Source organism: Osmia lignaria, unplaced genomic scaffold (genome assembly GCF_051020975.1).
Source record: "Osmia lignaria lignaria isolate PbOS001 unplaced genomic scaffold, iyOsmLign1 scaffold0006, whole genome shotgun sequence".
In the NCBI taxonomy this organism is placed as follows: Eukaryota; Metazoa; Arthropoda; class Insecta; order Hymenoptera; family Megachilidae; genus Osmia; species Osmia lignaria.
In genome coordinates, this window is record NW_027478163.1 from 10,932,165 (window position 1) to 11,004,253 (window position 72,089).

The window sequence follows — 72,089 nt, forward strand, 5'->3', positions numbered from 1 at the left end:
ATCTCGAAATATGTCCGTCAGGCCCCTTCCCTTGAGATAAATCTGCAAATATCTCGGAAACGAAGCGAGCTATGGCAAAATGTTAAGAGACCTTTTTTGTAGAGAATTAAGTTTCCTACTTTTTATGTTCTATGATATTTTTTGATCAGATGCGTAGTTCTGGAGATATATCAAGATATTTAAAAGTTCCGAAGCCGCACCAACATAATAGAGATACAGAAACACCGTGGCCCCTTTCTTTGAGATAACGCTGCACTAGTGCGAGCCGCAAATGCCACTTCCAGCTTAGCTGTGCAGAAGAAGAACAACAAGAAGAAGAAATATCTCGAAATATGTCCGTCAGGCCCCGTCCCTTGAGATAAATCTGCAAATATCTCGGAAACGAAGCGAGCTATGGCAAAATGTTAAGAGACCTTTTTTGTAGAGAATTAAGTTTCCTACTTTTTATGTTCTATGATATTTTTTGATCAGATGCGTAGTTCTCGAGATATATCAAGATATTTAAAAGTTCCGAAGCCGCACCAACATAACAGAGATACAGAAACACCGTGGCCCCTTTCTTTGAGATAACTCTGCACTATTGCGCGCTGCAAATGCCACTTCCAGGTTAGCTGTGCATAAGAAGAACAACATGAAGAAGAAATATCTCGAAATATGTCCGTCAGGCCCCTTCCCTTGAGATAAATCTGCAAATATCTCGGAAACGAAGCGAGCTATGGCAAAATGTTAAGAGACCTTTTTTGTAGAGAATAATGTTTCCTACAATTTACGTTCTATGATATTTTTTGATCAGAAGCGTAGTTTTCGAGATATATCGAGATATTTAAAAGTTCCGAAGGCGCACCAACATAATAGAGATACAGAAACACCGTGGCCCCTTTCTTTGAGATAACTCTGCACGATTGCGAGCTGGAAATGCCACTTCCAGTTTAGCTGTGCAGAAGAAGAACAACAAGAAGAAGAAATATCTCGAAATATGTCCATCAGGACCCTTCCCTTGAGATATATCTGCAAATATCTCGGAAACGAAGCGAGCTATGGCAAAATGTTAAGAGACGTTTTTTGTAGAGAATTATGTTTCCTACAATTTATGTTCTATGATATTTTTTGATCAGAAGCGTAGTTTTCGAGATATATCGAGATATTTAAAAGTTCCGAAGCCGCACCAACATAATAGAGATACAGAAACACCGTGGCCCCTTTCTTTGAGATAACTGTGTACTAGTGCGAGCCGCAAATGCCACTTCCAGCTTAGCTGTGCAGAAGAAGAACAACAAGAAGAAGAAATATCTCGAAATATGTCCGTCAGGCCCCTTCCCTTGAGATAAATCTGCAAATATCTCGGAAACGAAGCGAGCTATGGCAAAATGTTGAGAGACGTTTTTTGTAGAGAATTATCTTTCCTACAATTTATGTTCTATGATATTTTTTGATCAGAAGCGTAGTTTTCGAGATATATCGAGATATTTAAAAGTTCCGAAGCCGCACCAACATAATAGAGATACAGAAACACCGTGGCCCCTTTCTTTGAGATAACTGTGTACTAGTGCGAGCCGCAAATGCCACTTCCAGCTTAGCTGTGCAGAAGAAGAACAACAAGAAGAAGAAATATCTCGAAATATGTCCGTTAGGCCCCTTCCCTTGAGATAAACCTGCAAATATCTCGGAAACGAAGCGAGCTATGGCAAAATGTTCAGAGACCTTTTTTGTAGAGAATTAAGTTTCCTACTTTTTATGTTCTATGATATTTTTTGATCAGATGCGTAGTTCTCGAGATATATCAAGATATTTAAAAGTTCCGAAGCCGCACCAACATAATAGAGATACAGAAACACCGTGGCCCGTTTCTTTGAGATAACTCTGCACTATTGGGAGCTGCAAATGCCACTTCCAGCTTAGCTGTGCAGAAGAAGAACAACAAGAAGAAGAAATATCTCGAAATATGTCCGCCAGGCCCCTTCCCTTGAGATATATCTGCAAATATCTCGGAAACGAAGCGAGCTATGGCAAAATGTTGAGAGACCTTTTTTGTAGAGTATTATGTTTCCTACAATTTATGTTCCATGATATTTTTTGATCAGAAGCGTAGTTTTCGAGGTATATCGAGATATTTAAAAGTTCCGAAGCCGCACCAACATAATAGAGATACAGAAACACCGTGGCCCCTTTCTTTGAGATAACTCTGCACTAGTGCGAGCCGCAAATGCCACTTCCAGCTTAGCTGTGCAGAAGAAGAACAACAAGAAGAAGAAATATCTCGAAATATGTCCGTCATGCCCCTTCCCTTGAGATAAATCTGCAAATATCTCGGAAACGAAGCGAGCTATGGCAAAATGTTAAGAGACCTTTTTTGTAGAGAATTAAGTTTCCTACTTTTTATGTTCTATGATATTTTTTGATCAGATGCGTAGTTCTCGAGATATATCAAGATATTTAAAAGTTCCGAAGCCGCACCAACATAATAGAGATACAGAAACACCGTGGCCCCTTTCTTTGAGATAACTCTGCACTAGTGCGAGCCGCAAATGCCACTTCCAGCTTAGCTGTGCAGAAGAAGAACAACAAGAAGAAGAAATATCTCGAAATATGTCCGTTAGGCCCCTTCCCTTGAGATAAACCTGCAAATATCTCGGAAATGAAGCGAGCTATGGCAAAATGTTTAGAGACCTTTTTTGTAGAGAATTAAGTTTCCTACTTTTTATGCTCTATGATATTTTTTGATCAGATGCGTAGTTCTCGAGATATATCAAGATATTTAAAAGTTCCGAAGCCGCACAAACATAAGAGAGATACAGAAACACCGTGGCCCCTTTCTTTGAGATAACTCTGCACTATTGCGAGCTGCAAATGCCACTTCCAGCTTAGCTGTGCAGAAGAAGAACAACAAGAAGAAGAAATATCTCGAAATATGTCCGTCAGGCCCCTTCCCTTGAGATAAATCTGCAAATATCTCGGAAACGAAGAGAGCTATGGCAAAATGTTAAGAGACCTTTTTTGTAGAGAATTCAGTTTGCTACAATTTATGTTCTATGATATTTTTTGATCAGAAGCGTAGTTTTCGAGATATATCGAGATATTTAAAAGTTCCGAAGGCGCACCAACATAATAGAGATACAGAAACACCGTGGCCCCTTTCTTTGAGATAACTCTGCACTATTGCGACCTACAAATGCCACTTCCAGCTTAGCTGTGCAGAAGAAGAACAACAAGAAGAAGAAATATTTCGAAATATGTCCGTCAGGCCCCTTCCCTTGGGATATATCTGCAAATATCTCGGAAACGAAGCGAGCTATGGCAAAATGTTAAGAGACGTTTTTTGTAGAGAATTATGTTTCCTACAATTTACGTTCTATGATGTTTTTTGATCAGAAGCGTAGTTTTCGAGATATATCGAGATATTTAAAAGTTCCGAAGGCGCACCAACATAATAGAGATACAGAAACACCGTGGCCCCTTTCTTTGAGATGACTCTGCACTATTGCGACCTACAAATGCCACTTCCAGCTTAGCTGTGCAGAAGAAGAACAACAAGAAGAAGAAATATCTCGAAATATGTCCGTCAGGCCCCTTCCCTTGGGATATATCTGCAAATATCTCGGAAACGAAGCGAGCTATGGCAAAATGTTAAGAGACGTTTTTTGTAGAGAATTATGTTTCCTACAATTTATGTTCTATGATATTTTTTGATCAGAAGCGTAGTTTTCGAGATATATCGCGATATTTAAAAGTTCCGAAGCCGCACCAACATAATAGAGATACAGAAACACCGTGGCCCCTTTCTTTGAGATAACTGTGTACTAGTGCGAGCCGCAAATGCCACTTCCAGCTTAGCTGTGCAGAAGAAGAACAACAAGAAGAAGAAATATCTCGAAATATGTCCGTTAGGCCCCTTCCCTTGAGATAAACCTGCAAATATCTCGGAAACGAAGCGAGCTATGGCAAAATGTTAAGAGACCTTTTTTGTAGAGAATTAAGTTTCCTACTTTTTATGTTCTATGATATTTTTTGATCAGATGCGTAGTTCTCGAGATATATCAAGATATTTAAAAGTTCCGAAGCCGCACCAACATAATAGAGATACAGAAACACCGTGGCCCCTTTCTTTGAGATAACTTTGCACTATTGCGAGCCGCAAATGCCACTTCCAGCTTAGCTGTGCAGAAGAAGAACAACAAGAAGAAGAAATATCTCGAAATATGTCCGTCATGCCCCTTCCCTTGAGATAAATCTGCAAATATCTCGGAAACGAAGCGAGCTATGGCAAAATGTTAAGAGACCTTTTTTGTGGAGAATTAAGTTTCCTACTTTTTATGTTCTATGATATTTTTTGATCAGATGCGTAGTTCTCGAGATATATCAAGATATTTAAAAGTTCCGAAGCCGCACCAACATAATAGAGATACAGAAACACCGTGGCCCCTTTCTTTGAGATAACTCTGCACTAGTGCGAGCCGCAAATGCCACTTCCAGCTTAGCTGTGCAGAAGAAGAACAACAAGAAGAAGAAATATCTCGAAATATGTCCGTTAGGCCCCTTCCCTTGAGATAAACCTGCAAATATCTCGGAAACGAAGCGAGCTATGGCAAAATGTTAAGAGACCTTTTTTGTAGAGAATTAAGTTTCCTACTTTTTATGTTCTATGATATTTTTTGATCAGATGCGTAGTTCTCGAGATATATCAAGATATTTAAAAGTTCCGAAGGCGCACCAACATAATAGAGATACAGAAACACCGTGGCCCCTTTCTTTGAGATAACTCTGCACTATTGCGACCTACAAATGCCACTTCCAGCTTAGCTGTGCAGAAGAAGAACAATAAGAAGAAGAAATATCTCGAAATATGTCCGTCAGGCCCCTTCCCTTGGGATATATCTGCAAATATCTCGGAAACGAAGCGAGCTATGGCAAAATGTTAAGAGACGTTTTTTGTAGAGAATTATGTTTCCTACAATTTATGTTCTATGATATTTTTTGATCAGAAGCGTAGTTTTCGAGATATATCGAGATATTTAAAAGTTCCGAAGCCGCACCAACATAATAGAGATACAGAAACACCGTGGCCCCTTTCTTTGAGATAACTGTGTACTAGTGCGAGCCGCAAATGCCACTTCCAGCTTAGCTGTGCAGAAGAAGAACAACAAGAAGAAGAAATATCTCGAAATATGTCCGTTAGGCCCCTTCCCTTGAGATAAATCTGCAAATATCTCGGAAACGAAGCGAGCTATGGCAAAATGTTAAGAGACCTTGTTTGTAGAGAATTAAGTTTCCTACTTTTTATGTTCTATGATATTTTTTGATCAGATGCGTAGTTCTCGAGATATATCAAGATATTTAAAAGTTCCGAAGCCGCACCAACATAATAGAGATACAGAAACACCGTGGCCCCTTTCTTTGAGATAACTCTGCACTATTGGGAGCTGCAAATGCCACTTCCAGCTTAGCTGTGCAGAAGAAGAACAACAAGAAGAAGAAATATCTCGAAATATGTCCGTCAGGCCCCTTCCCTTGAGATAAATCTGCAAATATCTCGGAAACGAAGCGAGCTATGGCAAAATCTTAAGAGACCTTTTTTGTAGAGAATAATGTTTCCTACAATTTACGTTCTATGATATTTTTTGATCAGAAGCGTAGTTTTCGAGATATATCGAGATATTTAAAAGTTCCGAAGGCGCACCAACATAATAGAGATACAGAAACACCGTGGCCCCTTTCTTTGAGATAACTCTGCACTATTGCGAGCTGCAAATGCCACTTCCAGGTTAGCTGTGCAGAAGAAGAACAACAAGAAGAAGAAATATCTCGAAATATGTCCGTCAGGCCCCTTCCCTTGAGATATATCTGCAAATATCTCGGAAACGAAGCGAGCTATGGCAAAATGTTAAGAGAACTTTTTTGTAGAGAATTATGTTTCCTACAATTTATGTTCTATGATATTCTTTGATCAGATGCGTAGTTTTCGAGATATATCGAGATATTTAAAAGTTCCGAAGCCGCACCAACATAATAGAGATACAGAAACACCGTGGCCCCTTTCTTTGAGATAACTCTGCACTATTGCGAGCTGCAAATGCCACTTCCAGCTTAGCTGTGCAGAAGAAGAACAACAAGAATAAGAAATATCTCGAAATATGTCCGTCAGGCCCCTTCCCTTGAGATAAATCTGCAAATATCTCGGAAACGAAGAGAGCTATGGCAAAATGTTGAGAGACCTTTTTTGTAGAGAATTAAGTTTCCTACTATTTATGTTCTATGATATTTTTTGATCAGATGCGTAGTTCTCGAGATATATCAATATATTTAAAAGTTCCGAAGGCGCACCAAGATAATAGAGATACAGAAACACCGTGGCCCCTTTCTTTGAGATAACTCTACACTAGTGCGAGCCGCAAATGCCACTTCCAGCTTAGCTGTGCCGAAGAAGAACAACAAGAAGAAGAAATATCTCGAAATATGTCCGTCAGGCCCCTTGCCTTGAGATAAATCTGCAAATATCTCGGAAACGAAGCGAGCTATGGCAAAATGTTAAGAGACCGTTTTTGTAGAGAATTAAGTTTCCTACAATTTATGTTCTATGATATTTTTTGATCAGATGCGTAGTTCTCGAGATATATCAAGATATTTAAAAGTTCCGAAGCCGCACCAACATAATAGAGATACAGAAACACCGTGGCCCCTTTCTTTGAGATAATTCTGCACTATTGCGAGCTGCAAATGCCACTTCCAGCTTAGCTGTGCAGAAGAAGAACAACAAGAATAAGAAATATCTCGAAATATGTCCGTCAGGCCCCTTCCCTTGAGATAAATCTGCAAATATCTCGGAAACGAAGAGAGCTATGGCAAAATGTTGAGAGACCTTTTTTGTAGAGAATTAAGTTTCCTACTATTTATGTTCTATGATATTTTTTGATCAGAAGCGTAGTTTTCGAGATATATCGAGATATTTAAAAGTTCCGAAGCCGCACCAACATAATAGAGATACAGAAACACCGTGGCCCCTTTCTTTGAGATAACTGTGCACTAGTGCGAGCCGCAAATGCCACTTCCAGCTTAGCTGTGCAGAAGAAGAACAACAAGAAGAAGAAATATCTCGAAATATGTCCGTCAGGCCCCTTCCCTTGAGATAAATCTGCAAATATCTCGGAAACGAAGCGAGCTATGGCAAAATGTTAAGAGACCGTTTTTGTAGAGACTTAAGTTTCCTACTTTTTATGTTCTATGATATTTTTTGATCAGATGCGTAGTTCTCGAGATATATCAAGATATTTAAAAGTTCCGAAGCCGCACCAACATAATAGAGATACAGAAACACCGTGGCCCCTTTCTTTGAGATAACTCTGCACTATTGCGAGCTGCAAATGCCACTTCCAGCTTAGCTGTGCAGAAGAAGAACAACAAGAATAAGAAATATCTCGAAATATGTGCGTCAGGCCCCTTCCCTTGAGATAAATCTGCAAATATCTCGGAAACGAAGAGAGCTATGGCAAAATGTTAAGAGACCTTTTCTGTAGAGAATTAAGTTTCCTACTTTTTATGTTCTATGATATTTTTTGATCAGATGCGTAGTTCTCGAGATATATCAAGATATTTAAAAGTTCCGAAGCCGCACCAACATAATAGAGATACAGAAACACCGTGGCCCCTTTCTTTGAGATAACTCTGCACTATTGCGAGCTGCAAATGCCACTTCCTGGTTAGCTGTGCAGAAGAAGAACAACAAGAAGAAGAAATATCTCGAAATATGTCCGTCAGGCCCCTTCCCTTGAGATATATCTGCAAATATCTCGGAAACGAAGCGAGCTATGGCAAAATGTTAAGAGAACTTTTTTGTAGAGAATTATGTTTCCTACAATTTATGTTCTATGATATTTTTTGATCAGATGCGTAGTTTTCGAGATATGTCGAGATATTTAAAAGTTCCGAAGCCGCACCAACATAATAGAGATACAGAAACACCGTGGCCCCTTTCTTTGAGATAACTCTGCACTATTGCGAGCTGCAAATGCCACTTCCAGCTTAGCTGTGCAGAAGAAGAACAACAAGAATAAGAAATATCTCGAAATATGTCCGTCAGGCCCCTTCCCTTGAGATAAATCTGCAAATATCTCGGAAACGAAGAGAGCTATGGCAAAATGTTCAGAGACCTTTTTTGTAGAGAATTAAGTTTCCTACTATTTATCATCTATGATATTTTTTGATCAGATGCGTAGTTCTCGAGATATATCAAGATATTTAAAAGTTCCGAAGCCGCACCAAGATAATAGAGATACAGAAACACCGTGGCCCCTTTCTTTGAGATAACTCTGCACTAGTGCGAGCCGCAAATGCCACTTCCAGCTTAGCTGTGCAGAAGAAGAACAACAAGAAGAAGAAATATCTCGAAATATGTCCGTCAGGCCCCTTGCCTTGAGATAAATCTGCAAATATCTCGGAAACGAAGCGAGCTATGGCAAAATGTTAAGAGACCGTTTTTGTAGAGAATTAAGTTTCCTACTTTTTATGTTCTATGATATTTTTTGATCAGATGCGTAGTTCTCGAGATATATCAAGATATTTAAAAGTTCCGAAGCCGCACCAACATAATAGAGATACAGAAACACCGTGGCCCCTTTCTTTGAGATAATTCTGCACTATTGCGAGCTGCAAATGCCACTTCCAGCTTAGCTGTGCAGAAGAAGAACAACAAGAATAAGAAATATCTCGAAATATGTCCGTCAGGCCCCTTCCCTTGAGATAAATCTGCAAATATCTCGGAAACGAAGAGAGCTATGGCAAAATGTTGAGAGACCTTTTTTGTAGAGAATTAAGTTTCCTACTATTTATGTTCTATGATATTTTTTGATCAGAAGCGTAGTTTTCGAGATATATCGAGATATTTAAAAGTTCCGAAGCCGCACCAACATAATAGAGATACAGAAACACCGTGGCCCCTTTCTTTGAGATAACTGTGCACTAGTGCGAGCCGCAAATGCCACTTCCAGCTTAGCTGTGCAGAAGAAGAACAACAAGAAGAAGAAATATCTCGAAATATGTCCGTCAGGCCCCTTCCCTTGAGATAAATCTGCAAATATCTCGGAAACGAAGCGAGCTATGGCAAAATGTTAAGAGACCTTTTTTGTAGAGAATTAAGTTTCCTACTTTTTATGTTCTATCATATTTTTTGATCAGATGCGTAGTTCTCGAGATATATCAAGATATTTAAAAGTTCCGAAGCCGCACCAACATAATAGAGATACAGAAACACCGTGGCCCCTTTCTTTGAGATAACGCTGCACTAGTGCGAGCCGCAAATGCCACTTCCAGCTTAGCTGTGCAGAAGAAGAACAACAAGAAGAAGAAATATCCCGAAATAAGTCCGTCAGGCCCCTTCCCTTGAGATAAATCTGCAAATATCTCGGAAACGAAGCGAGCTATGGCAAAATGTTAAGAGACATTTTTTGTAGAGAATTAAGTTTCCTACTTTTTATGTTCTATGATATTTTTTGATCAGATGCGTAGTTCTCGAGATATATCAAGATATTTAAAAGTTCCGAAGCCGCACCAACATAATAGAGATACAGAAACACCGTGGCCCCTTTCTTTGAGATAACTCTGCACTATTGCGAGCTGCAAATGCCACTTCCAGCTTAGCTGTGCAGAAGAAGAGCAACAAGAAGAAGAAATATCTCGAGATATGTCCGTCAGGCCCCTTGCCTTGAGATAAATCTGCAAATATCTCGGAAACGAAGCGAGCTATGGCAAAATGTTAAGAGACCTTTTTTGTAGAGAATTATGTTTCCTACTTTTTATGTTCTATGATATTTTTTGATCAGACGCGTAGTTCTCGAGATATATCAAGATATTTAAAAGTTCCGTAGCCGCACCAACATAATAGAGATACAGAAACACCGTGGCCCCTTTCTTTGAGATAACTCTGCACTATTGCGAACTGCAAATGCCACTTCCAGCTTAGCTGTGCAGAAGAAGAACAACAAGAAGAAGAAATATCTCGAAATATGTCCGTCAGGCCCCTTCCCTTGAGATAAATCTGCAAATATCTCGGAAACGAAGAGAGCTATGGCAAAATGTTAAGAGACCTTTTTTGTAGAGAATTAAGTTTCCTACAATTTATGTTCTATGATATTTTTTGATCAGAAGCGTAGTTTTCGAGATATATCGAGATATTTAAAAGTACCGAAGCCGCACCAACATAATAGAGATACAGAAACACCGTGGCCCCTTTCTTTGAGATAACTTTGCACTATTGCGAGCTGTAAATGCCACTTTCAGCTTAGCTGTGCAGAAGAAGAACAACAAGAAGAAGAAATATCTCGAAATATGTCCGTCAGGCCCCTTCCCTTGAGATATATCTGCAAATATCTCGGAAACGAAGCGAGCTATGGCAAAATGTTAAGAGACCTTTTTTGTAGAGAATTATGTTTCCTACAATTTATGTTCTATGATATTTTTTGATCAGAAGCGTAGTTTTCGAGATATATCGAGATATTTAAAAGTTCCGAAGCCGCACCAACATGATAGAGATACAGAAACACCGTGGCCCCTTTCTTTGAGATAACTCTGCACTAGTGCGAGCCGCAAATGCCACTTCCAGCTTAGCTGTGCAGAAGAAGAACAACAAGAAGAAGAAATATCTCGAAATATGTCCGTCATGCCCCTTCCCTTGAGATAAATCTGCAAATATCTCGGAAACGAAGCGAGGTATGGCAAAATGTTAAGAGACCTTTTTTGTAGAGAATTAAGTTTCCTACTTTTTATGTTCTATGATATTTTTTGATCAGATGCGTAGTTCTCGAGATATATCAAGATATTTAAAAGTTCCGAAGCCGCACCAACATAATAGAGATACAGAAACACCGTGGCCCCTTTCTTTGAGATAACGCTGCACTAGTGCGAGCCGCAAATGCCACTTCCAGCTTAGCTGTGCAGAAGAAGAACCACAAGAAGAAGAAATATCTCGAAATATGTCCGTCAGGCCCCTTCCCTTGAGATAAATCTGCAAATATCTCGGAAACGAAGCGAGCTATGGCAAAATGTTAAGAGACGTTTTTTGTAGAGAATTATGTTTCCTACAATTTATGTTCTATGATATTTTTTGATCAGAAGCGTAGTTTTCGAGATATATCGCGATATTTAAAAGTTCCGAAGCCGCACCAACATAATAGAGATACAGAAACACCGTGGCCCCTTTCTTTGAGATAACTGTGTACTAGTGCGAGCCGCAAATGCCACTTCCAGCTTAGCTGTGCAGAAGAAGAACAACAAGAAGAAGAAATATCTCGAAATATGTCCGTTAGGCCCCTTCCCTTGAGATAAACCTGCAAATATCTCGGAAACGAAGCGAGCTATGGCAAAATGTTAAGAGACCTTTTTTGTAGAGAATTAAGTTTCCTACTTTTTATGTTCTATGATATTTTTTGATCAGATGCGTAGTTCTCGAGATATATCAAGATATTTAAAAGTTCCGAAGCCGCACCAACATAATAGAGATACAGAAACACCGTGGCCCCTTTCTTTGAGATAACTTTGCACTATTGCGAGCCGCAAATGCCACTTCCAGCTTAGCTGTGCAGAAGAAGAACAACAAGAAGAAGAAATATCTCGAAATATGTCCGTCATGCCCCTTCCCTTGAGATAAATCTGCAAATATCTCGGAAACGAAGCGAGCTATGGCAAAATGTTAAGAGACCTTTTTTGTGGAGAATTAAGTTTCCTACTTTTTATGTTCTATGATATTTTTTGATCAGATGCGTAGTTCTCGAGATATATCAAGATATTTAAAAGTTCCGAAGCCGCACCAACATAATAGAGATACAGAAACACCGTGGCCCCTTTCTTTGAGATAACTCTGCACTAGTGCGAGCCGCAAATGCCACTTCCAGCTTAGCTGTGCAGAAGAAGAACAACAAGAAGAAGAAATATCTCGAAATATGTCCGTTAGGCCCCTTCCCTTGAGATAAACCTGCAAATATCTCGGAAACGAAGCGAGCTATGGCAAAATGTTAAGAGACCTTTTTTGTAGAGAATTAAGTTTCCTACTTTTTATGTTCTATGATATTTTTTGATCAGATGCGTAGTTCTCGAGATATATCAAGATATTTAAAAGTTCCGAAGGCGCACCAACATAATAGAGATACAGAAACACCGTGGCCCCTTTCTTTGAGATAACTCTGCACTATTGCGACCTACAAATGCCACTTCCAGCTTAGCTGTGCAGAAGAAGAACAATAAGAAGAAGAAATATCTCGAAATATGTCCGTCAGGCCCCTTCCCTTGGGATATATCTGCAAATATCTCGGAAACGAAGCGAGCTATGGCAAAATGTTAAGAGACGTTTTTTGTAGAGAATTATGTTTCCTACAATTTATGTTCTATGATATTTTTTGATCAGAAGCGTAGTTTTCGAGATATATCGAGATATTTAAAAGTTCCGAAGCCGCACCAACATAATAGAGATACAGAAACACCGTGGCCCCTTTCTTTGAGATAACTGTGTACTAGTGCGAGCCGCAAATGCCACTTCCAGCTTAGCTGTGCAGAAGAAGAACAACAAGAAGAAGAAATATCTCGAAATATGTCCGTTAGGCCCCTTCCCTTGAGATAAATCTGCAAATATCTCGGAAACGAAGCGAGCTATGGCAAAATGTTAAGAGACCTTGTTTGTAGAGAATTAAGTTTCCTACTTTTTATGTTCTATGATATTTTTTGATCAGATGCGTAGTTCTCGAGATATATCAAGATATTTAAAAGTTCCGAAGCCGCACCAACATAATAGAGATACAGAAACACCGTGGCCCCTTTCTTTGAGATAACTCTGCACTATTGGGAGCTGCAAATGCCACTTCCAGCTTAGCTGTGCAGAAGAAGAACAACAAGAAGAAGAAATATCTCGAAATATGTCCGTCAGGCCCCTTCCCTTGAGATAAATCTGCAAATATCTCGGAAACGAAGCGAGCTATGGCAAAATCTTAAGAGACCTTTTTTGTAGAGAATAATGTTTCCTACAATTTACGTTCTATGATATTTTTTGATCAGAAGCGTAGTTTTCGAGATATATCGAGATATTTAAAAGTTCCGAAGGCGCACCAACATAATAGAGATACAGAAACACCGTGGCCCCTTTCTTTGAGATAACTCTGCACTATTGCGAGCTGCAAATGCCACTTCCAGGTTAGCTGTGCAGAAGAAGAACAACAAGAAGAAGAAATATCTCGAAATATGTCCGTCAGGCCCCTTCCCTTGAGATATATCTGCAAATATCTCGGAAACGAAGCGAGCTATGGCAAAATGTTAAGAGAACTTTTTTGTAGAGAATTATGTTTCCTACAATTTATGTTCTATGATATTCTTTGATCAGATGCGTAGTTTTCGAGATATATCGAGATATTTAAAAGTTCCGAAGCCGCACCAACATAATAGAGATACAGAAACACCGTGGCCCCTTTCTTTGAGATAACTCTGCACTATTGCGAGCTGCAAATGCCACTTCCAGCTTAGCTGTGCAGAAGAAGAACAACAAGAATAAGAAATATCTCGAAATATGTCCGTCAGGCCCCTTCCCTTGAGATAAATCTGCAAATATCTCGGAAACGAAGAGAGCTATGGCAAAATGTTGAGAGACCTTTTTTGTAGAGAATTAAGTTTCCTACTATTTATGTTCTATGATATTTTTTGATCAGATGCGTAGTTCTCGAGATATATCAATATATTTAAAAGTTCCGAAGGCGCACCAAGATAATAGAGATACAGAAACACCGTGGCCCCTTTCTTTGAGATAACTCTGCACTAGTGCGAGCCGCAAATGCCACTTCCAGCTTAGCTGTGCAGAAGAAGAACAACAAGAAGAAGAAATATCTCGAAATATGTCCGTCAGGCCCCTTGCCTTGAGATAAATCTGCAAATATCTCGGAAACGAAGCGAGCTATGGCAAAATGTTAAGAGACCGTTTTTGTAGAGAATTAAGTTTCCTACAATTTATGTTCTATGATATTTTTTGATCAGATGCGTAGTTCTCGAGATATATCAAGATATTTAAAAGTTCCGAAGCCGCACCAACATAATAGAGATACAGAAACACCGTGGCCCCTTTCTTTGAGATAATTTTGCACTATTGCGAGCTGCAAATGCCACTTCCAGCTTAGCTGTGCAGAAGAAGAACAACAAGAATAAGAAATATCTCGAAATATGTCCGTCAGGCCCCTTCCCTTGAGATAAATCTGCAAATATCTCGGAAACGAAGAGAGCTATGGCAAAATGTTGAGAGACCTTTTTTGTAGAGAATTAAGTTTCCTACTATTTATGTTCTATGATATTTTTTGATCAGAAGCGTAGTTTTCGAGATATATCGAGATATTTAAAAGTTCCGAAGCCGCACCAACATAATAGAGATACAGAAACACCGTGGCCCCTTTCTTTGAGATAACTGTGCACTAGTGCGAGCCGCAAATGCCACTTCCAGCTTAGCTGTGCAGAAGAAGAACAACAAGAAGAAGAAATATCTCGAAATATGTCCGTCAGGCCCCTTCCCTTGAGATAAATCTGCAAATATCTCGGAAACGAAGCGAGCTATGGCAAAATGTTAAGAGACCGTTTTTGTAGAGACTTAAGTTTCCTACTTTTTATGTTCTATGATATTTTTTGATCAGATGCGTAGTTCTCGAGATATATCAAGATATTTAAAAGTTCCGAAGCCGCACCAACATAATAGAGATACAGAAACACCGTGGCCCCTTTCTTTGAGATAACTCTGCACTATTGCGAGCTGCAAATGCCACTTCCAGCTTAGCTGTGCAGAAGAAGAACAACAAGAATAAGAAATATCTCGAAATATGTGCGTCGGGCCCCTTCCCTTGAGATAAATCTGCAAATATCTCGGAAACGAAGAGAGCTATGGCAAAATGTTAAGAGACCTTTTCTGTAGAGAATTAAGTTTCCTACTTTTTATGTTCTATGATATTTTTTGATCAGATGCGTAGTTCTCGAGATATATCAAGATATTTAAAAGTTCCGAAGCCGCACCAACATAATAGAGATACAGAAACACCGTGGCCCCTTTCTTTGAGATAACTCTGCACTATTGCGAGCTGCAAATGCCACTTCCAGGTTAGCTGTGCAGAAGAAGAACAACAAGAAGAAGAAATATCTCGAAATATGTCCGTCAGGCCCCTTCCCTTGAGATATATCTGCAAATATCTCGGAAACGAAGCGAGCTATGGCAAAATGTTAAGAGAACTTTTTTGTAGAGAATTATGTTTCCTACAATTTATGTTCTATGATATTTTTTGATCAGATGCGTAGTTTTCGAGATATGTCGAGATATTTAAAAGTTCCGAAGCCGCACCAACATAATAGAGATACAGAAACACCGTGGCCCCTTTCTTTGAGATAACTCTGCACTATTGCGAGCTGCAAATGCCACTTCCAGCTTAGCTGTGCAGAAGAAGAACAACAAGAATAAGAAATATCTCGAAATATGTCCGTCAGGCCCCTTCCCTTGAGATAAATCTGCAAATATCTCGGAAACGAAGAGAGCTATGGCAAAATGTTGAGAGACCTTTTTTGTAGAGAATTAAGTTTCCTACTATTTATGTTCTATGATATTTTTTGATCAGATGCGTAGTTCTCGAGATATATCAATATATTTAAAAGTTCCGAAGGCGCACCAAGATAATAGAGATACAGAAACACCGTGGCCCCTTTCTTTGAGATAACTCTGCACTAGTGCGAGCCGCAAATGCCACTTCCAGCTTAGCTGTGCAGAAGAAGAACAACAAGAAGAAGAAATATCTCGAAATATGTCCGTCAGGCCCCTTGCCTTGAGATAAATCTGCAAATATCTCGGAAACGAAGCGAGCTATGGCAAAATGTTAAGAGACCGTTTTTGTAGAGAATTAAGTTTCCTACAATTTATGTTCTATGATATTTTTTGATCAGATGCGTAGTTCTCGAGATATATCAAGATATTTAAAAGTTCCGAAGCCGCACCAACATAATAGAGATACAGAAACACCGTGGCCCCTTTCTTTGAGATAATTCTGCACTATTGCGAGCTGCAAATGCCACTTCCAGCTTAGCTGTGCAGAAGAAGAACAACAAGAATAAGAAATATCTCGAAATATGTCCGTCAGGCCCCTTCCCTTGAGATAAATCTGCAAATATCTCGGAAACGAAGAGAGCTATGGCAAAATGTTGAGAGACCTTTTTTGTAGAGAATTAAGTTTCCTACTATTTATGTTCTATGATATTTTTTGATCAGAAGCGTAGTTTTCGAGATATATCGAGATATTTAAAAGTTCCGAAGCCGCACCAACATAATAGAGATACAGAAACACCGTGGCCCCTTTCTTTGAGATAACTGTGCACTAGTGCGAGCCGCAAATGCCACTTCCAGCTTAGCTGTGCAGAAGAAGAACAACAAGAAGAAGAAATATCTCGAAATATGTCCGTCAGGCCCCTTCCCTTGAGATAAATCTGCAAATATCTCGGAAACGAAGCGAGCTATGGCAAAATGTTAAGAGACCGTTTTTGTAGAGACTTAAGTTTCCTACTTTTTATGTTCTATGATATTTTTTGATCAGATGCGTAGTTCTCGAGATATATCAAGATATTTAAAAGTTCCGAAGCCGCACCAACATAATAGAGATACAGAAACACCGTGGCCCCTTTCTTTGAGATAACTCTGCACTATTGCGAGCTGCAAATGCCACTTCCAGCTTAGCTGTGCAGAAGAAGAACAACAAGAATAAGAAATATCTCGAAATATGTGCGTCGGGCCCCTTCCCTTGAGATAAATCTGCAAATATCTCGGAAACGAAGAGAGCTATGGCAAAATGTTAAGAGACCTTTTCTGTAGAGAATTAAGTTTCCTACTTTTTATGTTCTATGATATTTTTTGATCAGATGCGTAGTTCTCGAGATATATCAAGATATTTAAAAGTTCCGAAGCCGCACCAACATAATAGAGATACAGAAACACCGTGGCCCCTTTCTTTGAGATAACTCTGCACTATTGCGAGCTGCAAATGCCACTTCCAGGTTAGCTGTGCAGAAGAAGAACAACAAGAAGAAGAAATATCTCGAAATATGTCCGTCAGGCCCCTTCCCTTGAGATATATCTGCAAATATCTCGGAAACGAAGCGAGCTATGGCAAAATGTTAAGAGAACTTTTTTGTAGAGAATTATGTTTCCTACAATTTATGTTCTATGATATTTTTTGATCAGATGCGTAGTTTTCGAGATATGTCGAGATATTTAAAAGTTCCGAAGCCGCACCAACATAATAGAGATACAGAAACACCGTGGCCCCTTTCTTTGAGATAACTCTGCACTATTGCGAGCTGCAAATGCCACTTCCAGCTTAGCTGTGCAGAAGAAGAACAACAAGAATAAGAAATATCTCGAAATATGTCCGTCAGGCCCCTTCCCTTGAGATAAATCTGCAAATATCTCGGAAACGAAGAGAGCTATGGCAAAATGTTGAGAGACCTTTTTTGTAGAGAATTAAGTTTCCTACTATTTATGTTCTATGATATTTTTTGATCAGATGCGTAGTTCTCGAGATATATCAAGATATTTAAAAGTTCCGAAGCCGCACCAAGATAATAGAGATACAGAAACACCGTGGCCCCTTTCTTTGAGATAACTCTGCACTAGTGCGAGCCGCAAATGCCACTTCCAGCTTAGCTGTGCAGAAGAAGAACAACAAGAAGAAGAAATATCTCGAAATATGTCCGTCAGGCCCCTTGCCTTGAGATAAATCTGCAAATATCTCGGAAACGAAGCGAGCTATGGCAAAATGTTAAGAGACCGTTTTTGTAGAGAATTAAGTTTCCTACTTTTTATGTTCTATGATATTTTTTGATCAGATGCGTAGTTCTCGAGATATATCAAGATATTTAAAAGTTCCGAAGCCGCACCAACATAATAGAGATACAGAAACACCGTGGCCCCTTTCTTTGAGATAATTCTGCACTATTGCGAGCTGCAAATGCCACTTCCAGCTTAGCTGTGCAGAAGAAGAACAACAAGAATAAGAAATATCTCGAAATATGTCCGTCAGGCCCCTTCCCTTGAGATAAATCTGCAAATATCTCGGAAACGAAGAGAGCTATGGCAAAATGTTGAGAGACCTTTTTTGTAGAGAATTAAGTTTCCTACTATTTATGTTCTATGATATTTTTTGATCAGAAGCGTAGTTTTCGAGATATATCGAGATATTTAAAAGTTCCGAAGCCGCACCAACATAATAGAGATACAGAAACACCGTGGCCCCTTTCTTTGAGATAACTGTGCACTAGTGCGAGCCGCAAATGCCACTTCCAGCTTAGCTGTGCAGAAGAAGAACAACAAGAAGAAGAAATATCTCGAAATATGTCCGTCAGGCCCCTTCCCTTGAGATAAATCTGCAAATATCTCGGAAACGAAGCGAGCTATGGCAAAATGTTAAGAGACCTTTTTTGTAGAGAATGAAGTTTCCTACTTTTTATGTTCTATCATATTTTTTGATCAGATGCGTAGTTCTCGAGATATATCAAGATATTTAAAAGTTCCGAAGCCGCACCAACATAATAGAGATACAGAAACACCGTGGCCCCTTTCTTTGAGATAACGCTGCACTAGTGCGAGCCGCAAATGCCACTTCCAGCTTAGCTGTGCAGAAGAAGAACAACAAGAAGAAGAAATATCCCGAAATAAGTCCGTCAGGCCCCTTCCCTTGAGATAAATCTGCAAATATCTCGGAAACGAAGCGAGCTATGGCAAAATGTTAAGAGACATTTTTTGTAGAGAATTAAGTTTCCTACTTTTTATGTTCTATGATATTTTTTGATCAGATGCGTAGTTCTCGAGATATATCAAGATATTTAAAAGTTCCGAAGCCGCACCAACATAATAGAGATACAGAAACACCGTGGCCCCTTTCTTTGAGATAACTCTGCACCATTGCGAGCTGCAAATGCCACTTCCAGCTTAGCTGTGCAGAAGAAGAGCAACAAGAAGAAGAAATATCTCGAGATATGTCCGTCAGGCCCCTTGCCTTGAGATAAATCTGCAAATATCTCGGAAACGAAGCGAGCTATGGCAAAATGTTAAGAGACCTTTTTTGTAGAGAATTATGTTTCCTACTTTTTATGTTCTATGATATTTTTTGATCAGACGCGTAGTTCTCGAGATATATCAAGATATTTAAAAGTTCCGTAGCCGCACCAACATAATAGAGATACAGAAACACCGTGGCCCCTTTCTTTGAGATAACTCTGCACTATTGCGAACTGCAAATGCCACTTCCAGCTTAGCTGTGCAGAAGAAGAACAACAAGAAGAAGAAATATCTCGAAATATGTCCGTCAGGCCCCTTCCCTTGAGATAAATCTGCAAATATCTCGGAAACGAAGAGAGCTATGGCAAAATGTTAAGAGACCTTTTTTGTAGAGAATTAAGTTTCCTACAATTTATGTTCTATGATATTTTTTGATCAGAAGCGTAGTTTTCGAGATATATCGAGATATTTAAAAGTACCGAAGCCGCACCAACATAATAGAGATACAGAAACACCGTGGCCCCTTTCTTTGAGATAACTTTGCACTATTGCGAGCTGTAAATGCCACTTTCAGCTTAGCTGTGCAGAAGAAGAACAACAAGAAGAAGAAATATCTCGAAATATGTCCGTCAGGCCCCTTCCCTTGAGATATATCTGCAAATATCTCGGAAACGAAGCGAGCTATGGCAAAATGTTAAGAGACCTTTTTTGTAGAGAATTATGTTTCCTACAATTTATGTTCTATGATATTTTTTGATCAGAAGCGTAGTTTTCGAGATATATCGAGATATTTAAAAGTTCCGAAGCCGCACCAACATGATAGAGATACAGAAACACCGTGGCCCCTTTCTTTGAGATAACTCTGCACTAGTGCGAGCCGCAAATGCCACTTCCAGCTTAGCTGTGCAGAAGAAGAACAACAAGAAGAAGAAATATCTCGAAATATGTCCGTCATGCCCCTTCCCTTGAGATAAATCTGCAAATATCTCGGAAACGAAGCGAGGTATGGCAAAATGTTAAGAGACCTTTTTTGTAGAGAATTAAGTTTCCTACTTTTTATGTTCTATGATATTTTTTGATCAGATGCGTAGTTCTCGAGATATATCAAGATATTTAAAAGTTCCGAAGCCGCACCAACATAATAGAGATACAGAAACACCGTGGCCCCTTTCTTTGAGATAACGCTGCACTAGTGCGAGCCGCAAATGCCACTTCCAGCTTAGCTGTGCAGAAGAAGAACCACAAGAAGAAGAAATATCTCGAAATATGTCCGTCAGGCCCCTTCCCTTGAGATAAATCTGCAAATATCTCGGAAACGAAGCGAGCTAGGGCAAAATGTTAAGAGACCTTTTTTGTAGAGAATTAAGTTTCCTACTTATTATGTTCTATGATATTTTTTGATCAGATGCGTAGTTCTCGAGATATATCAAGATATTTAAAAGTTCCGAAGCCGCACCAACAGAATAGAGATATAGAAACACCGTGGCTCCTTTCTTTGAGATAACTCTGCACTATTGCGAGCTGGAAATGCCACTTCCAGTTTAGCTGTGCAGAAGAAGAACAACAAGAAGAAGAAATATCTCGAAATATGTCCGTTAGGCCCCTTCCCTTGAGATAAACCTGCAAATATCTCGGAAACGAAGCGAGCTATGGCAAAATGTTAAGAGACCTTTTTTGTAGAGAATTAAGTTTCGTACTTTTTATGTTCTATGATATTTTTTGATCAGAAGCGTAGTTTTCGAGATATATCGAGATATTTAAAAGTTCCGAAGCCGCACCAACATGATAGAGATACAGAAACACCGTGGCCCCTTTCTTTGAGATAACTCTGCACTAGTGCGAGCCGCAAATGCCACTTCCAGCTTAGCTGTGCAGAAGAAGAACAACAAGAAGAAGAAATATCTCGAAATATGTCCGTCATGCCCCTTCCCTTGAGATAAATCTGCAAATATCTCGGAAACGAAGCGAGGTATGGCAAAATGTTAAGAGACCTTTTTTGTAGAGAATTAAGTTTCCTACTTTTTATGTTCTATGATATTTTTTGATCAGATGCGTAGTTCTCGAGATATATCAAGATATTTAAAAGTTCCGAAGCCGCACCAACATAATAGAGATACAGAAACACCGTGGCTCCTTTCTTTGAGATAACGCTGCACTAGTGCGAGCCGCAAATGCCACTTCCAGCTTAGCTGTGCAGAAGAAGAACCACAAGATGAAGAAATATCTCGAAATATGTCCGTCAGGCCCCTTCCCTTGAGATAAATCTGCAAATATCTCGGAAACGAAGCGAGCTAGGGCAAAATGTTAAGAGACCTTTTTTGTAGAGAATTAAGTTTCCTACTTATTATGTTCTATGATATTTTTTGATCAGATGCGTAGTTCTCGAGATATATCAAGATATTTAAAAGTTCCGAAGCCGCACCAACAGAATAGAGATATAGAAACACCGTGGCTCCTTTCTTTGAGATAACTCTGCACTATTGCGAGCTGGAAATGCCACTTCCAGTTTAGCTGTGCAGAAGAAGAACAACAAGAAGAAGAAATATCTCGAAATATGTCCGTTAGGCCCCTTCCCTTGAGATAAACCTGCAAATATCTCGGAAACGAAGCGAGCTATGGCAAAATGTTAAGAGACCTTTTTTGTAGAGAATTAAGTTTCGTACTTTTTATGTTCTATGATATTTTTTGATCAGATGCGTAGTTCTCGAGATATATCAAGATATTTAAAAGTTCCGAAGCCGCACCAACATAATAGAGATACAGAAACACCGTGGCCCCTTTCTTTGAGATAACTCTGCACTAGGGCGAGCCGCAAATGCCACTTCCAGCTTAGCGGTGCAGAAGAAGAACAACAAGAAGAAGAAATATCTCGAAATATGTCCGTCAGGCCCCTTGCCTTGAGATAAATCTGCAAATATCTCGGAAACGAAGCGAGCTATGGCAAAATGTTAAGAGACCTTTTTTGTAGAGAATTAAGTTTCCTACTTTTTATGTTCTATGATATTTTTTGATCAGATGCGTAGTTCTCGAGATATATCAAGATATTTAAAAGTTCCGAAGCCGCACCAACATAATAGAGATACAGAAACACCGTGGCCCCTTTCTTTGAGATAACGCTGCACTAGTGCGAGCCGCAAATGCCACTTCCAGCTTAGCTGTGCAGAAGAAGAACCACAAGAAGAAGAAATATCTCGAAATATGTCCGTCAGGCCCCTTCCCTTGAGATAAATCTGCAAATATCTCGGAAACGAAGCGAGCTAGGGCAAAATGTTAAGAGACCTTTTTTGTAGAGAATTAAGTTTCCTACTTTTTATGTTCTATCATATTTTTTGATCAGATGCGTAGTTCTCGAGATATATCAAGATATTTAAAAGTTCCGAAGCCGCACCAACATAATAGAGATACAGAAACACCGTGGCCCCTTTCTTTGAGATAACGCTGCACTAGTGCGAGCCGCAAATGCCACTTCCAGCTTAGCTGTGCAGAAGAAGAACAACAAGAAGAAGAAATATCCCGAAATAAGTCCGTCAGGCCCCTTCCCTTGAGATAAATCTGCAAATATCTCGGAAACGAAGCGAGCTATGGCAAAATGTTAAGAGACATTTTTTGTAGAGAATTAAGTTTCCTACTTTTTATGTTCTATGATATTTTTTGATCAGATGCGTAGTTCTCGAGATATATCAAGATATTTAAAAGTTCCGAAGCCGCACCAACATAATAGAGATACAGAAACACCGTGGCCCCTTTCTTTGAGATAACTCTGCACTATTGCGAGCTGCAAATGCCACTTCCAGCTTAGCTGTGCAGAAGAAGAGCAACAAGAAGAAGAAATATCTCGAGATATGTCCGTCAGGCCCCTTGCCTTGAGATAAATCTGCAAATATCTCGGAAACGAAGCGAGCTATGGCAAAATGTTAAGAGACCTTTTTTGTAGAGAATTATGTTTCCTACTTTTTATGTTCTATGATATTTTTTGATCAGACGCGTAGTTCTCGAGATATATCAAGATATTTAAAAGTTCCGTAGCCGCACCAACATAATAGAGATACAGAAACACCGTGGCCCCTTTCTTTGAGATAACTCTGCACTATTGCGAACTGCAAATGCCACTTCCAGCTTAGCTGTGCAGAAGAAGAACAACAAGAAGAAGAAATATCTCGAAATATGTCCGTCAGGCCCCTTCCCTTGAGATAAATCTGCAAATATCTCGGAAACGAAGAGAGCTATGGCAAAATGTTAAGAGACCTTTTTTGTAGAGAATTAAGTTTCCTACAATTTATGTTCTATGATATTTTTTGATCAGAAGCGTAGTTTTCGAGATATATCGAGATATTTAAAAGTACCGAAGCCGCACCAACATAATAGAGATACAGAAACACCGTGGCCCCTTTCTTTGAGATAACTTTGCACTATTGCGAGCTGTAAATGCCACTTTCAGCTTAGCTGTGCAGAAGAAGAACAACAAGAAGAAGAAATATCTCGAAATATGTCCGTCAGGCCCCTTCCCTTGAGATATATCTGCAAATATCTCGGAAACGAAGCGAGCTATAGCAAAATGTTAAGAGACCTTTTTTGTAGAGAATTATGTTTCCTACAATTTATGTTCTATGATATTTTTTGATCAGAAGCGTAGTTTTCGAGATATATCGAGATATTTAAAAGTTCCGAAGCCGCACCAACATGATAGAGATACAGAAACACCGTGGCCCCTTTCTTTGAGATAACTCTGCACTAGTGCGAGCCGCAAATGCCACTTCCAGCTTAGCTGTGCAGAAGAAGAACAACAAGAAGAAGAAATATCTCGAAATATGTCCGTCATGCCCCTTCCCTTGAGATAAATCTGCAAATATCTCGGAAACGAAGCGAGGTATGGCAAAATGTTAAGAGACCTTTTTTGTAGAGAATTAAGTTTCCTACTTTTTATGTTCTATGATATTTTTTGATCAGATGCGTAGTTCTCGAGATATATCAAGATATTTAAAAGTTCCGAAGCCGCACCAACATAATAGAGATACAGAAACACCGTGGCCCCTTTCTTTGAGATAACGCTGCACTAGTGCGAGCCGCAAATGCCACTTCCAGCTTAGCTGTGCAGAAGAAGAACCACAAGAAGAAGAAATATCTCGAAATATGTCCGTCAGGCCCCTTCCCTTGAGATAAATCTGCAAATATCTCGGAAACGAAGCGAGCTAGGGCAAAATGTTAAGAGACCTTTTTTGTAGAGAATTAAGTTTCCTACTTATTATGTTCTATGATATTTTTTGATCAGATGCGTAGTTCTCGAGATATATCAAGATATTTAAAAGTTCCGAAGCCGCACCAACAGAATAGAGATATAGAAACACCGTGGCTCCTTTCTTTGAGATAACTCTGCACTATTGCGAGCTGGAAATGCCACTTCCAGTTTAGCTGTGCAGAAGAAGAACAACAAGAAGAAGAAATATCTCGAAATATGTCCGTTAGGCCCCTTCCCTTGAAATAAACCTGCAAATATCTCGGAAACGAAGCGAGCTATGGCAAAATGTTAAGAGACCTTTTTTGTAGAGAATTAAGTTTCGTACTTTTTATGTTCTATGATATTTTTTGATCAGATGCGTAGTTCTCGAGATATATCAAGATATTTAAAAGTTCCGAAGCCGCACCAACATAATAGAGATACAGAAACACCGTGGCCCCTTTCTTTGAGATAACTCTGCACTAGGGCGAGCCGCAAATGCCACTTCCAGCTTAGCGGTGCAGAAGAAGAACAACAAGAAGAAGAAATATCTCGAAATATGTCCGTCAGGCCCCTTGCCTTGAGATAAATCTGCAAATATCTCGGAAACGAAGCGAGCTATGGCAAAATGTTAAGAGACCTTTTTTGTAGAGAATTAAGTTTCCTACTTTTTATGTTCTATGATATTTTTTGATCAGATGCGTAGTTCTCGAGATATATCAAGATATTTAAAAGTTCCGAAGCCGCACCAACATAATAGAGATACAGAAACACCGTGGCCCCTTTCTTTGAGATAACGCTGCACTAGTGCGAGCCGCAAATGCCACTTCCAGCTTAGCTGTGCAGAAGAAGAACCACAAGAAGAAGAAATATCTCGAAATATGTCCGTCAGGCCCCTTCCCTTGAGATAAATCTGCAAATATCTCGGAAACGAAGCGAGCTAGGGCAAAATGTTAAGAGACCTTTTTTGTAGAGAATTAAGTTTCCTACTTATTATGTTCTATAATATTTTTTGATCAGATGCGTAGTTCTCGAGATATATCAAGATATTTAAAAGTTCCGAAGCCGCACCAACAGAATAGAGATATAGAAACACCGTGGCTCCTTTCTTTGAGATAACTCTGCACTATTGCGAGCTGGAAATGCCACTTCCAGTTTAGCTGTGCAGAAGAAGAACAACAAGAAGAAGAAATATCTCGAAATATGTCCGTTAGGCCCCTTCCCTTGAGATAAACCTGCAAATATCTCGGAAACGAAGCGAGCTATGGCAAAATGTTAAGAGACCTTTTTTGTAGAGAATTAAGTTTCGTACTTTTTATGTTCTATGATATTTTTTGATCAGATGCGTAGTTCTCGAGATATATCAAGATATTTAAAAGTTCCGAAGCCGCACCAACATAATAGAGATACAGAAACACCGTGGCCCCTTTCTTTGAGATAACTCTGCACTATTGCGAGCTGCAAATGCCACTTCCAGCTTAGCTGTGCAGAAGAAGAACAAGAAGAAGAAGAAATATCTCGAAATATGTCCGTCAGGCCCCTTCCCTTGAGATAAATCTGCAAATATCTCGGAAACGAAGAGAGCTATGGCAAAATGTTAAGAGACCTTTTTTGTAGAGAATTAAGTTTCCTACAATTTATGTTCTATGATATTTTTTGATCAGAAGCCTAGTTTTCGAGATATATCGAGATATTTAAAAGTTCCGAAGCCGCACCAACATAATAGAGATACAGAAACACCGTGGCCCCTTTCTTTGAGATAACTTTGCACTATTGCGAGCTGTAAATGCCACTTTAAGCTTAGCTGTGCAGAAGAAGAACAACAAGAAGAAGAAATATCTCGAAATATGTCCGTCAGGCCCCTTCCCTTGAGATATATCTGCAAATATCTCGGAAACGAAGCGAGCTATGGCAAAATGTTAAGAGACCTTTTTTGTAGAGAATTATGTTTCCTACAATTTATGTTCTATGATATTTTTTGATCAGAAGCGTAGTTTTCGAGATATATCGAGATATTTAAAAGTTCCGAAGCCGCACCAACATAATAGAGATACAGAAACACCGTGGCCCCTTTCTTTGAGATAACTCTGCACTAGTGCGAGCCGCAAATGCCACTTCCAGCTTAGCTGTGCAGAAGAAGAACAACAAGAAGAAGAAATATCTCGAAATATGTCCGTCATGCCCCTTCCCTTGAGATAAATCTGCAAATATCTCGGAAACGAAGCGAGCTATGGCAAAATGTTAAGAGACCTTTTTTGTAGAGAATTATGTTTCCCACAATTTATGTTCTATGATATTTTTTGATCAGAAGCGTAGTTTTCGAGATATATCGAGATATTTAAAAGTTCCGAAGCCGCACCAACATAATAGAGATACAGAAACACCGTGGCCCCTTTCTTTGAGATAACTCTGCACTAGTGCGAGCCGCAAATGCCACTTCCAGCTTAGCTGTGCAGAAGAAGAACAACAAGAAGAAGAAATATCTCGAAATATGTCAGTCATGCCCCTTCCCTTGAGATACATCTGCAAATATCTCGGAAACGAAGCGAGCTATGGCAAAATGTTAAGAGACCTTTTTTGTAGAGAATTAAGTTTCCTACTTTTTATTTTCTATGATATTTTTTGATCAGATGCGTAGTTCTCGAGATATATCAAGATATTTAAAAGTTCCGAAGCCGCACCAACAGAATAGAGATACAGAAACACCGTGGCTCCTTTCTTTGAGATAACTCTGCACTATTGCGAGCTGGAAATGCCACTTCCAGTTTAGCTGTGCAGAAGAAGAACAACAAGAAGAAGAAATATCTCGAAATATGTCCGTTAGGCCCCTTCCCTTGAGATAAACCTGCAAATATCTCGGAAACGAAGCGAGCTATGGCAAAATGTTAAGAGATCTTTTTTGTAGAGAATTAAGTTTCCTACTTTTTATGTTCTATGATATTTTTTGATCAGATGCGTAGTTCTCGAGATATATCAAGATATTTAAAAGTTCCGAAGCCGCACCAACATAATAGAGATACAGAAACACCGTGGCCCCTTTCTTTGAGATAACTGTGCACTAGTGCGAGCCGCAAATGCCACTTCCAGCTTAGCTGTGCAGAAGAAGAACAACAAGAAGAAGAAATATCTCGAAATATGTCCGTCAGGCCCCTTCCCTTGAGATAAATCTGCAAATATCTCGGAAACGAAGCGAGCTATGGCAAAATGTTAAGAGACCGTTTTTGTAGAGAATTAAGTTTTCTACTTTTTATGTTCTATGATATTTTTTGATCAGATGCGTAGTTCTCGAGATATATCAAGATATTTAAAAGTTCCGAAGCCGCACCAACATAATAGAGATACAGAAACACCGTGGTCCCTTTCTTTGAGATAACTCTGCACTATTGCGAGCTGCAAATGCCACTTCCAGCTTAGCTGTGCAGAAGAAGAACAACAAGAATAAGAAATATCTCGAAATATGTCCGTCAGGCCCCTTCCCTTGAGATAAATCTGCAAATATCTCGGAAACGAAGAGAGCTATGGCAAAATGTTAAGAGACCTTTTCTGTAGAGAATTAAGTTTCCTACTTTTTATGTTCTATGATATTTTTTGATCAGATGCGTAGTTCTCGAGATATATCAAGATATTTAAAAGTTCCGAAGCCGCACCAACATAATAGAGATACAGAAACACCGTGGCCCCCTTCTTTGAGATAACTCTGCACTATTGCGAGCTGCAAATGCCACTTCCAGCTTAGCTGTGCAGAAGAAGAACAACAAGAAGAAGAAATATCTCGAAATATGTCCGTCAGGCCCCTTCCCTTGAGATAAATCTGCAAATATCTCGGAAACGAAGCGAGCTATGGCAAAATGTTAAGAGACCTTTTTTGTAGAGAATTAAGTTTCCCACTTTTTATGTTCTATGATATTTTTTGATCAGATGCGTAGTTCTCGAGATATATCAAGATATTTAAAAGTTCCGAAGCCGCACCAACATAATGGAGATACAGAAACACCGTGGCCCCTTTCTTTGAGATAACTCTGCACTATTGCGAGCTGCAAATGCCACTTCCAGGTTAGCTGTGCAGAAGAAGAACAACAAGAAGAAGAAATATCTCGAAATATGTCCGTCAGGCCCCTTCCCTTGAGATATATCTGCAAATATCTCGGAAACGAAGCGAGCTATGGCAAAATGTTAAGAGACCTTTTTTGTAGAGAATTATGTTCCCTACAATTTATGTTCTATGATATTTTTTGATCAGATGCGTAGTTCTCGAGATATATCAAGATATTTAAAAGTTCCGAAGCCGCACCAACATAATAGAGATACAGAAACACCGTGGCCCCTTTCTTTGAGATAACTGTGCACTAGTGCGAGCCGCAAATGCCACTTCCAGCTTAGCTGTGCAGAAGAAGAACAACAAGAATAAGAAATATCTCGAAATATGTCCGTCAGGCCCCTTCCCTTGAGATAAATCTGCAAATATCTCGGAAACGAAGAGAGCTATGGCAAAATGTTAAGAGACCTTTTCTGTAGAGAATTAAGTTTCCTACTTTTTATGTTCTATGATATTTTTTGATCAGATGCGTAGTTCTCGAGATATATCAAGATATTTAAAAGTTCCGAAGCCGCACCAACATAATAGAGATACAGAAACACCGTGGCCCCCTTCTTTGAGATAACTCTGCACTATTGCGAGCTGCAAATGCCACTTCCAGCTTAGCTGTGCAGAAGAAGAACAACAAGAAGAAGAAATATCTCGAAATATGTCCGTCAGGCCCCTTGCCTTGAGATAAATCTGCAAATATCTCGGAAACGAAGCGAGCTATGGCAAAATGTTAAGAGACCTTTTTTGTAGAGAATTAAGTTTCCCACTTTTTATGTTCTATGATATTTTTTGATCAGATGCGTAGTTCTCGAGATATATCAAGATATTTAAAAGTTCCGAAGCCGCACCAACATAATGGAGATACAGAAACACCGTGGCCCCTTTCTTTGAGATAACTCTGCACTATTGCGAGCTGCAAATGCCACTTCCAGGTTAGCTGTGCAGAAGAAGAACAACAAGAAGAAGAAATATCTCGAAATATGTCCGTCAGGCCCCTTCCCTTGAGATATATCTGCAAATATCTCGGAAACGAAGCGAGCTATGGCAAAATGTTAAGAGACCTTTTTTGTAGAGAATTATGTTTCCTACAATTTATGTTCTATGATATTTTTTGATCAGAAGCGTAGTTTTCGAGATATATCGAGATATTTAAAAGTTCCGAAGCCGCACCAACATAATAGAGATACAGAAACACCGTGGCCCCTTTCTTTGAGATAACTCTGCACTAGTGCGAGCCGCAAATGCCACTTCCAGCTTAGCTGTGCAGAAGAAGAACAACAAGAAGAAGAAATATCTCGAAATATGTCCGTTAGGCCCCTTCCCTTGAGATAAACCTGCAAATATCTCGGAAACGAAGCGAGCTATGGCAAAATGTTAAGAGACCTTTTTTGTAGAGAATTAAGTTTCCTACTTTTTATGTTCTATGATATTTTTTGATCAGATGCGTAGTTCTCGAGATATATCAAGATATTTAAAAGTTCCGAAGCCGCACCAACATAATAGAGATACAGAAACACAGTGGCCCCTTTCTTTGAGATAACTCTGCACTATTGCGAGCTGCAAATGCCACTTCCAGCTTAGCTGTGCAGAAGAAGAACAACAAGAAGAAGAAATATCTCGAAATATGTCCGTCAGGCCCCTTCCCTTGAGATAAATCTGCAAATATCTCGGAAACGAAGAGAGCTATGGCAAAATGTTAAGAGACCTTTTTTGTAGAGAATTAAGTTTCCTACTTTTTATGTTCTATGATATTTTTTGATCAGATGCGCAGTTCTCGAGATATATCAAGATATTTAAAAGTTCCGAAGCCGCACCAACATAATAGAGATACAGTAACACCGTGGCCCCTTTCTTTGAGATAACTCTGCACTAGTGCGAGCCGCAAATGCCACTTCCAGCTTAGCTGTGCAGAAGAAGAACAACAAGAACAAGAAATATCTCGAAATATGTCCGTCAGGCCCCTTCCCTTGAGATAAATCTGCAAATATCTCGGAAACGAAGAGAGCTATGGCAAAATGTTAAGAGACCTTTTTTGTAGAGAATTAAGTTTCCTGCTTTTTATGTTCTATGATATTTTTTGATCAGATGCGTAGTTCTCGAGATATATCAAGATATTTAAAAGTTCCGAAGCCGCACCAACATAATAGAGATACAGAAACACCGTGGCCCCTTTCTTTGAGATAACTCTGCACTATTGCGAGCTGGAAATGCCACTTCCAGTTTAGCTGTGCAGAAGAAGAACAACAAGAAGAAGAAATATCTCGAAATATGGCCGTCAGGCCCCTTCCCTTGAGATAAATCTGCAAATATCTCGGAAACGAAGCGAGCTATGGCAAAATGTTAAGAGACCTTTTTTGTAGAGAGTTAAGTTTCCTACTTTTTATGTTCTATGATATTTTTTGATCAGATGCGCAGTTCTCGAGATATATCAAGATATTTAAAAGTTCCGAAGCCGCACCAACATAATAGAGATACAGAAACACCGTGGCCCCTTTCTTTGAGATAACTATGCACTATTGCGAGCTGCAAATGCCACTTCCAGCTTACTGTGCAGAAGAAGATCAACAAGAAGAAGAAATATCTCGAAATATGTCCGTCAGGCCCCTTCCCTTGAGATAAATCTGCAAATATCTCGGAAACGAAGCGAGCTATGGCAAAATGTTAAGAGACTTTATTTGTAGAGAATTAAGTTTCCTACTTTTTATGTTCTACGATATTTTTTGATCAGATGCGTAGTTCTCGAGATATATCAAGATATTTAAAAGTTCCGAAGCCGCACCAACATAATAGAGATACAGAAACACCGTGGCTCCTTTCTTTGAGATAACTCTGCACTATTGCGAGCTGGAAATGCCACTTCCAGTTTAGCTGTGCAGAAGAAGAACAACAAGAAGAAGAAATATCTCGAAATATGTCCGTTAGGCCCCTTCCCTTCAGATAAATCTGCAAATATCTCGGAAACGAAGAGAGCTATGGCAAAATGTTAAGGGACCTTTTTTGTAGAGAATTAAGTTTCCTACTTTTTATGTTCTATGATATTTTTTGATCAGATGCGTAGTTCTCGAGATATATCAAGATATTTAAAAGTTCCGAAGCCGCACCAACATAATAGAGATACAGAAACACCGTGGCCCCTTTCTTTGAGATAACTCTGCACTATTGCGAGCTGGAAATGCCACTTCCAGTTTAGCTGTGCAGAAGAAGAACAACAAGAAGAAGAAATATCTCGAAATATGGCCGTCAGGCCCCTTCCCTTGAGATAAATCTGCAAATATCTCGGAAACGAAGCGAGCTATGGCAAAATGTTAAGAGACCTTTTTTGTAGAGAGTTAAGTTTCCTACTTTTTATGTTCTATGATATTTTTTGATCAGATGCGCAGTTCTCGAGATATATCAAGATATTTAAAAGTTCCGAAGCCGCACCAACATAATAGAGATACAGAAACACCGTGGCCCCTTTCTTTGAGATAACTATGCACTATTGCGAGCTGCAAATGCCACTTCCAGCTTACTGTGCAGAAGAAGAACAACAAGAAGAAGAAATATCTCGAAATATGTCCGTCAGGCCCCTTCCCTTGAGATAAATCTGCAAATATCTCGGAAACGAAGCGAGCTATGGCAAAATGTTAAGAGACTTTATTTGTAGAGAATTAAGTTTCCTACTTTTTATGTTCTACGATATTTTTTGATCAGATGCGTAGTTCTCGAGATATATCAAGATATTTAAAAGTTCCGAAGCCGCACCAACATAATAGAGATACAGAAACACCGTGGCTCCTTTCTTTGAGATAACTCTGCACTATTGCGAGCTGGAAATGCCACTTCCAGTTTAGCTGTGCAGAAGAAGAACAACAAGAAGAAGAAATATCTCGAAATATGTCCGTTAGGCCCCTTCCCTTCAGATAAATCTGCAAATATCTCGGAAACGAAGAGAGCTATGGCAAAATGTTAAGAGACCTTTTCTGTAGAGAATTAAGTTTCCTACTTTTTATGTTCTATGATATTTTTTGATCAGATGCGCAGTTCTCGAGATATATCAAGATATTTAAAAGTTCCGAAGCCGCACCAACATAATAGAGATACAGAAACACAGTGGCCCCTTTCTTTGAGATAACTCTGCACTATTGCGAGCTGCAAATGCCACTTCCAGGTTAGCTGTGCAGAAGAAGAACAACAAGAAGAAGAAATATCTCGAAATATGTCCGTCAGGCCCTTTCCCTTCAGATAAATCTGCAAATATCTCGGAAACGAAGCGAGCTATGGCAAAATGCTAAGAGACCTTTTTTGTAGAGAATTAAGTTTCCTACTTTTTATGTTCTATGATATTTTTTGATCAGATGCGCAGTTCTCGAGATATATCAAGATATTTAAAAGTTCCGAAGCCGCACCAACATAATAGAGATACAGAAACACCGTGGCCCCTTTCTTTGAGATAACTCTGCACTAGTGCGAGCCGCAAATGCCACTTCCAGCTTAGCTGTGCAGAAGTAGAACAACAAGAAGAAGAAATATCTCGAAATATGTCCGTCAGGCCCCTTCCCTTGAGATAAATCTGCAAATATCTCGGAAACGAAGAGAGCTATGGCAAAATGTTAAGAGACCTTTTTTGTAGAGAAATAAGTTTCCTACTTTTTATGTTCTATGATATTTTTTGATCAGATGCGTAGTTCTCGAGATATATCAAGATATTTAAAAGTTCCGAAGCCGCACCAACATAATAGAGATACAGAAACACCGTGGCCCCTTTCTTTGAGATAACTCTGCACTAGTGCGAGCCGCAAATGCCACTTCCAGCTTAGCTGTGCAGAAGAAGAACAACAAGAAGAAGAAATATCTCGAAATATGTCCGTCAGGCCCCTTCCCTTGAGATAGATCTGCAAATATCTCGGAAAGGTGGCGAGCTATGGCAAAATGTTAAGAGACCTTTTTTGTAGAGAATTAAGTTTCCTACTTTTTATGTTCTATGATATTTTTTGATCAGATGCGTAGTTCTCGAGATATATCAAGATATTTAGAAGTTCCGAAGCCGCACCAACATAATAGAGATACAGAAACACCGTGGCCCCTTTCTTTGAGATAACTCTGCACTATTGCGAGCTGCAAATGCCACTTCCAGCTTAGCTGTGCAGAAGAAGAACAACAAGAAGAAGAAATATCTCGAAATATGTCCGTCAGGCCCCTTCCCTTGAGATAAATCTGCAAATATCTCGGAAACGAAGAGAGCTATGGCAAAATGTTAAGAGACCTTTTTTGTAGAGAATTAAGTTTCCTACAATTTATGTTCTATGATATTTTTTGATCAGAAGCGTAGTTTTCGAGATATATCGAGATATTTAAAAGTTCCGAAGCCGCACCAACATAATAGAGATACAGAAACACCGTGGCCCCTTTCTTTGAGATAACTTTGCACTATTGCGAGCTGTAAATGCCACTTTCAGCTTAGCTGTGCAGAAGAAGAACAACAAGAAGAAGAAATATCTCAAAATATGTCCGTCAGGCCCCTTCCCTTGAGATATATCTGCAAATATCTCGGAAACGAAGCGAGCTATGGCAAAATGTTAAGAGACCTTTTTTGTAGAGAATTATGTTTCCTACAATTTATGCTCTATGATATTTTTTGATCAGAAGCGTAGTTTTCGAGATATATCGAGATATTTAAAAGTTCCGAAGCCGCACCAACATAATAGAGATACAGAAACACCGTGGCCCCTTTCTTTGAGATAACTCTGCACTAGTGCGAGCCGCAAATGCCACTTCCAGCTTAGCTGTGCAGAAGAAGAACAACAAGAAGAAGAAATATCTCGAAATATGTCCGTCATGCCCCTTCCCTTGAGATAAATCTGCAAATATCTCGGAAACGAAGCGAGCTATGGCAAAATGTTAAGAGACCTTTTTTGTAGAGAATTAAGTTTCCTACTTTTTATGTTCTATGATATTTTTTGATCAGATGCGTAGTTCTCGAGATATATCAAGATATTTAAAAGTTCCGAAGCCGCACCAACAGAATAGAGATACAGAAACACCGTGGCTCCTTTCTTTGAGATAACTCTGCACTATTGCGAGCTGGAAATGCCACTTCCTGTTTAGCTGTGCAGAAGAAGAACAACAAGAAGAAGAAATATCTCGAAATATGTCCGTTAGGCCCCTTCCCTTGAGATAAACCTGCAAATATCTCGGAAACGAAGCGAGCTATGGCAAAATGTTAAGAGACCTTTTTTGTAGAGAATTAAGTTTCCTACTTTTTATGTTCTATGATATTTTTTGATCAGATGCGTAGTTCTCGAGATATATCAAGATATTTAAAAGTTCCGAAGCCGCACCAACATAATAGAGATACAGAAACACCGTGGCCCCTTTCTTTGAGATAACTCTGCACTAGTGCGAGCCGCAAATGCCACTTCCAGCTTAGCTGTGCAGAGGAAGGACAACAAGAAGAAGAAGTATCTCGAAATATGTCCGTCAGGCCCCTTCCCTTGAGATAAATCTGCAAATATCTCGGAAACGAAGCTAGCTATGGCAAAATGTTAAGAGACCTTTTTTGTAGAGAATTAAGTTTCCTACTTTTTATGTTCTATGATATTTTTTGATCAGAAGCGTAGTTCTCGAGATATATCAAGATATTTAAAAGTTCCGAAGCCGCACCAACATAATAGAGATACAGAAACACCGTGGCCCCTTTCTTTGAGATAACTCTGCACTAGTGCGAGCCGCAAATGCCACTTCCAGCTTAGCTGTGCAGAAGAAGAACAACAAGAAGAAGAAATATCTCGAAATATGTCCGTCAGGCCCCTTGCCTTGAGATAAATCTGCAAATATCTCGGAAACGAAGCGAGCTATGGCAAAATGTTAAGAGACCTTTTTTGTAGAGAATTATGTTTCCTACAATTTATGTTCTATGATATTTTTTGATCAGAAACGTAGTTTTCGAGATATATCGAGATATTTAAAAGTTCCGAAGCCGCACCAACATAATAGAGATACAGAAACACCGTGGCCCCTTTCTTTGAGATAACTCTGCACTAGTGCGAGCCGCAAATGCCACTTCCAGCTTAGCTGTGCAAAAGAAGAACAACAAGAAGAAGAAATATCTCGAAATATGTCCGTCATGCCCCTTCCCTTGAGATAAATCTGCAAATATCTCGGAAACGAAGCGAGCTATGGCAAAATGTTAAGAGACCTTTTTTGTAGAGAATTAAGTTTCCTACTTTTTATGTTCTATGATATTTTTTGATCAGATGCGCAGTTCTCGAGATATATCAAGATATTTAAAAGTTCCGAAGCCGCACCAACATAATAGAGATACAGAAACACAGTGGCCCCTTTCTTTGAGATAACTCTGCACTATTGCGAGCTGCAAATGCCACTTCCAGCTTAGCTGTGCAGAAGAAGAACAACAAGAAGAAGAAATATCTCGAAATATGTCCGTTAGGCCCCTTCCCTTCAGATAAATCTGCAAATATCTCGGAAACGAAGAGAGCTATGGCAAAATGTTAAGAGACCTTGTTTGTAGAGAATTAAGTTTCCTACAATTTATGTTCTATGATATTTTTTGATCAGAAGCGTAGTTTTCGAGATATATCGAGATATTTAAAAGTTCCGAAGCCGCACCAACATAATAGAGATACAGAAACACCGTGGCCCCTTTCTTTGAGATAACTCTGCACGATTGCGAGCTGGAAATGCCACTTCCAGTTTAGCTGTGCAGAAGAAGAACAACAAGAAGAAGAAATATCTCGAAATATGTCCATCAGGACCCTTCCCTTGAGATATATCTGCAAATATCTCGGAAACGAAGCGAGCTATGGCAAAATGATAAGAGACGTTTTTTGTAGAGAATTATGTTTCCTACAATTTATGTTCTATGATATTTTTTGATCAGAAGCGTAGTTTTCGAGATATATCGAGATATTTAAAAGTTCCGAAGCCGCACCAACATAATAGAGATACAGAAACACCGTGGCCCCTTTCTTTGAGATAACTGTGTACTAGTGCGAGCCGCAAATGCCACTTCCAGCTTAGCTGTGCAGAAGAAGAACAACAAGAAGAAGAAATATCTCGAAATATGTCCGTCAGGCCCCTTCCCTTGAGATAAATCTGCAAATATCTCGGAAACGAAGCGAGCTATGGCAAAATGTTAAGAGACCTTTTTTGTAGAGAATTATGTTTCCTACAATTTATGTTCTATGATATTTTTTGATCAGAAGCGTAGTTTTCGAGATATATCGAGATATTTAAAAGTTCCGAAGCCGCACCAACATAATAGAGATACAGAAACACCGTGGCCCCTTTCTTTGAGATAACTGTGTACTAGTGCGAGCCGCAAATGCCACTTCCAGCTTAGCTGTGCAGAAGAAGAACAACAAGAAGAAGAAATATCTCGAAATATGTCCGTTAGGCCCCTTCCCTTGAGATAAACCTGCAAATATCTCGGAAACGAAGCGAGCTATGGCAAAATGTTAAGAGACCTTTTTTGTAGAGAATTAAGTTTCCTACTTTTTATGTTGTGTGATATTTTTTGATCAGATGCGTAGTTCTCGAGATATATCAAGATATTTAAAAGTTCCGAAGCCGCACCAACATAATAGAGATACAGAAACACCGTGGCCCCTTTCTTTGAGATAACTCTGCACTATTGGGAGCTGCAAATGCCACTTCCAGCTTAGCTGTGCAGAAGAAGAACAACAAGAAGAAGAAATATCTCGAAATATGTCCGTCAGGCCCCTTCCCTTGAGATAAATCTGCAAATATCTCGGAAACGAAGCGAGCTATGGCAAAATGTTAAGAGACCTTTTTTGTAGAGAATAATGTTTCCTACAATTTACGTTCTATGATATTTTTTGATCAGAAGCGTAGTTTTCGAGATATATCGAGATATTTAAAAGTTCCGAAGGCGCACCAACATAATAGAGATACAGAAACACCGTGGCCCCTTTCTTGGAGATAACTCTGCACTATTGCGACCTACAAATGCCACTTCCAGCTTAGCTGTGCAGAAGAAGAACAACAAGAAGAAGAAATATCTCGAAATATGTCCGTCAGGCCCCTTCCCTTGGGATATATCTGCAAATATCTCGGAAACGAAGCGAGCTATGGCAAAATGTTAAGAGACCTTTTTTGTAGAGAATTAAGTTTCCTACTTTTTATGTTCTATGATATTTTTTGATCAGATGCGTAGTTCTCGAGATATATCAAGATATTTAAAAGTTCGGAAGCCGCACAAACATAATAGAGATACAGAAACACCGTGGCCCCTTTCTTTGAGATAACTCTGCACTATTGCGAGCTGCAAATGCCACTTCCAGCTTAGCTGTGCAGAAGAAGAACAACAAGAAGAAGAAATATCTCGAAATATGTCCGTCAGGCCCCTTCCCTTGAGATAAATCTGCAAATATCTCGGAAACGAAGAGAGCTATGGCAAAATGTTAAGAGACCTTTTTTGTAGAGAATTAAGTTTCCTACAATTTACGTTCTATGATATTTTTTGATCAGAAGCGTAGTTTTCGAGATATATCGAGATATTTAAAAGTTCCGAAGCCGCACCAACATAATAGAGATACAGAAACACGGTGGCCCCTTTCTTTGAGATAACTGTGTACTAGTGCGAGCCGCAAATGCCACTTCCAGCTTAGCTGTGCAGAAGAAGAACAACAAGAAGAAGAAATATCTCCAAATATGTCCGTCAGGCCCCTTCCCTTGAGATAAATCTGCAAATATCTCGGAAACGAAGCGAGCTATGGCAAAATGTTAAGAGACCTTTTTTGTAGAGAATTAAGTTTCCTACTTTTTATGTTCTATGATATTTTTTGATCAGATGCGTAGTTCTCGAGATATATCAAGATATTTAAAAGTTCCGAAGCCGCACCAACATAATAGAGATACAGAAACACCGTGGCCCCTTTCTTTGAGATAACTCTGCACTAGTGCGAGCCGCAAATGCCACTTCCAGCTTAGCTGTGCAGAAGAAGAACAACAAGAAGAAGAAATATCTCGAAATATGTCCGTTAGGCCCCTTCCCTTGAGATAAACCTGCAAATATCTCGGAAACGAAGCGAGCTATGGCAAAATGTTAAGAGACCTTTTTTGTAGAGAATTAAGTTTCCTACTTTTTATGTTCTATGATATTTTTTGATCAGATGCGTAGTTCTCGAGATATATCAAGATATTTAAAAGTTCCGAAGCCGCACAAACATAATAGAGATACAGAAACACCGTGGCCCCTTTCTTTGAGATAACTCTGCACTATTGCGAGCTGCAAATGCCACTTCCAGCTTAGCTGTGCAGAAGAAGAACAACAAGAAGAAGAAATATCTCGAAATATGTCCGTCAGCCCCTTCCCTTGAGATAAATCTGCAAATATCTCGGAAACGAAGAGAGCTATGGCAAAATGTTAAGAGACCTTTTTTGTAGAGAATTCAGTTTCCTACAATTTATGTTCTATGATATTTTTTGATCAGAAGCGTAGTTTTCGAGATATATCGAGATATTTAAAAGTTCCGAAGCCGCACCAACATAATAGAGATACAGAAACACCGTGGCCCCTTTCTTTGAGATAACTGTGTACTAGTGCGAGCCGCAAATGCCACTTCCAGCTTAGCTGTGCAGAAGAAGAACAACAAGAAGAAGAAATATCTCGAAATATGTCCGTTAGGCCCCTTCCCTTGAGATAAACCTGCAAATATCTCGGAAACGAAGCGAGCTATGGCAAAATGTTAAGAGATCTTTTTTGTAGAGAATTAAGTTTCCTACTTTTTATGTTCTATGATATTTTTTGATCAGATGCGGTGTTCTCGAGATATATCAAGATATTTAAAAGTTCCGAAGCCGCACCAACATAATAGAGATACAGAAACACCGTGGCCCCTTTCTTTGAGATAACTCTGCACTATTGGGAGCTGCAAATGCCACTTCCAGCTTAGCTGTGCAGAAGAAGAACAACAAGAAGAAGAAATATCTCGAAATGTGTCCGTCAGGCCCCTTCCCTTGAGATAAATCTGCAAATATCTCGGAAACGAAGAGAGCTATGGCAAAATGTTAAGAGACCTTTTTTGTAGAGAATTAAGTTTCCTACTTTTTATGTTCTATGATATTTTTTGATCAGATGCGTAGTTCTCGAGATATATCAAGATATTTAAAAGTTCCGAAGCCGCACCAACATAATAGAGATACAGAAACACCGTGGCCCCTTTCTTTGAGATAACTCTGCACTAGTGCGAGCCGCAAATGCCACTTCCAGCTTAGCTGTGCAGAAGAAGAACAACAAGAAGAAGAAATATCTCGAAATATGTCCGTTAGGCCCCTTCCCTTGAGATAAACCTGCAAATATCTCGGAAACGAAGCGAGCTATGGCAAAATGTTAAGAGACCTTTTTTGTAGAGAATTAAGTTTGCTACTTTTTATGTTCTATGATATTTTTTGATCAGATGCGTAGTTCTCGAGATATATCAAGATATTTAAAAGTTCCGAAGCCGCACAAACATAATAGAGATACAGAAACACCGTGGCCCCTTTCTTTGAGATAACTCTGCACTATTGCGAGCTGCAAATGCCACTTCCAGCTTAGCTGTGCAGAAGAAGAACAACAAGAAGAAGAAATATCTCGAAATATGTCCGTCAGGCCCCTTCCCTTGAGATAAATCTGCAAATATCTCGGAAACGAAGAGAGCTATGGCAAAATGTTAAGAGACCTTTTTTGTAGAGAATTAAGTTTCCTACAATTTATGTTCTATGATATTTTTTGATCAGAAGCGTAGTTTTCGAGATATATCGAGATATTTAAAAGTTCCGAAGCCGCACCAACATAATATAGATACAGAAACACCGTGGCCCCTTTCTTTGAGATAACTGTGTACTAGTGCGAGCCGCAAATGCCACTTCCAGCTTAGCTGTGCAGAAGAAGAACAACAAGAAGAAGAAATATCTCGAAATATGTCCGTTAGGCCCCTTCCCTTGAGATAAACCTGCAAATATCTCGGAAACGAAGCGAGCTATGGCAAAATGTTAAGAGACCTTTTTTGTAGAGAATTAAGTTTCCTACTTTTTATGTTCTATGATATTTTTTGATCAGATGCGTAGTTCTCGAGATATATCAAGATATTTAAAAGTTCCGAAGCCGCACCAACATAATAGAGATACAGAAACACCGTGGCCCCTTTCTTTGAGATAACTCTGCACTATTGGGAGCTGCAAATGCCACTTCCAGCTTAGCTGTGCAGAAGAAGAACAACAAGAAGGAGAAATATCTCGAAATGTGTCCGTCAGGCCCCTTCCCTTGAGATAAATCTGCAAATATCTCGGAAACGAAGAGAGCTATGGCAAAATGTTAAGAGACCTTTTTTGTAGAGAATTAAGTTTCCTACAATTTATGTTCTATGATATTTTTTGATCAGAAGCGTAGTTTTCGAGATATATCGAGATATTTAAAAGTTCCGAAGGCGCACCAACATAATAGAGATACAGAAACACCGTGGCCCCTTTCTTTGAGATAACTCTGCACTATTGCGACCTACAAATGCCACTTCCAGCTTAGCTGTGCAGAAGAAAAACAACAAGAAGAAGAAATATCTCGAAATATGTCCGTCAGGCCCCTTCCCTTGGGATATATCTGCAAATATCTCGGAAACGAAGCGAGCTATGGCAAAATGTTAAGAGACGTTTTTTGTAGAGAATTATGTTTCCTGCAATTTATGTTCTATGATATTTTTTGATCAGAAGCGTAGTTTTCGAGATATATCGAGATATTTAAAAGTTCCGAAGCCGCACCAACATAATATAGATACAGAAACACCGTGGCCCCTTTCTTTGAGATAACTGTGTACTAGTGCGAGCCGCAAATGCCACTTCCAGCTTAGCTGTGCAGAAGAAGAACAACAAGAAGAAGAAATATCTCGAAATATGTCCGTTAGGCCCCTTCCCTTGAGATAAACCTGCAAATATCTCGGAAACGAAGCGAGCTATGGCAAAATGTTAAGAGACCTTTTTTGTAGAGAATTAAGTTTCCTACTTTTTATGTTCTATGATATTTTTTGATCAGATGCGTAGTTCTCGAGATATATCAAGATATTTAAAAGTTCCGAAGCCGCACCAACATAATAGAGATACAGAAACACCGTGGCCCCTTTCTTTGAGATAACTCTGCACTATTGGGAGCTGCAAATGCCACTTCCAGCTTAGCTGTGCAGAAGAAGAACAACAAGAAGAAGAAATATTTCGAAATATGTCCGTCAGGCCCCTTCCCTTGAGATAAATCTGCAAATATCTCGGAAACGAAGCGAGCTATGGCAAAATGTTAAGAGACCTTTTTTGTAGAGAATAATGTTTCCTACAATTTACGTTCTATGATATTTTTTGATCAGAAGCGTAGTTTTCGAGATATATCGAGATATTTAAAAGTTCCGAAGGCGCACCAACATAATAGAGATACAGAAACACCGTGGCCCCTTTCTTTGAGATAACTCTGCACTATTGGGAGCTGCAAATGCCACTTCCAGCTTAGCTGTGCAGAAGAAGAACAACAAGAAGAAGAAATATCTCGAAATATGTCCGTCAGGCCCCTTCCCTTGGGATATATCTGCAAATATCTCGGAAACGAAGCGAGCTATGGCAAAATGTTAAGAGACGTTTTTTGTAGAGAATTATGTTTCCTACAATTTAGGTTCTATGATATTTTTTGATCAGAAGCGTAGTTTTCGAGATATATCGAGATATTTAAAAGTTCCGAAGCCGCACCAACATAATAGAGATACAGAAACACCGTGGCCCCTTTCTTTGAGATAACTGTGTACTAGTGCGAGCCGCAAATGCCACTTCCAGCTTAGCTGTGCAGAAGAAGAACAACAAGAAGAAGAAATATCTCGAAATATGTCCGTTAGGCCCCTTCCCTTGAGATAAACCTGCAAATATCTCGGAAACGAAGCGAGCTATGGCAAAATGTTAAGAGACCTTTTTTGTAGAGAATTAAGTTTCCTACTTTTTATGTTCTATGATATTTTTTGATCAGATGCGGTGTTCTCGAGATATATCAAGATATTTAAAAGTTCCGAAGCCGCACCAACATAATAGAGATACAGAAACACCGTGGCCCCTTTCTTTGAGATAACTCTGCACTATTGGGAGCTGCAAATGCCACTTCCAGCTTAGCTGTGCAGAAGAAGAACAACAAGAAGAAGAAATATCTCGAAATGTGTCCGTCAGGCCCCTTCCCTTGAGATAAATCTGCAAATATCTCGGAAACGAAGCGAGCTATGGCAAAATGTTAAGAGACCTTTTTTGTAGAGAATTAAGTTTCCTACTTTTTATGTTCTATGATATTTTTTGATCAGATGCGTAGTTCTCGAGATATATCAAGATATTTAAAAGTTCCGAAGCCGCACAAACATAATAGAGATACAGAAACACCGTGGCCCCTTTCTTTGAGATAACTCTGCACTATTGCGAGCTGCAAATGCCACTTCCAGCTTAGCTGTGCAGAAGAAGAACAACAAGAAGAAGAAATATCTCGAAATATGTCCGTCAGGCCCCTTCCCTTGAGATAAATCTGCAAATATCTCGGAAACGAAGAGAGCTATGGCAAAATGTTAAGAGACCTTTTTTGTAGAGAATTAAGTTTCCTACAATTTATGTTCTATGATATTTTTTGATCAGAAGCGTAGTTTTCGAGATATATCGAGATATTTAAAAGTTCCGAAGGCGCACCAACATAATAGAGATACAGAAACACCGTGGCCCCTTTCTTTGAGATAACTCTGCACTATTGCGACCTACAAATGCCACTTCCAGCTTAGCTGTGCAGAAGAAGAACAACAAGAAGAAGAAATATCTCGAAATATGTCCGTCAGGCCCCTTCCCTTGGGATATATCTGCAAATATCTCGGAAACGAAGCGAGCTATGGCAAAATGTTAAGAGACGTTTTTTGTAGAGAATTATGTTTCCTACAATTTATGTTCTATGATATTTTTTGATCAGAAGCGTAGTTTTCGAGATATATCGAGATATTTAAAAGTTCCGAAGCCGCACAAACATAATATAGATACAGAAACACCGTGGCCCCTTTCTTTGAGATAACTGTGTACTAGTGCGAGCCGCAAATGCCACTTCCAGCTTAGCTGTGCAGAAGAAGAACAACAAGAAGAAGAAATATCTCGAAATATGTCCGTTAGGCCCCTTCCCTTGAGATAAACCTGCAAATATCTCGGAAACGAAGCGAGCTATGGCAAAATGTTAAGAGACCTTTTTTGTAGAGAATTAAGTTTCCTACTTTTTATGTTCTATGATATTTTTTGATCAGATGCGTAGTTCTCGAGATATATCAAGATATTTAAAAGTTCCGAAGCCGCACCAACATAATAGAGATACAGAAACACCGTGGCCCCTTTCTTTGAGATAACTCTGCACTATTGGGAGCTGCAAATGCCACTTCCAGCTTAGCTGTGCAGAAGAAGAACAACAAGAAGGAGAAATATCTCGAAATATGTCCGTCAGGCCCCTTCCCTTGAGATAAATCTGCAAATATCTCGGAAACGAAGAGAGCTATGGCAAAATGTTAAGAGACCTTTTTTGTAGAGAATTAAGTTTCCTACAATTTATGTTCTATGATATTTTTTGATCAGAAGCGTAGTTTTCGAGATATATCGAGATATTTAAAAGTTCCGAAGCCGCACCAACATAATAGAGATACAGAAACACCGTGGCCCCTTTCTTTGAGATAACTCTGCACTATTGCGACCTACAAATGCCACTTCCAGCTTAGCTGTGCAGAAGAAGAACAACAAGAAGAAGAAATATCTCGAAATATGTCCGTCAGGCCCCTTCCCTTGGGATATATCTGCAAATATCTCGGAAACGAAGCGAGCTATGGCAAAATGTTAAGAGACGTTTTTTGTAGAGAATTATGTTTCCTACAATTTATGTTCTATGATATTTTTTGATCAGAAGCGTAGTTTTCGAGATATATCGAGATATTTAAAAGTTCCGAAGCCGCACAAACATAATATAGATACAGAAACACCGTGGCCCCTTTCTTTGAGATAACTGTGTACTAGTGCGAGCCGCAAATGCCACTTCCAGCTTAGCTGTGCAGAAGAAGAACAACAAGAAGAAGAAATATCTCGAAATATGTCCGTTAGGCCCCTTCCCTTGAGATAAACCTGCAAATATCTCGGAAACGAAGCGAGCTATGGCAAAATGTTAAGAGACCTTTTTTGTAGAGAATTAAGTTTCCTACTTTTTATGTTCTATGATATTTTTTGATCAGATGCGTAGTTCTCGAGATATATCAAGATATTTAAAAGTTCCGAAGCCGCACCAACATAATAGAGATACAGAAACACCGTGGCCCCTTTCTTTGAGATAACTCTGCACTATTGGGAGCTGCAAATGCCACTTCCAGCTTAGCTGTGCAGAAGAAGAACAACAAGAAGGAGAAATATCTCGAAATGTGTCCGTCAGGCCCCTTCCCTTGAGATAAATCTGCAAATATCTCGGAAACGAAGAGAGCTATGGCAAAATGTTAAGAGACCTTTTTTGTAGAGAATTAAGTTTCCTACAATTTATGTTCTATGATATTTTTTCATCAGAAGCGTAGTTTTCGAGATATATCGAGATATTTAAAAGTTCCGAAGGCGCACCAACATAATAGAGATACAGAAACACCGTGGCCCCTTTCTTTGAGATAACTCTGCACTATTGCGACCTACAAATGCCACTTCCAGCTTAGCTGTGCAGAAGAAAAACAACAAGAAGAAGAAATATCTCGAAATATGTCCGTCAGGCCCCTTCCCTTGGGATATATCTGCAAATATCTCGGAAACGAAGCGAGCTATGGCAAAATGTTAAGAGACGTTTTTTGTAGAGAATAATGTTTCCTACAATTTACGTTCTATGATATTTTTTGATCAGAAGCGTAGTTTTCGAGATATATCGAGATATTTAAAAGTTCCGAAGGCGCACCAACATAATAGAGATACAGAAACACCGTGGCCCCTTTCTTTGAGATAACTCTGCACTATTGCGGCCTACAAATGCCACTTCCAGCTTAGCTGTGCAGAAGAAGAACAACAAGAAGAAGAAATATCTCGAAATATGTACGTCAGGCCCCTTACCTTGGGATATATCTGCAAATATCTCGGAAACGAAGCGAGCTATGGCAAAATGTTAAGAGACGTTTTTTGTAGAGAATTATGTTTCCTACAATTTATGTTCTATGATATTTTTTGATCAGAAGCGTAGTTTTCGAGATATATCGAGATATTTAAAAGTTCCGAAGCCGCACCAACATAATAGAGACACAGAAACACCGTGGCCCCTTTCTTTGAGATAACTGTGTACAAGTGCGAGCCGCAAATGCCACTTCCAGCTTAGCTGTGCAGAAGAAGAACAACAAGAAGAAGAAATATCTCGAAATATGTCCGTTAGGCCCCTTCCCTTGAGATAAACCTGCAAATATCTCGGAAACGAAGCGAGCTATGGCAAAATGTTAAGAGACCTTTTTTGTAGAGAATTAAGTTTCCTACTTTTTATGTTCTATGATATTTTTTGATCAGATGCGTAGTTCTCGAGATATATCAAGATATTTAAAAGTTCCGAAGCCGCACCAACATAATAGAGATACAGAAACACCGTGGCCCCTTTCTTTGAGATAACTCTGCACTATTGGGAGCTGCAAATGCCACTTCCAGCTTAGCTGTGCAGAAGAAGAACAACAAGAAGAAGAAATATCTCGAAATATGTCCGTCAGGCCCCTTCCCTTGAGATAAATCTGCAAGTATCTCGGAAACGAAGAGAGCTATGGCAAAATGTTAAGAGACCTTTTTTGTAGAGAATTAAGTTTTCTACAATTTATGTTCTATGATATTTTTTGATCAGAAGCGTAGTTTTCGAGATATATCGAGATATTTAAAAGTTCCGAAGCCGCACCAACATAATAGAGATACAGAAACACCGTGGCCCCTTTCTTTGAGATAACTTTGCACTATTGCGAGCTGTAAATGCCACTTTCAGCTTAGCTGTGCAGAAGAAGAACAACAAGAAGAAGAAATATCTCGAAATATGTCCGTCAGGCCCCGTCCCTTGAGATATATCTGCAAATATCTCGGAAATGAAGCGAGCTATGGCAAAATGTTAAGAGACCTTTTTTGTAGAGAATTATGTTTCCTACAATTTATGTTCTATGATATTTTTTGATCAGAAGCGTAGTTTTCGAGATATATCGAGATATTTAAAAGTTCCGAAGCCGCACCAACATAATAGAGATACAGAAACACCGTGGCCCCTTTCTTTGAGATAACTCTGCACTAGTGCGAGCCGCAAATGCCACTTCCAGCTTAGCTGTGCAGAAGAAGAACAACAAGAAGAAGAAATATCTCGAAATATGTCCGTCAGGCCCCTTCCCTTGGGATATATCTGCAAATATCTCGGAAACGAAGCGAGCTATGGCAAAATGTTAAGAGACGTTTTTTGTAGAGAATTATGTTTCCTACAATTTATGTTCTATGATATTTTTTGATCAGAAGCGTAGTTTTCGAGATATATCGAGATATTTAAAAGTTCCGAAGCCGCACCAACATAATAGAGATACAGAAACACCGTGGCCCCTTTCTTTGAGATAACTGTGTACTAGTGCGAGCCGCAAATGCCACTTCCAGCTTAGCTGTGCAGAAGAAGAACAACAAGAAGAGGAAATATCTCGAAATATGTCCGTTAGGCCCCTTCCCTTGAGATAAACCTGCAAATATCTCGGAAACGAAGCGAGCTATGGCAAAATGTTAAGAGACCTTTTTTGTAGAGAATTAAGTTTCCTACTTTTTATGTTCTATGATATTTTTTGATCAGAAGCGTAGTTCTCGAGATATATCAAGATATTTAAAAGTTCCGAAGCCGCACCAACATAATAGAGATACAGAAACACCGTGGCCCCTTTCTTTGAGATAACTGTGTACTAGTGCGAGCCGCAAATGCCACTTCCAGCTTAGCTGTGCAGAAGAAGAACAACAAGAAGAAGAAATATCTCGAAATATGTCCGTCAGGCCCCGTCCCTTGAGATAAATCTGCAAATATCTCGGAAACGAAGCGAGCTATGGCAAAATGTTAAGAGACCTTTCTTGTAGAGAACTAAGTTTCCTACTTTTTATGTAGTATGATATTTTTTGATCAGATGCGTAGTTCTCGAGATATATCAAGATATTTAAAAGTTCCGAAGCCGCACCAACATAACAGAGATACAGAAACACCGTGGCCCCTTTCTTTGAGATAACTCTGCACTATTGGGAGCTGCAAATGCCACTTCCAGCTTAGCTGTGCAGAAGAAGAACAACAAGAAGAAGAAATATCTCGAAATATGTCCGTCAGGCCCCTTCCCTTGAGATAAATCTGCAAATATCTCGGAAACGAAGCAGGCTATGGCAAAATGTTAAGAGACCTTTTTTGTAGAGAATAATGTTTCCTACAATTTACGTTCTATGATATTTTTTGATCAGAAGCGTAGTTTTCGAGATATATCGAGATATTTAAAAGTTCCGAAGGCGCACCAACATAATAGAGATACAGAAACACCGTGGCCCCTTTCTTTGAGATAACTCTGCACTATTGCGACCTACAAATGCCACTTCCAGCTTAGCTGTGCAGAAGAAGAACAACAAGAAGAAGAAATATCTCGAAATATGTCCGTCAGGCCCCTTCCCTTGGGATATATCTGCAAATATCTCGGAAACGAAGCGAGCTATGGCAAAATGTTAAGAGACCTTTTTTGTAGAGAATTAAGTTTCCTACTTTTTATGTTCTATGATATTTTTTGATCAGATGCGTAGTTCCCGAGATATATCAAGATATTTAAAAGTTCCGAAGCCGCACCAACATAATAGAGATACAGAAACACCGTGGCCCCTTTCTTTGAGATAACTCTGCACTATTGGGAGCTGCAAATGCCACTTCCAGCTTAGCTGTGCAGAAGAAGAACAACAAGAAGAAGAAATATCTTGAAATATGTCCGTCAGGCCCCTTCCCTTGAGATAAATCTGCAAATATCTCGGAAACGAAGCGAGCTATGGCAAAATGTTAAGAGACCTTTTTTGTAGAGAATTATGTTTCCTACAATTTATGTTCTATGATATTTTTTGATCAGAAGCGTAGTTTTCGAGATATATCGAGATATTTAAAAGTTCCGAAGCCGCACCAACATAATAGAGATACAGAAACACCGTGGCCCCTTTCTTTGAGATAACTCTGCACTATTGCGAGCCGCAAATGCCACTTCCAGCTTAGCTGTGCAGAAGAAGAACAACAAGAAGAAGAAATATCTCGAAATATGTCCGTCATGCCCCTTCCCTTGAGATAAATCTGCAAATATCTCGGAAACGAAGCGAGCTATGGCAAAATGTTAAGAGACCTTTTTTGTAGAGAATTAAGTTTCCTACAATTTATGTTCTATGATATTTTTTGATCAGAAGCGTAGTTTTCGAGATATATCGAGATATTTAAAAGTTCCGAAGCCGCACCAACATAATAGAGATACAGAAACACCGTGGCCCCTTTCTTTGAGATAACTTTGCACTATTGCGAGCTGTAAATGCCACTTTAAGCTTAGCTGTGCAGAAGAAGAACAACAAGAAGAAGAAATATCTCGAAATATGTCCGTCAGGCCCCTTCCCTTGAGATATATCTGCAAATATCTCGGAAACGAAGCGAGCTATGGCAAAATGTTAAGAGACCTTTTTTGTAGAGAATTATGTTTCCTACAATTTATGTTCTATGATATTTTTTGATCAGAAGCGTAGTTTTCGAGATATATCGAGATATTTAAAAGTTCCGAAGCCGCACCAACATAATAGAGATACAGAAACACCGTGGCCCCTTTCTTTGAGATAACTCTGCACTAGTGCGAGCCGCAAATGCCACTTCCAGCTTAGCTGTGCAGAAGAAGAACAACAAGAAGAAGAAATATCTCGAAATATGTCCGACATGCCCCTTCCCTTGAGATAAATCTGCAAATATCTCGGAAACGAAGCGAGCTATGGCAAAATGTTAAGAGACCTTTTTTGTAGAGAATTATGTTTCCTACAATTTATGTTCTATGACATTTTTTGATCAGAAGCGTAGTTTTCGAGATATATCGAGATATTTAAAAGTTCCGAAGCCGCACCAACATAATAGAGATACAGAAACACCGTGGCCCCTTTCTTTGAGATAACTCTGCACTAGTGCGAGCCGCAAATGCCACTTCCAGCTTAGCTGTGCAGAAGAAGAACAACAAGAAGAAGAAATATCTCGAAATATGTCCGACATGCCCCTTCCCTTGAGATAAATCTGCAAATATCTCGGAAACGAAGCGAGCTATGGCAAAATGTTAAGAGACCTTTTTTGTAGAGAATTATGTTTCCTACAATTTATGTTCTATGACATTTTTTGATCAGAAGCGTAGTTTTCGAGATATATCGAGATATTTAAAAGTTCCGAAGCCGCACCAACATAATAGAGATACAGAAACACCGTGGCCCCTTTCTTTGAGATAACTCTGCACTAGTGCGAGCCGCAAATGCCACTTCCAGCTTAGCTGTGCAGAAGAAGAACAACAAGAAGAAGAAATATCTCGAAATATGTCCGTCATGCCCCTTCCCTTGAGATAAATCTGCAAATATCTCGGAATCGAAGCGAGCTATGGCAAAATGTTAAGAGACCTTTTTTGTAGAGAATTAAGTTTCCTACTTTCTATGTTCTATGATATTTTTTGATCAGATGCGTAGTTCTCGAGATATATCAAGATATTTAAAAGTTCCGAAGCCGCACCAACAGAATAGAGATACAGAAACACCGTGGCTCCTTTCTTTGAGATAACTCTGCACTATTGCGAGCTGGAAATGCCACTTCCAGTTTAGCTGTGCAGAAGAAGAACAACAAGAAGAAGAAATATCTCGAAATATGTCCGTCATGCCCCTTCCCTTGAGATAAATCTGCAAATATGTCGGAAACGAAGCGAGCTATGGCAAAATGTTAAGAGACCTTTTTTGTAGAGAATTAAGTTTCCTACTTTTTATGTTCTATGATATTTTTTGATCAGATGCGTAGTTCTCGAGATATATCAAGATATTTAAAAGTTCCGAAGCCGCACCAACATAATAGAGATACAGAAACACCGTGGCCCCTTTCTTTGAGATAACGCTGCACTAGTGCGAGCCGCAAATGCCACTTCCAGCTTAGCTGTGCAGAAGAAGTACAACAAGAAGAAGAAATATCTCGAAATATGTCCGTCAGGCCCCTTCCCTTGAGATATATCTGCAAATATCTCGGAAACGAAGCGAGCTATGGCAAAATGTTAAGAGACCTTTTTTGTAGAGAATTATGTTTCCTACAATTTATGTTCTATGATATTTTTTGATCAGAAGCGTAGTTTTCGAGATATATCGAGATATTTAAAAGTTCCGAAGCCGCACCAACATAATAGAGATACAGAAACACCGTGGCCCCTTTCTTTGAGATAACTCTGCACTAGTGCGAGCCGCAAATGCCACTTCCAGCTTAGCTGTGCAGAAGAAGAACAACAAGAAGAAGAAATATCTCGAAATATGTCCGTCAGGCCCCTTCCCTTGAGATAAATCTGCAAATATCTCGGAAACGAAGCGAGCTATGGCAAAATGTTAAGAGACCTTTTTTGTAGAGAATTAAGTTTCCTACAATTTATGTTGTATGATATTTTTTGATCAGAAGCGTAGTTTTCGAGATATATCGAGATATTTAAAAGTTCCGAAGCCGCACCAACAGAATAGAGATACAGAAACACCGTGGCTCCTTTCTTTGAGATAACTCTGCACTATTGCGAGCTGGAAATGCCACTTCCAGTTTAGCTGTGCAGAAGAAGAACAACAAGAAGAAGAAATATCTCGAAATATGTCCGTTAGGCCCCTTCCCTTGAGATAAACCTGCAAATATCTCGGAAACGAAGCGAGCTATGGCAAAATGTTAAGAGACCTTTTTTGTAGAGAATTAAGTTTCCTACTTTTTATGTTCTATGATATTTTTTGATCAGATGCGTAGTTCTCGAGATATATCAAGATATTTAAAAGTTCCGAAGCCGCACCAACATAATAGAGATACAGAAACACCGTGGCCCCTTTCTTTGAGATAACTCTGCACTATTGCGAGCTGCAAATGCCACTTCCAGGTTAGCTGTGCAGAAGAAGAACAACAAGAAGAAGAAATATCTCGAAATATGTCCGTCAGGCCCCTTCCCTTGAGATATATCTGCAAATATCTCGGAAACGAAACGAGCTATGGCAAAATGTTAAGAGACCTTTTTTGTAGAGAATTAAGTTTCCTACTTTTTATGTTCTATGATATTTTTTGATCAGATGCGTAGTTCTCGAGATATATCAAGATATTTAAAAGTTCCGAAGCCGCACCAACATAATAGAGATACAGAAACACCGTGGCCCCTTTCTTTGAGATAACTCTGCACTATTGCGAGCTGCAAATGCCACTTCCAGCTTAGCTGTGCAGAAGAAGAACAACAAGAAGAAGAAATATCTCGAAATATGTCCGACATGCCCCTTCCCTTGAGATAAATCTGCAAATATCTCGGAAACGAAGCGAGCTATGGCAAAATGTTAAGAGACCTTTTTTGTAGAGAATTATGTTTCCTACAATTTATGTTCTATGACATTTTTTGATCAGAAGCGTAGTTTTCGAGATATATCGAGATATTTAAAAGTTCCGAAGCCGCACCAACATAATAGAGATACAGAAACACCGTGGCCCCTTTCTTTGAGATAACTTTGCACTATTGCGAGCTGTAAATGCCACTTTAAGCTTAGCTGTGCAGAAGAAGAACAACAAGAAGAAGAAATATCTCGAAATATGTCCGTCAGGCCCCTTCCCTTGAGATATATCTGCAAATATCTCGGAAACTAAGCGAGCTATGGCAAAATGTTAAGAGACCTTTTTTGTAGAGAATTATGTTTCCTACAATTTATGTTCTATGATATTTTTTGATCAGAAGCGTAGTTTTCGAGATATATCGAGATATTTAAAAGTTCCGAAGCCGCACCAACATAATAGAGATACAGAAACACCGTGGCCCCTTTCTTTGAGATAACTCTGCACTAGTGCGAGCCGCAAATGCCACTTCCAGCTTAGCTGTGCAGAAGAAGAACAACAAGAAGAAGAAATATCTCGAAATATGTCCGACATGCCCCTTCCCTTGAGATAAATCTGCAAATATCTCGGAAACGAAGCGAGCTATGGCAAAATGTTAAGAGACCTTTTTTGTAGAGAATTATGTTTCCTACAATTTATGTTCTATGACATTTTTTGATCAGAAGCGTAGTTTTCGAGATATATCGAGATATTTAAAAGTTCCGAAGCCGCACCAACATAATAGAGATACAGAAACACCGTGGCCCCTTTCTTTGAGATAACGCTGCAGTAGTGCGAGCCGCAAATGCCACTTCCAGCTTAGCTGTGCAGAAGAAGAACAACAAGAAGAAGAAATATCTCGAAATATGTCCGTCATGCCCCTTCCCTTGAGATAAATCTGCAAATATCTCGGAAACGAAGCGAGCTATGGCAAAATGTTAAGAGACCTTTTTTGTAGAGAATTAAGTTTCCTACTTTTTATGTTCTATGATATTTTTTGATCAGATGCGTAGTTCTCGAGATATATCAAGATATTTAAAAGTTCCGAAGCCGCACCAACATAATAGAGATACAGAAACACCGTGGCCCCTTTCTTTGAGATAACTCTGCACTATTGCGAGCTGGAAATGCCACTTCCAGTTTAGCTGTGCAGAAGAAGAACAACAAGAAGAAGAAATATCTCGAAATATGGCCGTCAGGCCCCTTCCCTTGAGATAAATCTGCAAATATCTCGGAAACGAAGCGAGCTATGGCAAAATGTTAAGAGACCTTTTTTGTAGAGAGTTAAGTTTCCTACTTTTTATGTTCTATGATATTTTTTGATCAGATGCGCAGTTCTCGAGATATATCAAGATATTTAAAAGTTCCGAAGCCGCACCAACATAATAGAGATACAGAAACACCGTGGCCCCTTTCTTTGAGATAACTATGCACTATTGCGAGCTGCAAATGCCACTTCCAGCTTACTGTGCAGAAGAAGAACAACAAGAAGAAGAAATATCTCGAAATATGTCCGTCAGGCCCCTTCCCTTGAGATAAATCTGCAAATATCTCGGAAACGAAGCGAGCTATGGCAAAATGTTAAGAGACTTTATTTGTAGAGAATTAAGTTTCCTACTTTTTATGTTCTACGATATTTTTTGATCAGATGCGTAGTTCTCGAGATATATCAAGATATTTAAAAGTTCGGAAGCCGCACCAACATAATAGAGATAAAGAAACACCGTGGCTCCTTTCTTTGAGATAACTCTGCACTATTGCGAGCTGGAAATGCCACTTCCAGTTTAGCTGTGCAGAAGAAGAACAACAAGAAGAAGAAATATCTCGAAATATGTCCGTTAGGACCCTTCCCTTCAGATAAATCTGCAAATATCTCGGAAACGAAGAGAGCTATGGCAAAATGTTAAGAGACCTTTTCTGTAGAGAATTAAGTTTCCTACTTTTTATGTTCTATGATATTTTTTGATCAGATGCGCAGTTCTCGAGATATATCAAGATATTTAAAAGTTCCGAAGCCGCACCAACATAATAGAGATACAGAAACACAGTGGCCCCTTTCTTTGAGATAACTCTGCACTATTGCGAGCTGCAAATGCCACTTCCAGGTTAGCTGTGCAGAAGAAGAACAACAAGAAGAAGAAATATCTCGAAATATGTCCGTCATGCCCCTTCCCTTGAGATAAATCTGCAAATATCTCGGAGACGAAGCGAGCTATGGCAAAATGTTAAGAGACCTTTTTTGTAGAGAATTAAGTTTCCTACTTTTTATGTTCTATGATATTTTTTGATCAGATGCGTAGTTCTCGAGATATATCAAGATATTTAAAAGTTCCGAAGCCGCACCAACAGAATAGAGATACAGAAACACCGTGGCACCTTTCTTTGAGATAACTCTGCACTATTGCGAGCTGGAAATGCCACTTCCTGTTTAGCTGTGCAGAAGAAGAACAACAAGAAGAAGAAATATCTCGAAATATGTCCGTTAGGCCCCTTCCCTTGAGATAAACCTGCAAATATCTCGGAAACGAAGCGAGCTATGGCAAAATGTTAAGAGACCTTTTTTGTAGAGAATTAAGTTTCCTACTTTTTATGTTCTATGATATTTTTTGATCAGATGCGTAGTTCTCGAGATATATCAAGATATTTAAAAGTTCCGAAGCCGCACCAACATAATAGAGATACAGAAACACCGTGGCCCCTTTCTTTGAGATAACTCTGCACTAGTGCGAGCCGCAAATGCCACTTCCAGCTTAGCTGTGCAGAGGAAGGACAACAAGAAGAAGAAGTATCTCGAAATATGTCCGTCAGGCCCCTTCCCTTGAGATAAATCTGCAAATATCTCGGAAACGAAGCGAGCTATGGCAAAATGTTAAGAGACCTTTTTTGTAGAGAATTAAGTTTCCTACTTTTTATGTTCTATGATATTTTTTGATCAGAAGCGTAGTTCTCGAGATATATCAAGATATTTAAAAGTTCCGAAGCCGCACCAACAGAATAGAGATACAGAAACACCGTGGCTCCTTTCTTTGAGATAACTCTGCACTATTGCGAGCTGGAAATGCCACTTCCAGTTTAGCTGTGCAGAAGAAGAACAACAAGAAGAAGAAATATCTCGAAATATGTCCGTTAGGCCCCTTCCCTTGAGATAAACCTGCAAATATCTCGGAAACGAAGCGAGCTATGGCAAAATGTTAAGAGACCTTTTTTGTAGAGAATTAAGTTTCCTACTTTTTATGTTCTATGATATTTTTTGATCAGATGCGTAGTTCTCGAGATATATCAAGATATTTAAAAGTTCCGAAGCCGCACCAACATAATAGAGATACAGAAACACCGTGGCCCCTTTCTTTGAGATAACTCTGCACTAGTGCGAGCCGCAAATGCCACTTCCAGCTTAGCTGTGCAGAAGAAGAACAACAAGAAGAAGAAATATCTCGAAATATGTCCGTCAGGCCCCTTGCCTTGAGATAAATCTGCAAATATCTCGGAAACGAAGCGAGCTATGGCAAAATGTTAAGAGACCTTTTTTGTAGAGAATTATGTTTCCTACAATTTATGTTCTATGATATTTTTTGATCAGAAGCGTAGTTTTCGAGATATATCGAGATATTTAAAAGTTCCGAAGCCGCACCAACATAATAGAGATACAGAAACACCGTGGCCCCTTTCTTTGAGATAACTCTGCACTATTGCGAGCTGCAAATGCCACTTCCAGCTTAGCTGTGCAGAAGAAGAACAACAAGAAGAAGAAATATCTCGAAATATGTCCGTCAGGCCCCTTCCCTTGAGATAAATCTGCAAATATCTCGGAAACGAAGAGAGCTATGGCAAAATGTTAAGAGACCTTTTTTGTAGAGAATTAAGTTTCCTACTTTTTATGTTCTATGATATTTTTTGATCAGATGCGCAGTTCTCGAGATATATCAAGATATTTAAAAGTTCCGAAGCCGCACCAACATAATAGAGATACAGAAACACCGTGGCCCCTTTCTTTGAGATAACTTTGCACTATTGCGAGCTGTAAATGCCACTTCCAGCTTAGCTGTGCAGAAGAAGAACAACAAGAAGAAGAAATATCTCGAAATATGTCCGTCAGGCCCCTTCCCTTGAGATATATCTGCAAATATCTCGGAAACGAAGCGAGCTATGGCAAAATGTTAAGAGACGTTTTTTGTAGAGAATTATGTTTCCTACAATTTATGTTCTATGATATTTTTTGATCAGAAGCGTAGTTTTCGAGATATATCGAGATATTTAAAAGTTCCGAAGCCGCACCAACATAATAGAGATACAGAAACACCGTGGCCCCTTTCTTTGAGATAACTCTGCACTAGTGCGAGCCGCAAATGCCACTTCCAGCTTAGCTGTGCAGAAGAAGAACAACAAGAAGAAGAAATATCTCGAAATATGTCCGTCAGGCCCCTTCCCTTGAGATAAATCTGCAAATATCTCGGAAACGAAGCGAGCTATGGCAAAATGTTAAGAGACCTTTTTTGTAGAGAATTAAGTTTCCTACTTTTTATGTTCTATGATATTTTTTGATCAGATACGCAGTTCTCGAGATATATCAAGATATTTAAAAGTTCCGAAGCCGCACCAACAGAATAGAGATACAGAAACACCGTGGCTCCTTTCTTTGAGATAACTGTGCACTATTGCGAGCTGCAAATGCCACTTCCAGGTTAGCTGTGCAGAAGAAGAACAACAAGAAGAAGAAATATCTCGAAATATGTCCGTTAGGCCCCTTCCCTTGAGATAAACCTGCAAATATCTCGGAAACGAAGCGAGCTATGGCAAAATGTTAAGAGACCTTTTTTGTAGAGAATTAAGTTTCCTACTTTTTATGTTCTATGATATTTTTTGATCAGATGCGTAGTTCTCGAGATATATCAAGATATTTAAAAGTTCCGAAGCCGCACCAACATAATAGAGATACAGAAACACCGTGGCCCCTTTCTTTGAGATAACTCTGCACTAGTGCGAGCCGCAAATGCCACTTCCAGCTTAGCTGTGCAGAGGAAGGACAACAAGAAGAAGAAGTATATCGAAATATGTCCGTCAGGCCCCTTCCCTTGAGATAAATCTGCAAATATCTCGGAAACGAAGCGAGCTATGGCAAAATGTTAAGAGACCTTTTTTGTAGGGAATTAAGTTTCCTACTTTTTATGTTCTATGATATTTTTTAATCAGAAGCGTAGTTCTCGAGATATATCAAGATATTTAAAAGTTCCGAAGCCGCACCAACAGAATAGAGATACAGAAACACCGTGGCTCCTTTCTTTGAGATAACTCTGCACTATTGCGAGCTGGAAATGCCACTTCCAGTTTAGCTGTGCAGAAGAAGAACAACAAGAAGAAGAAATATCTCGAAATATGTCCGTTAGGCCCCTTCCCTTGAGATAAACCTGCAAATATCTCGGAAACGAAGCGAGCTATGGCAAAATGTTAAGAGACCTTTTTTGTAGAGAATTAAGTTTCCTACTTTTTATGTTCTATGATATTTTTTGATCAGATGCGTAGTTCTCGAGATATATCAAGATATTTAAAAGTTCCGAAGCCGCACCAACATAATAGAGATACAGAAACACCGTGGCCCCTTTCTTTGAGATAACTCTGCACTAGTGCGAGCCGCAAATGCCACTTCCAGCTTAGCTGTGCAGAAGAAGAACAACAAGAAGAAGAAATATCTCGAAATATGTCCGTCAGGCCCCTTGCCTTGAGATAAATCTGCAAATATCTCGGAAACGAAGCGAGCTATGGCAAAATGTTAAGAGACCTTTTTTGTAGAGAATTATGTTTCCTACAATTTATGTTCTATGATATTTTTTGATCAGAAGCGTAGTTTTCGAGATATATCGAGATATTTAAAAGTTCCGAAGCCGCACCAACATAATAGAGATACAGAAACACCGTGGCCCCTTTCTTTGAGATAACTATGCACTATTGCGAGCTGCAAATGCCACTTCCAGCTTAGCTGTGCAGAAGAAGAACAACAAGAAGAAGAAATATCTCGAAATATGTCCGTCAGGCCCCTTCCCTTGAGATAAATCTGCAAATATCTCGGAAACGAAGAGAGCTATGGCAAAATGTTAAGAGACCTTTTTTGTAGAGAATTAAGTTTCCTACTTTTTATGTTCTATGATATTTTTTGATCAGATGCGCAGTTCTCGAGATATATCAAGATATTTAAAAGTTCCGAAGCCGCACCAACATAATAGAGATACAGAAACACCGTGGCCCCTTTCTTTGAGATAACTTTGCACTATTGCGAGCTGTAAATGCCACTTCCAGCTTAGCTGTGCAGAAGAAGAACAACAAGAAGAAGAAATATCTCGAAATATGTCCGTCAGGCCCCTTCCCTTGAGATGTATCTGCAAATATCTCGGAAACGAAGCGAGCTATGGCAAAATGTTAAGAGACGTTTTTTGTAGAGAATTATGTTTCCTACAATTTATGTTCTATGATATTTTTTGATCAGAAGCGTAGTTTTAGAGATATATCGAGATATTTAAAAGTTCCGAAGCCGCACCAACATAATAGAGATACAGAAACACCGTGGCCCCTTTCTTTGAGATAACTCTGCACTAGTGCGAGCCGCAAATGCCACTTCCAGCTTAGCTGTGCAGAAGAAGAACAACAAGAAGAAGAAATATCTCGAAATATGTCCGTCAGGCCCCTTCCCTTGAGATACATCTGCAAATATCTCGGAAACGAAGCGAGCTATGGCAAAATGCTAAGCGACCTTTTTTGTAGAGAATTATGTTTCCTACAATTTATGTTCTATGATATTTTTTGATCAGAAGCGTAGTTTTCGAGATATATCGAGATATTTAAAAGTTCCGAAGCCGCACCAACATAATAGAGATACAGAAACACCGTGGCCCCTTTCTTTGAGATAACTCTGCACTAGTGCGAGCCGCAAATGCCACTTCCAGCTTAGCTGTGCAGAAGAAGAACAACAAGAAGAAGAAATATCTCGAAATATGTCCGTCAGGCCCCTTCCCTTGAGATAAATCTGCAAATATCTCGGAAACGAAGCGAGCTATGGCAAAATGTTAAGAGACCTTTTTTGTAGAGAATTAAGTTTCCTACTTTTTATGTTCTATGATATTTTTTGATCAGATGCGTAGTTCTCGAGATATATCAAGATATTTAAAAGTTCCGAAGCCGCACCAACATAATAGAGATACAGAAACACCGTGGCCCCTTTCTTTGAAATAACTTTGCACTATTGCGAGCTGTAAATGCCACTTCCAGCTTAGCTGTGCAGAAGAAGAACAACAAGAAGAAGAAATATCTCGAAATATGTCCGTCAGGCCCCTTCCCTTGAGATATATCTGCAAATATCTCGGAAACGAAGCGAGCTATGGCAAAATGTTAAGAGACCTTTTTTGTAGAGAATTATGTTTCCTACAATTTATGTTCTATGATATTTTTTGATCAGAAGCGTAGTTTTCGAGATATATCGAGATATTTAAAAGTTCCGAAGCCGCACCAACATAATAGAGATACAGAAACACCGTGGCCCCTTTCTTTGAGATAACTCTGCACTAGTGCGAGCCGCAAATGCCACTTCCAGCTTAGCTGTGCAGAAGAAGAACAACAAGAAGAAGAAATATCTCGAAATATGTCCGTCAGGCCCCTTCCCTTGAGATAAATCTGCAAATATCTCGGAAACGAAGCGAGCTATGGCAAAATGTTAAGAGACCTTTTTTGTAGAGAATTAAGTTTCCTACTTTTTATGTTCTATGATATTTTTTGATCAGATACGCAGTTCTCGAGATATATCAAGATATTTAAAAGTTCCGAAGCCGCACCAACATAATAGAGATACAGAAACACCGTGGCCCCTTTCTTTGAGATAACTCTGCACTATTGCGAGCTGGAAATGCCACTTCCAGTTTAGCTGTGCAGAAGAAGAACAACAAGAAGAAGAAATATCTCGAAATATGTCCGTTAGGCCCCTTCCCTTCAGATAAATCTGCAAATATCTCGGAAACGAAGCGAGCTATGGCAAAATGTTAAGAGACCTTTTTTGTAGAGAATTAAGTTTCCTACTTTTTATGTTCTATGATATTTTTTGATCAGATGCGCAGTTCTCGAGATATATCAAGATATTTAAAAGCTCCGAAGCCGCACCAACATAATAGAGATACAGAAACACAGTGGCCCCTTTCTTTGAGATAACTCTGCACTATTGCGAGCTGCAAATGCCACTTCCAGCTTAGCTGTGCAGAAGAAGAACAACAAGAAGAAGAAATATCTCGAAATATGTCCGTCAGGCCCCTTCCCTTGAGATAAATCTGCAAATATCTCGGAAACGAAGAGAGCTATGGCAAAATGTTAAGAGACCTTTTTTGTAGAGAATTAAGTTTCCTACTTTTTATGTTCTATGATATTTTTTGATCAGATGCGCAGTTCTCGAGATATATCAAGATATTTAAAAGTTCCGAAGCCGCACCAACATAATAGAGATACAGAAACACCGTGGCCCCTTTCTTTGAGATAACTTTGCACTATTGCGAGCAGTAAATGCCACTTCCAGCTTAGCTGTGCAGAAGAAGAACAACAAGAAGAAGAAATATCTCGAAATATGTCCGTCAGGCCCCTTCCCTTGAGATATATCTGCAAATATCTCGGAAACGAAGCGAGCTATGGCAAAATGTTAAGAGACGTTTTTTGTAGAGAATTATGTTTCCTACAATTTATGTTCTATGATATTTTTTGATCAGAAGCGTAGTTTTCGAGATATATCGAGATATTTAAAAGTTCCGAAGCCGCACCAACATAATAGAGATACAGAAACACCGTGGCCCCTTTCTTTGAGATAACTCTGCACTAGTGCGAGCCGCAAATGCCACTTCCAGCTTAGCTGTGCAGAAGAAGAACAACAAGAAGAAGAAATATCTCGAAATATGTCCGTCAGGCCCCTTCCCTTGAGATACATCTGCAAATATCTCGGAAACGAAGCGAGCTATGGCAAAATGCTAAGCGACCTTTTTTGTAGAGAATTATGTTTCCTACAATTTATGTTCTATGATATTTTTTGATCAGAAGCGTAGTTTTCGAGATATATCGAGATATTTAAAAGTTCCGAAGCCGCACCAACATAATAGAGATACAGAAACACCGTGGCCCCTTTCTTTGAGATAACTCTGCACTAGTGCGAGCCGCAAATGCCACTTCCAGCTTAGCTGTGCAGAAGAAGAACAACAAGAAGAAGAAATATCTCGAAATATGTCCGTCAGGCCCCTTCCCTTGAGATAAATCTGCAAATATCTCGGAAACGAAGCGAGCTATGGCAAAATGTTAAGAGACCTTTTTTGTAGAGAATTAAGTTTCCTACTTTTTATGTTCTATGATATTTTTTGATCAGATGCGTAGTTCTCGAGATATATCAAGATATTTAAAAGTTCCGAAGCCGCACCAACATAATAGAGATACAGAAACACCGTGGCCCCTTTCTTTGAAATAACTTTGCACTATTGCTAGCTGTAAATGCCACTTCCAGCTTAGCTGTGCAGAAGAAGAACAACAAGAAGAAGAAATATCTCGAAATATGTCCGTCAGGCCCCTTCCCTTGAGATATATCTGCAAATATCTCGGAAACGAAGCGAGCTATGGCAAAATGTTAAGAGACCTTTTTTGTAGAGAATTATGTTTCCTACAATTTATGTTCTATGATATTTTTTGATCAGAAGCGTAGTTTTCGAGATATATCGAGATATTTAAAAGTTCCGAAGCCGCACCAACATAATAGAGATACAGAAACACCGTGGCCCCTTTCTTTGAGATAACCGTGTACTAGTGCGAGCCGCAAATGCCACTTCCAGCTTAGCTGTGCAGAAGAAGAACAACAAGAAGAAGAAATATCTCGAAATATGTCCGTCAGGCCCCTTCCCTTGAGATAAATCTGCAAATATCTCGGAAACGAAGCGAGCTATGGCAAAATGTTAAGAGACCTTTCTTGTAGAGAATTAAGTTTCCTACTTTTTATGTAGTATGATATTTTTTGATCAGATGCGTAGTTCTCGAGATATATCAAGATATTTAAAAGTTCCGAAGCCGCACCAACATAATAGAGATACAGAAACACCGTGGCCCCTCTCTTTGAGATAACTCTGCACGATTGCGAGCTGGAAATGCCACTTCCAGTTTAGCTGTGCAGAAGAAGAACAACATGAAGAAGAAATATCTCGAAATATGTCCGTCAGGCCCCTTCCCTTGAGATAAATCTGCAAATATCTCGGAAACGAAGAGAGCTATGGCAAAATGTTAAGAGACCTTTTTTGTAGAGAATTAAGTTTCCTACTTTTTATGTTCTATGATATTTTTTGATCAGATGCGCAGTTCTCGAGATATATCAAGATATTTAAAAGTTCCGAAGCCGCACCAACATAATAGAGATACAGAAACACCGTGGCCCCTTTCTTTGAGATAACTTTGCACTATTGCGAGCAGTAAATGCCACTTCCAGCTTAGCTGTGCAGAAGAAGAACAACAAGAAGAAGAAATATCTCGAAATATGTCCGTCAGGCCCCTTCCCTTGAGATATATCTGCAAATATCTCGGAAACGAAGCGAGCTATGGCAAAATGTTAAGAGACGTTTTTTGTAGAGAATTATGTTTCCTACAATTTATGTTCTATGATATTTTTTGATCAGAAGCGTAGTTTTCGAGATATATCGAGATATTTAAAAGTTCCGAAGCCGCACCAACATAATAGAGATACAGAAACACCGTGGCCCCTTTCTTTGAGATAACTCTGCACTAGTGCGAGCCGCAAATGCCACTTCCAGCTTAGCTGTGCAGAAGAAGAACAACAAGAAGAAGAAATATCTCGAAATATGTCCGTCAGGCCCCTTCCCTTGAGATACATCTGCAAATATCTCGGAAACGAAGCGAGCTATGGCAAAATGCTAAGCGACCTTTTTTGTAGAGAATTATGTTTCCTACAATTTATGTTCTATGATATTTTTTGATCAGAAGCGTAGTTTTCGAGATATATCGAGATATTTAAAAGTTCCGAAGCCGCACCAACATAATAGAGATACAGAAACACCGTGGCCCCTTTCTTTGAGATAACTCTGCACTAGTGCGAGCCGCAAATGCCACTTCCAGCTTAGCTGTGCAGAAGAAGAACAACAAGAAGAAGAAATATCTCGAAATATGTCCGTCAGGCCCCTTCCCTTGAGATAAATCTGCAAATATCTCGGAAACGAAGCGAGCTATGGCAAAATGTTAAGAGACCTTTTTTGTAGAGAATTAAGTTTCCTACTTTTTATGTTCTATGATATTTTTTGATCAGATGCGTAGTTCTCGAGATATATCAAGATATTTAAAAGTTCCGAAGCCGCACCAACATAATAGAGATACAGAAACACCGTGGCCCCTTTCTTTGAAATAACTTTGCACTATTGCTAGCTGTAAATGCCACTTCCAGCTTAGCTGTGCAGAAGAAGAACAACAAGAAGAAGAAATATCTCGAAATATGTCCGTCAGGCCCCTTCCCTTGAGATATATCTGCAAATATCTCGGAAACGAAGCGAGCTATGGCAAAATGTTAAGAGACCTTTTTTGTAGAGAATTATGTTTCCTACAATTTATGTTCTATGATATTTTTTGATCAGAAGCGTAGTTTTCGAGATATATCGAGATATTTAAAAGTTCCGAAGCCGCACCAACATAATAGAGATACAGAAACACCGTGGCCCCTTTCTTTGAGATAACTCTGCACTAGTGCGAGCCGCAAATGCCACTTCCAGCTTAGCTGTGCAGAAGAAGAACAACAAGAAGAAGAAATATCTCGAAATATGTCCGTCAGGCCCCTTCCCTTGAGATAAATCTGCAAATATCTCGGAAACGAAGCGAGCTATGGCAAAATGTTAAGAGACCTTTTTTGTAGAGAATTAAGTTTCCTACTTTTTATGTTCTATGATATTTTTTGATCAGATACGCAGTTCTCGAGATATATCAAGATATTTAAAAGTTCCGAAGCCGCACCAACATAATAGAGATACAGATACACCGTGGCCCCTTTCTTTGAGATAACTCTGCACTATTGCGAGCTGGAAATGCCACTTCCAGTTTAGCTGTGCAGAAGAAGAACAACAAGAAGAAGAAATATCTCGAAATATGTCCGTTAGGCCCCTTCCCTTCAGATAAATCTGCAAATATCTCGGAAACGAAGCGAGCTATGGCAAAATGTTAAGAGACGTTTTTTGTAGAGAATTATGTTTCCTACAATTTATGTTCTATGATATTTTTTGATCAGAAGCGTAGTTTTCGAGATATATCGAGATATTTAAAAGTTCCGAAGCCGCACCAACATAATAGAGATACAGAAACACCGTGGCCCCTTTCTTTGAGATAACTGTGTACTAGTGCGAGCCGCAAATGCCACTTCCAGCTTAGCTGTGCAGAAGAAGAACAACAAGAAGAAGAAATATCTCGAAATATGTCCGTCAGGCCCCTTCCCTTGAGATAAATCTGCAAATATCTCGGAAACGAAGCGAGCTATGGCAAAATGTTAAGAGACCTTTCTTGTAGAGAATTAAGTTTCCTACTTTTTATGTAGTATGATATTTTTTGATCAGATGCGTAGTTCTCGAGATATATCAAGATATTTAAAAGTTCCGAAGCCGCACCAACATAACAGAGATACAGAAACACCGTGGCCCCTTTCTTTGAGATAACTCTGCACTATTGCGCGCTGCAAATGCCACTTCCAGCTTAGCTGTGCAGAAGAAGAACAACATGAAGAAGAAATATCTCGAAATATGTCCGTCAGGCCCCTTCCCTTGAGATAAATCTGCAAATATCTCGGAAACGAAGCGAGCTATGGCAAAATGTTAAGAGACCTTTTTTGTAGTGAATTATGTTTCCTACAATTTATGTTCTATGATATTTTTTGATCAGAAGCGTAGTTTTCGAGATATATCGAGATATTTAAAAGTTCCGAAGCCGCACCAACATAATAGAGATACAGAAACACCGTGGCCCCTTTCTTTGAGATAACTCTGCACTAGTGCGAGCCGCAAATGCCACTTCCAGCTTAGCTGTGCAGAAGAAGAACAACAAGAAGAAGAAATATCTCGAAATATGTCCGTCATGCCCCTTCCCTTGAGATAAATCTGCAAATATCTCGGAAACGAAGCGAGCTATGGCAAAATGTTAAGAGACCTTTTTTGTAGAGAATTAAGTTTCCTACTTTTTATGTTCTATGATATTTTTTGATCAGATGCGTAGTTCTCGAGATATATCAAGATATTTAAAAGTTCCGAAGCCGCACCAACATAATAGAGATACAGAAACACCGTGGCCCCTTTCTTTGAGATAACTGTGTACTAGTGCGAGCCGCAAATGCCACTTCCAGCTTAGCTGTGCAGAAGAAGAACAACAAGAAGAAGAAATATCTCGAAATATGTCCGTCAGGCCCCTTCCCTTGAGATAAATCTGCAAATATCTCGGAAACGAAGCGAGCTATGGCAAAATGTTAAGAGACCTTTCTTGTAGAGAATTAAGTTTCCTACTTTTTATGTAGTATGATATTTTTTGATCAGATGCGTAGTTCTCGAGATATATCAAGATATTTAAAAGTTCCGAAGCCGCACCAACATAACAGAGATACAGAAACACCGTGGCCCCTTTCTTTGAGATAACTCTGCACTATTGCGCGCTGCAAATGCCACTTCCAGCTTAGCTGTGCAGAAGAAGAACAACATGAAGAAGAAATATCTCGAAATATGTCCGTCAGGCCCCTTCCCTTGAGATAAATCTGCAAATATCTCGGAAACGAAGCGAGCTATGGCAAAATGTTAAGAGACCTTTTTTGTAGTGAATTATGTTTCCTACAATTTATGTTCTATGATATTTTTTGATCAGAAGCGTAGTTTTCGAGATATATCGAGATATTTAAAAGTTCCGAAGCCGCACCAACATAATAGAGATACAGAAACACCGTGGCCCCTTTCTTTGAGATAACTCTGCACTAGTGCGAGCCGCAAATGCCACTTCCAGCTTAGCTGTGCAGAAGAAGAACAACAAGAAGAAGAAATATCTCGAAATATGTCCGTCATGCCCCTTCCCTTGAGATAAATCTGCAAATATCTCGGAAACGAAGCGAGCTATGGCAAAATGTTAAGAGACCTTTTTTGTAGAGAATTAAGTTTCCTACTTTTTATGTTCTATGATATTTTTTGATCAGATGCGTAGTTCTCGAGATATATCAAGATATTTAAAAGTTCCGAAGCCGCACCAACATAATAGAGATACAGAAACACCGTGGCCCCTTTCTTTGAGATAACTCTGCACTATTGGGAGCTGCAAATGCCACTTCCAGCTTAGCTGTGCAGAAGAAGAACAACAAGAAGAAGAAATATCTCGAAATATGTCCGTCAGGCCCCTTCCCTTGAGATACATCTGCAAATATCTCGGAAACGAAGCGAGCTATGGCAAAATGCTAAGCGACCTTTTTTGTAGAGAATTATGTTTCCTACAATTTATGTTCTATGATATTTTTTGATCAGAAGCGTAGTTTTCGAGATATATCGAGATATTTAAAAGTTCCGAAGCCGCACCAACATAATAGAGATACAGAAACACCGTGGCCCCTTTCTTTGAGATAACTCTGCACTAGTGCGAGCCGCAAATGCCACTTCCAGCTTAGCTGTGCAGAAGAAGAACAACAAGAAGAAGAAATATCTCGAAATATGTCCGTCAGGCCCCTTCCCTTGAGATAAATCTGCAAATATCTCGGAAACGAAGCGAGCTATGGCAAAATGTTAAGAGACCTTTTTTGTAGAGAATTAAGTTTCCTACTTTTTATGTTCTATGATATTTTTTGATAAGATGCGTAGTTCTCGAGATATATCAAGATATTTAAAAGTTCCGAAGCCGCACCAACATAATAGAGATACAGAAACACCGTGGCCCCTTTCTTTGAAATAACTTTGCACTATTGCGAGCTGTAAATGCCACTTCCAGCTTAGCTGTGCAGAAGAAGAACAACAAGAAGAAGAAATATCTCGAAATATGTCCGTCAGGCCCCTTCCCTTGAGATATATCTGCAAATATCTCGGAAACGAAGCGAGCTATGGCAAAATGTTAAGAGACCTTTTTTGTAGAGAATTATGTTTCCTACAATTTATGTTCTATGATATTTTTTGATCAGAAGCGTAGTTTTCGAGATATATCGAGATATTTAAAAGTTCCGAAGCCGCACCAACATAATAGAGATACAGAAACACCGTGGCCCCTTTCTTTGAGATAACTCTGCACTAGTGCGAGCCGCAAATGCCACTTCCAGCTTAGCTGTGCAGAAGAAGAACAACAAGAAGAAGAAATATCTCGAAATATGTCCGTCAGGCCCCTTCCCTTGAGATAAATCTGCAAATATCTCGGAAACGAAGCGAGCTATGGCAAAATGTTAAGAGACCTTTTTTGTAGAGAATTAAGTTTCCTACTTTTTATGTTGTATGATATTTTTTGATCAGATACGCAGTTCTCGAGATATATCAAGATATTTAAAAGTTCCGAAGCCGCACCAACATAATAGAGATACAGAAACACCGTGGCCCCTTTCTTTGAGATAACTCTGCACTATTGCGAGCTGGAAATGCCACTTCCAGTTTAGCTGTGCAGAAGAAGAACAACAAGAAGAAGAAATATCTCGAAATATGTCCGTTAGGCCCCTTCCCTTCAGATAAATCTGCAAATATCTCGGTAACGAAGCGAGCTATGGCAAAATGTTAAGAGACCTTTTTTGTAGAGAATTAAGTTTCCTACTTTTTATGTTCTATGATATTTTTTGATCAGATGCGCAGTTCTCGAGATATATCAAGATATTTAAAAGTTCCGAAGCCGCACCAACATAATAGAGATACAGAAACACCGTGGCCCCTTTCTTTGAGATAACTTTGCACTATTGCGAGCAGTAAATGCCACTTCCAGCTTAGCTGTGCAGAAGAAGAACAACAAGAAGAAGAAATATCTCGAAATATGTCCGTCAGGCCCCTTCCCTTGAGATATATCTGCAAATATCTCGGAAACGAAGCGAGCTATGGCAAAATGTTAAGAGACGTTTTTTGTAGAGAATTATGTTTCCTACAATTTATGTTCTATGATATTTTTTGATCAGAAGCGTAGTTTTCGAGATATATCGAGATATTTAAAAGTTCCGAAGCCGCACCAACATAATAGAGATACAGAAACACCGTGGCCCCTTTCTTTGAGATAACTCTGCACTAGTGCGAGCCGCAAATGCCACTTCCAGCTTAGCTGTGCAGAAGAAGAACAACAAGAAGAAGAAATATCTCGAAATATGTCCGTCAGGCCCCTTCCCTTGAGATACATCTGCAAATATCTCGGAAACGAAGCGAGCTATGGCAAAATGCTAAGCGACCTTTTTTGTAGAGAATTATGTTTCCTACAATTTATGTTCTATGATATTTTTTGATCAGAAGCGTAGTTTTCGAGATATATCGAGGTATTTAAAAGTTCCGAAGCCGCACCAACATAATAGAGATACAGAAACACCGTGGCCCCTTTCTTTGAGATAACTCTGCACTAGTGCGAGCCGCAAATGCCACTTCCAGCTTAGCTGTGCAGAAGAAGAACAACAAGAAGAAGAAATATCTCGAAATATGTCCGTCAGGCCCCTTCCCTTGAGATAAATCTGCAAATATCTCGGAAACGAAGCGAGCTATGGCAAAATGTTAAGAGACCTTTTTTGTAGAGAATTAAGTTTCCTACTTTTTATGTTCTATGATATTTTTTGATCAGATGCGTAGTTCTCGAGATATATCAAGATATTTAAAAGTTCCGAAGCCGCACCAACATAATAGAGATACAGAAACACCGTGGCCCCTTTCTTTGAAATAACTTTGCACTATTGCTAGCTGTAAATGCCACTTCCAGCTTAGCTGTGCAGAAGAAGAACAACAAGAAGAAGAAATATCTCGAAATATGTCCGTCAGGCCCCTTCCCTTGAGATATATCTGCAAATATCTCGGAAACGAAGCGAGCTATGGCAAAATGTTAAGAGACCTTTTTTGTAGAGAATTATGTTTCCTACAATTTATGTTCTATGATATTTTTTGATCAGAAGCGTAGTTTTCGAGATATATCGAGATATTTAAAAGTTCCGAAGCCGCACCAACATAATAGAGATACAGAAACACCGTGGCCCCTTTCTTTGAGATAACTCTGCACTAGTGCGAGCCGCAAATGCCACTTCCAGCTTAGCTGTGCAGAAGAAGAACAACAAGAAGAAGAAATATCTCGAAATATGTCCGTCAGGCCCCTTCCCTTGAGATAAATCTGCAAATATCTCGGAAACGAAGCGAGCTATGGCAAAATGTTAAGAGACCTTTTTTGTAGAGAATTAAGTTTCCTACTTTTTATGTTCTATGATATTTTTTGATCAGATACGCAGTTCTCGAGATATATCAAGATATTTAAAAGTTCCGAAGCCGCACCAACATAATAGAGATACAGATACACCGTGGCCCCTTTCTTTGAGATAACTCTGCACTATTGCGAGCTGGAAATGCCACTTCCAGTTTAGCTGTGCAGAAGAAGAACAACAAGAAGAAGAAATATCTCGAAATATGTCCGTTAGGCCCCTTCCCTTCAGATAAATCTGCAAATATCTCGGAAACGAAGCGAGCTATGGCAAAATGTTAAGAGACGTTTTTTGTAGAGAATTATGTTTCCTACAATTTATGTTCTATGATATTTTTTGATCAGAAGCGTAGTTTTCGAGATATATCGAGATATTTAAAAGTTCCGAAGCCGCACCAACATAATAGAGATACAGAAACACCGTGGCCCCTTTCTTTGAGATAACTGTGTACTAGTGCGAGCCGCAAATGCCACTTCCAGCTTAGCTGTGCAGAAGAAGAACAACAAGAAGAAGAAATATCTCGAAATATGTCCGTCAGGCCCCTTCCCTTGAGATAAATCTGCAAATATCTCGGAAACGAAGCGAGCTATGGCAAAATGTTAAGAGACCTTTCTTGTAGAGAATTAAGTTTCCTACTTTTTATGTAGTATGATATTTTTTGATCAGATGCGTAGTTCTCGAGATATATCAAGATATTTAAAAGTTCCGAAGCCGCACCAACATAACAGAGATACAGAAACACCGTGGCCCCTTTCTTTGAGATAACTCTGCACTATTGCGCGCTGCAAATGCCACTTCCAGCTTAGCTGTGCAGAAGAAGAACAACATGAAGAAGAAATATCTCGAAATATGTCCGTCAGGCCCCTTCCCTTGAGATAAATCTGCAAATATCTCGGAAACGAAGCGAGCTATGGCAAAATGTTAAGAGACCTTTTTTGTAGTGAATTATGTTTCCTACAATTTATGTTCTATGATATTTTTTGATCAGAAGCGTAGTTTTCGAGATATATCGAGATATTTAAAAGTTCCGAAGCCGCACCAACATAATAGAGATACAGAAACACCGTGGCCCCTTTCTTTGAGATAACTCTGCACTAGTGCGAGCCGCAAATGCCACTTCCAGCTTAGCTGTGCAGAAGAAGAACAACAAGAAGAAGAAATATCTCGAAATATGTCCGTCATGCCCCTTCCCTTGAGATAAATCTGCAAATATCTCGGAAACGAAGCGAGCTATGGCAAAATGTTAAGAGACCTTTTTTGTAGAGAATTAAGTTTCCTACTTTTTATGTTCTATGATATTTTTTGATCAGATGCGTAGTTCTCGAGATATATCAAGATATTTAAAAGTTCCGAAGCCGCACCAACATAATAGAGATACAGAAACACCGTGGCCCCTTTCTTTGAGATAACTGTGTACTAGTGCGAGCCGCAAATGCCACTTCCAGCTTAGCTGTGCAGAAGAAGAACAACAAGAAGAAGAAATATCTCGAAATATGTCCGTCAGGCCCCTTCCCTTGAGATAAATCTGCAAATATCTCGGAAACGAAGCGAGCTATGGCAAAATGTTAAGAGACCTTTCTTGTAGAGAATTAAGTTTCCTACTTTTTATGTAGTATGATATTTTTTGATCAGATGCGTAGTTCTCGAGATATATCAAGATATTTAAAAGTTCCGAAGCCGCACCAACATAACAGAGATACAGAAACACCGTGGCCCCTTTCTTTGAGATAACTCTGCACTATTGCGCGCTGCAAATGCCACTTCCAGCTTAGCTGTGCAGAAGAAGAACAACATGAAGAAGAAATATCTCGAAATATGTCCGTCAGGCCCCTTCCCTTGAGATAAATCTGCAAATATCTCGGAAACGAAGCGAGCTATGGCAAAATGTTAAGAGACCTTTTTTGTAGTGAATTATGTTTCCTACAATTTATGTTCTATGATATTTTTTGATCAGAAGCGTAGTTTTCGAGATATATCGAGATATTTAAAAGTTCCGAAGCCGCACCAACATAATAGAGATACAGAAACACCGTGGCCCCTTTCTTTGAGATAACTCTGCACTAGTGCGAGCCGCAAATGCCACTTCCAGCTTAGCTGTGCAGAAGAAGAACAACAAGAAGAAGAAATATCTCGAAATATGTCCGTCATGCCCCTTCCCTTGAGATAAATCTGCAAATATCTCGGAAACGAAGCGAGCTATGGCAAAATGTTAAGAGACCTTTTTTGTAGAGAATTAAGTTTCCTACTTTTTATGTTCTATGATATTTTTTGATCAGATGCGTAGTTCTCGAGATATCTCAAGATATTTAAAAGTTCCGAAGCCGCACCAACATAATAGAGATACAGAAACACCGTGGCCCCTTTCTTTGAGATAACTCTGCACTATTGGGAGCTGCAAATGCCACTTCCAGCTTAGCTGTGCAGAAGAAGAACAACAAGAAGAAGAAATATCTCGAAATATGTCCGTCAGGCCCCTTCCCTTGAGATACATCTGCAAATATCTCGGAAACGAAGCGAGCTATGGCAAAATGCTAAGCGACCTTTTTTGTAGAGAATTATGTTTCCTACAATTTATGTTCTATGATATTTTTTGATCAGAAGCGTAGTTTTCGAGATATATCGAGATATTTAAAAGTTCCGAAGCCGCACCAACATAATAGAGATACAGAAACACCGTGGCCCCTTTCTTTGAGATAACTCTGCACTAGTGCGAGCCGCAAATGCCACTTCCAGCTT